The sequence below is a fragment of the Oncorhynchus nerka genome, linkage group LG10 (genome assembly GCF_034236695.1).
Source record: "Oncorhynchus nerka isolate Pitt River linkage group LG10, Oner_Uvic_2.0, whole genome shotgun sequence".
In the NCBI taxonomy this organism is placed as follows: domain Eukaryota; kingdom Metazoa; phylum Chordata; class Actinopteri; order Salmoniformes; family Salmonidae; genus Oncorhynchus; species Oncorhynchus nerka.
Genome location: NC_088405.1, coordinates 799,500 through 868,633, shown reverse-complemented (window position 1 = coordinate 868,633; position 69,134 = coordinate 799,500). Strand labels below are relative to the sequence as shown.

The following is a 69,134-nucleotide window of genomic DNA, read 5'->3' as shown; positions in this document are numbered from 1 at the left end:
ACATTGGAAGTGGGAGGAGTCTAGTTGAGATGATCAACATTGGAAGTGGGAGGAGTCTAGTTGAGATGATCAACATTGGAAGTGGGAGGAGTCAGTAGTTGAGATGATCAACATTGGAAGTGGGAGGAGTCAGTAGTTGAGATGATCAACATTGGAAGTGGGAGGAGTCAGTAGTTGAGATGATCAACATTGGAAGTGGGAGGAGTCAGTAGTTGAGATGATCAACATTGGAAGTGGGAGGAGTCTAGTTGAGATGATCAACATTGGAAGTGGGAGGAGTCTAGTTGAGAAGATCAACATTGGAAGTGGGAGGAGTCTGTAGTTGAGAAGATCAACATTGGAAGTGGGAGGAGTCAGTAGTTGAGAAGATCAACATTGGAAGTGGGAGGAGTCAGTAGTTGAGATGATCAACATTGGAAGTGGGAGGAGTCAGTAGTTGAGATGATCAACATTGGAAGTGGGAGGAGTCAGTAGTTGAGATGATCAACATTGGAAGTGGGAGGAGTCAGTAGTTGAGATGATCAACATTGGAAGTGGGAGGAGTCAGTAGTTGAGATGATCAACATTGGAAGTGGGAGGAGTCTAGTTGAGATGATCAACATTGGAAGTGGGAGGAGTCTAGTTGAGATGATCAACATTGGAAGTGGGAGGAGTCAGTAGTTGAGATGATCAACATTGGAAGTGGGAGGAGTCAGTAGTTGAGATGATCAACATTGGAAGTGGGAGGAGTCAGTAGTTGAGATGATCAACATTGGAAGTGGGAGGAGTCAGTAGTTGAGATGATCAACATTGGAAGTGGGAGGAGTCTAGTTGAGATGATCAACATTGGAAGTGGGAGGAGTCAGTAGTTGAGATGATCAACATTGGAAGTGGGAGGAGTCTAGTTGAGATGATCAACATTGGAAGTGGGAGGAGTCAGTAGTTGAGATGATCAACATTGGAAGTGGGAGGAGTCAGTAGTTGAGAAGATCAACATTGGAAGTGGGAGGAGTCAGTAGTTGAGATGATCAACATTGGAAGTGGGAGGAGTCAGTAGTTGAGAAGATCAACATTGGAAGTGGGAGGAGTCAGTAGTTGAGAAGATCAACATTGGAAGTGGGAGGAGTCAGTAGTTGAGAAGATCAACATTGGAAGTGGGAGGAGTCAGTAGTTGAGATGATCAACATTGGAAGTGGGAGGAGTCAGTAGTTGAGATGATCAACATTGGAAGTGGAGGAGTCAGTAGTTGAGAAGATCAACATTGGAAGTGGGAGGAGTCAGTAGTTGAGATGATCAACATTGGAAGTGGGAGGAGTCAGTAGTTGAGAAGATCAACATTGGAAGTGGGAGGAGTCAGTAGTTGAGATGATCAACATTGGAAGTGGGAGGAGTCAGTAGTTGAGATGATCAACATTGGAAGTGGGAGGAGTCAGTAGTTGAGATGATCAACATTGGAAGTGGGAGGAGTCTAGTTGAGATGATCAACATTGGAAGTGGGAGGAGTCAGTAGTTGAGAAGATCAACATTGGAAGTGGGAGAAGCTGGTAAAAATATTCCTGTAACATTTATTCTGAATAAATTATATTTAATTACCACAAAGATTCCATGAAAATGATAGAATGTGTAGGCTATAGCAGCCTATAGGGAGGTTAATGGTGATTTCTTCCCTGTCTTCTCTGCCAGGGGCTGTTGGCATCTGTGCGGGGCCAAATCCAACTTATATAACAAGAAGAGCCACAGACAGAGAACTACCAGCGCTCCGGTAGTCCTACGACTTGAACTCGCCCTACTGTCCCGAGTACTTAGTTTACACACAGCGTACCACTGCTATATGCAGACAAATTGATCCTCATTACACCAACTCGCCCTTTTTCCTCCAAACATAACAATGGTCATTATGGCCAAACAGTTCTATTTTTGTTTCATCAGACCAGACGATATTTCTCCAAAAAGTACGATCTTTGTCCCCATGTGCAGTTGCAAACCGTAGTCTGGCTTTTTTATGGCGGTTTTGGAGCAGTGGCTTCTTCCTTGCTGAGCGGCTTTTCAGGTTATGTCGATATAGGACTCGTTTTACTGTGGATATAGATACATCTGTAGCCGTTTCCTCCAGGAGCAATGCAAAGAGTTATATCCAATGAAAAATATTACGTGACATTACATTTCAAAACACAAAGTGTTTTCCATCAGGCCTGTGGAACAGGAAGTGCTTTAACGAGGAGATAAACGCTTCAAGGTAACACAGCTGGCAGTCGTTTAGGTGGGCCAACCATCTCTCTCTCTCTCTCTCTCTAACAGATACATAAGAAAGAAATATCTAGGCTGTCATCTGTTTGCATACAGATCTCCTTACATGGGTCTGCCTACACACTGTACACACTACACACTACAGACTGCCGTTGTTGTAGGACACCTGTGTTGGGTTGGCCCACCGAAACGACTGCCAACTGTGTTACCTTGAAGCTTTCATCTCCTCTTTAAAGCACTTCCTGTTCCACAGGAAATGGTTATGTCAGCTGACCAACCAGACTTTACTGCACACTCCTGCAGCCACTTGTTTTGATACGAGCATTAAAGTGTTGGTTTCCCCTCCCTTTTGTGTGTCCTGTCTCAGCCCCCAGTGTTTATGCTGCAGTAGTTTATGTGTCGGGGGGCTGGGGTCAGTTTGGACCTGAGCCCTAGGACCATGCCTCAGGACTACCTGACATGATGACTCCTTGCTGTCCCCAGTCCACCTGGCCATGCTGCTGCTCCAGTTTCAACTGACCTGGGCCCTAGGACCATGCCTCAGGACTACCTGACATGATGACTCCTTGCTTTCCCCAGTCCACCTGGCCATGCTGCTGCTCCAGTTTCAACTGTTCTGCCTTATTATTATTCGACCATGCTGGTCATTTATGAACATTTTAACATCTTGGCCATGTTCTGTTATAATCTCCACCCAGCATAGCCAGAAGAGGACTGGCCACCCCTCATAGCCTGGTTCCTCTCTAGGTTTCTTTCTAGGTTCTGGCCTTTCTAGGGAGTTTTTCCTAGCCACCGTGCTTCTACACCTGCATTGCTTGCTGTTTGGGGTTTTAGGCTGGGTTTCTGTACAGCACTTTGAGATATCAGCTGATGTACGAAGGGCTATATAAATACATTTGATTTGATTTGATTTGGAGTGGAGCAGTGGTCTCTGTGGACTGCAGAGTGGAGGGAGGCCTCTCTCTTTCTTTCCATGGCCAAGCCGGTGGTCTCTGTGGACTGCAGAGTGGAGGGAGGCCTCTCTCTTTCTTTCCGTGGCCAAGCCGGTGGTCTCTGTGGACTGCAGAGTGGAGGGAGGCCTCTCTCTTTCTTTCCGTGGCCAAGCAGTGGTCTCTGTGGACTGCAGAGTGGAGAGAGGCCTCTCTCTTTCTTTCTGTGGCCAAGCAGTGGTCTCTGTGGACTGCAGAGTGGAGGGAGGCCTCTCTCTTTCTTTCCGTGGCCAAGCAGTGGTCTCTGTGGACTGCAGAGTGGAGGGAAGGGATACCTCCTCGTCTCAACCACAGGCCGAATCATCCCAAATGGCGCCCTATTCCCTACACAGTGCACTACTTTGAACCAGGGTCTATAGGGTAGTAGTGCACTATGTAGGGAATAGGGTACCATTTGGGGGACACACCCTTGATGTCTATTAATGAATTAGAGCATGTGTCAGTTAACCCTCAGACGACGTGAGCAGGCTAGATCCTTGCAACATGGGGTCGTGCATTATCGTACTGTTATTGTGCATTATCGTGCTATTATCATGCATTATCCTACTATTACCATGCTATTACCATACTATCGTCCATTATCATACTGTTGTCATGCATTCTCGTGGTGTTATTGTGCATTATCCTACTATTACCATGCTATTACCATACTATCGTCCATTATCATACTGTTGTCATGCATTATCGTGGTGTTATCATATTACTGTACTATTATCATGCATGATCATACTGTCATCACACATTATCGTGCTATTATCATATTACTGTCATGCTATTATCATATTACTGTCATGCTATTATCACGCTATTATCACACATTACCATACTATAATCATGCATTATCATGCATTATCATACTATTATCCTGCTGTTATCGTGCTGAAACATGAGGTGATGTCGGTGGATGAAAGGCACAACAACGGGCCCCAGGATCTCGTCACGGTATCTCTCCGCATTCAAATTGCCATCGATAAAATGCAATTGTGTTCGTTGTTAATGACTGCCCCATACCATAACCCCACCACCACCATGGGGCGCTCTGCTGACGTCAACGTCGTGAACAATCTGCCCGGTAAACATGAAACCGGGATTAATCCGTGAAGAGCACACTTCTCCAGCGTGCCGGGGGGCCATCGAAGGTGAGCATGTCCCCACTGAAGTCAGTTACGACACTGAACTGCAGTCAGGTCAAGACTCTAGTGAGGACAACGAGCAGATGAGCTTCCCCGAGACGGTTTCTGACACTTTGTACCCTCCGTATCGGCAGCTTTCCAGGTGGCTGGTCTCGGTTGATCCCGCGGATGAAGAAGACGGATTCTAAGGTCCTGGGCTGGCGTGGTTGGCATGGTTACACGTGGTCTGCGGATGCGAGGCCTGTCGGACATCCTGTCAAAAATGTCTCTAAAATGACTTGATGCGGCTTATGGTGTGCGAAATTAACATGAAACTATCTGGCAACAGCTCTGGTGGACATTCCTGCAGTCAGCATGCCAATCGAACGCTCCCTCAAAACATGAGACATCTGTGGCGTTGTGTTGTGTGACAAAACTGCACATTTTAGAGAGTGGCCTTTTGTCGTCCCCAGCACAAGGTGCACCTTTGTAATGATCCTGCTGTTTAATCAGCTTCTTGATATGCCACACCTGTCAGGTGGATGGATTATCTTTGCAAAGACGAAATGCTCACTAAACATGGGACCATGCTGTGTTCAGTATAGAATAGTAGAATGGTCATGAACCTTCCTATGAAGGGATGAAAGGTCAGCCATGCTGGTCAGGGAGGTGGTCAACCATGGTTTGCCAGTGCTGTGATACGATAGGGTGTAAATAATTAATTGTTTTTACCCAATGTTTGTTAGCCAGCCAGCCAGCCAAGTTTAGAGAGATGATACAATATTGTTTTCAAATTAACTGCCAACATTCTATTGAAACAATGCAGTTGATCCACAGCTATACACTGGCTGACATCAGTTGATCCACAGCTATACACTGGCTGACATCAGTTGATCCACAGCTATACACTGGCTGACATCAGTTGATCCACAGCTATACACTGGCTGACATCAGTTGTTGATGGCTGACATCAGCTATACACTGGCTGACATCAGTTGATCCACAGCTATACACTGGCTGACATCAGTTGATCCACAGCTATACACTGGCTGACATCAGTTGATCCACAGCTATACACTGGCTGACATCAGTTGATCCACAGCTATACACTGGCTGACATCAGTTGATCCACAGCTATACACTGGCTGACATCAGTTGATCCACAGCTATACACTGGCTGACAGGACAGACTGGGTTGATCCACAGCTATACACTGGCTGACATCAGTTGATCCACAGCTATACACTGGCTGACATCAGTTGATCCACAGTTGATCCACAGCTATACACTGGCTGACATCAGTTGATCCACAGCTATACACTGGCTGACATCGGTTGATCCACAGCTATACACTGGCTGACATCAGTTGATCCACAGCTATACACTGGCTGACATCGGTTGATCCACAGCTATACACTGGCTGACATCGGTTGATCCACAGCTATACACTGGCTGACATCAGTTGATAGGACAGACTGGCAGACATCAGTTGATAGGACAGACTGGCAGACATCAGTTGATAGGACAGACTGGCAGACATCAGTTGATAGGACAGACTGGCAGACATCCGTTGATAGGACAGACATCAGTTGATAGGACAGACTGGCAGACATCAGTTGATAGGACAGACTGGCAGACATCAGTTGATAGGACAGACTGGCAGACATCAGTTGATAGGACAGACTGGCAGACATCAGTTGATAGGACAGACATCAGTTGATAGGACAGACTGGCAGACATCAGTTGATAGGACAGACTGGCTGACATCAGTTGATAGGACAGACTGGCAGACATCAGTTGATAGGACAGACTGACAGACATCAGTTGATAGGACAGACTGACAGACATCAGTTGATAGGACAGACTGACAGACATCAGTTGATAGGACAGACTGGCTGACATCGGTTGATAGGACAGACTGGCTGACATCAGTTGATAGGACAGACTTGACATCAGTTGATAGGACAGACTGGCAGACATCAGTTAATAGGACAGACTGACAGACATCAGTTGATAGGACAGACTGGCAGACATCAGTTGATAGGACAGACTGGCAGACATCCGTTGATAGGACAGACATCAGTTGATAGGACAGACTGGCTGACATCGGTTGATAGGACAGACTGGCAGACATCGGTTGATAGGACAGACATCAGTTGATAGGACAGATATCAGTTGATAGGACAGACTGGCTGACATCAGTTGATAGGACAGACATCAGTTGATAGGACAGACTGGCAGACATCGGTTGATAGGACAGACTGGCTGACATCAGTTGATAGGACAGACTGGCTGACATCAGTTGATAGGACAGACTGGCTGACATCGGTTGATAGGACAGACATCAGTTGATAGGACAGACTGGCAGACATCAGTTGATAGGACAGACTGGCAGACATCAGTTGATAGGACAGACTGATAGTTGGACAGACATCAGTTGATAGGACAGACTGGCAGACATCGGTTGATAGGACAGACATCAGTTGATAGGACAGACATCAGTTGATAGGACAGACTGGCTGACATCAGTTGATAGGACAGACATCAGTTGATAGGGACATCTGACATCAGTTGATAGGACAGACATCAGTTGATAGGTTGATAGGACAGACATCAGTTGGACAGACATGGTTGATAGGACAGACTGGCAGACATCGGTTGATAGAACAGACATAGGACAGACATCAGTTGACATCAGTTGATAGGACAGACTGGCTGACATCGGTTGATAGGACAGACATCAGTTGATAGGACAGACTGGCAGACATCAGTTGATAGGACAGACTGGCAGACATCGGTTGATAGGACAGACTGGCTGACATCAGTTGATAGGACAGACATCAGTTGATAGGACAGACATCAGTTCATAGGACAGACTGGCAGACATCAGTTGATAGGACAGACATCAGTTGATAGGACAAGACATCAGTTGATAGGACAGACATCGGTTGATAGGACAGACTGGCAGACATCGGTTGATAGGACAGACTGGCAGACATCGGTTGATAGGACAGACTGGCTGACATCGGTTGATAGGACAGACTGGCAGACATCAGTTGATAGGACAGACTGACAGACATCAGTTGATAGGACAGACTGGCTGACATCAGTTGATAGGACAGACATCAGTTGATAGGACAGACTGACAGACATCAGTTGATAGGACAGACTGACAGACATCAGTTGATAGGACAGACTGGCAGACATCAGTTGATAGGACAGACTGACAGACATCAGTTGATAGGACAGACTGGCAGACATCAGTTGATAGGACAGACATCAGTTGATAGGACAGACTGGCAGACATCGGTTGATAGGACAGACTGGCTGACATCGGTTGATGACATCGGTTGATAGGACAGACTGGCAGACATCAGTTGATAGGACAGACTGACAGACATCAGTTGATAGGACAGACTGGCAGACATCGGTTGATAGGACAGACATCAGTTGATAGGACAGACTGGCAGACATCAGTTGATAGGACAGACATCAGTTGATAGGACAGACTGGCATACATCGGTTGATAGGACAGACTGGCTGACATCGGTTGATAGGACAGACTGGCAGACATCAGTTGATAGGACAGACTGGCAGACATCAGTTGATAGGACAGACTGGCTGACATCAGTTGATAGGACAGACTGGCAGACATCAGTTGATAGGACAGACTGGCATACATCGGTTGATAGGACAGACTGGCTGACATCGGTTGATAGGACAGACTGGCAGACATCAGTTGATAGGACAGACTGGCAGACATCAGTTGATAGGACAGACTGGCAGACATCCGTTGATAGGACAGACATCAGTTGATAGGACAGACTGGCAGACATCAGTTGATAGGACAGACTGGCTGACATCAGTTGATAGGACAGACTGGCAGACATCAGTTGATAGGACAGACTGGCAGACATCAGTTGATAGGACAGACTGGCAGACATCGGTTGATAGGACAGACTGGCTGACACTGGCAGACATCAGTTGATAGGACAGACTATCAGTTGATAGGACAGACTGGCTGACATCAGTTGATAGGACAGACATCAGTTGATAGGACAGACATCAGTTGATAGGACAGACTGGCTGACATCAGTTGATAGGACAGACTGGCTGACATCAGTTGATAGGACAGACTGGCTGACATCAGTTGATAGGACAGACTGGCTGACATCGGTTGATAGGACAGACATCAGTTGATAGGACAGACTGGCAGACATCAGTTGATAGGACAGACTGGCAGACATCAGTTGATAGGACAGACATCAGTTGATAGGACAGACTGGCAGACATCAGTTGATAGGACAGACATCAGTTGATAGGACAGACTGGCTGACATCAGTTGATAGGACAGACATCAGTTGATAGGACAGACATCAGTTGATAGGACAGACATCAGTTGATAGGACAGACTGGCTGATATCAGTTGATAGGACAGACATCAGTTGATAGGACAGACTGGCAGACATCGGTTGATAGGACAGACATCAGTTGATAGGACAGACATCAGTTGATAGGACAGACTGGCTGACATCAGTTGATAGGACAGACATCAGTTGATAGGACAGACTGGCAGACATCAGTTGATAGGACAGACTGGCAGACATCAGTTGATAGGGACAGACATCAGTTGATAGGACAGACATCAGTTGATAGGACAGACTGGCTGACATCATCAGTTGATAGGACAGACTGGCAGACATCGGTTGATAGGACAGACTGGCTGACATCAGTTGATAGGACAGACATCAGTTGATAGGACAGACATCAGTTGATAGGACAGACTGGCAGACATCAGTTGATAGGACAGACATCAGTTGATAGGACTGGCAGACATCAGTTGATAGGACAGACTGGCTGACATCGGTTGATAGGACAGACTGGCAGACATCAGTTGATAGGACAGACTGGCTGACATCAGTTGATAGGACAGACATCAGTTGATAGGACAGACTGACAGACATCAGTTGATAGGACAGACTGACAGACATCAGTTGATAGGACAGACTGGCAGACATCAGTTGATAGGACAGACTGGCAGACATCGGTTGATAGGACAGACTGGCTGACATCGGTTGATAGGACAGACTGGCAGACATCAGTTGATAGGACAGACTGACAGACATCAGTTGATAGGACAGACTGGCAGACATCAGTTGATAGGACAGACATCAGTTGATAGGACAGACTGGCAGACATCGGTTGATAGGACAGACTGGCTGACATCGGTTGATAGGACAGACTGGCAGACATCAGTTGATAGGACAGACATCAGTTGATAGGACAGACTGACAGACATCAGTTGATAGGACAGACTGGACAGACATCAGTTGATAGGACAGACATCAGTTGATAGGACAGACATCACTAGGACAGACATCAGTTGATAGGACAGACATCAGTTGATAGGACAGACTGGCAGACATCGGTTGATAGGACAGACTGGCTGACATCGGTTGATAGGACAGACTGGCAGACATCAGTTGATAGGACAGACATCAGTTGATAGGACAGACTGGCAGACATCAGTTGATAGGACAGACTGGCAGACATCAGTTGATAGGACAGACTGGCAGACATCAGTTGATAGAACAGACATCAGTTGATAGGACAGACTGGCAGACATCAGTTGATAGGACAGACATCAGTTGATAGGACAGACTGGCAGACATCAGTTGATAGGACAGACTGGCAGACATCAGTTGATAGGACAGACTGGCTGACATCAGTTGATAGGACAGACATCAGTTGATAGGACAGACTGGCAGACATCAGTTGATAGGACAGACTGGCAGACATCAGTTGATAGGACAGACATCAGTTGATAGGACAGACTGGCAGACATCAGTTGATAGGACAGACATCAGTTGATAGGACAGACATCAGTTGATAGGACAGACTGGCAGACATCAGTTGATAGGACAGACTGGCAGACATCAGTTGATAGGACAGACTGGCAGACATCAGTTGATAGGACAGACTGGCAGACATCAGTTGATAGGACAGACATCAGTTGATAGGACAGACATCAGTTGATAGGACAGACATCAGTTAATAGGACAGACATCAGTTGATAGGACAGACATCAGTTGATAGGACAGACTGGCAGACATCAGTTGATAGGACAGACATCAGTTGATAGGACAGACTGGCATACATCGGTTGATAGGACAGACTGGCTGACATCAGTTGATAGGACAGACTGGCAGACATCAGTTGATAGGACAGACTGGCAGACATCAGTTGATAGGACAGACTGGCAGACATCAGTTGATAGGACAGACTGGCAGACATCAGTTGATAGGACAGACATCAGTTGATAGGACAGACTGGCAGACATCAGTTGATAGGACAGACTGGCTGACATCAGTTGATAGGACAGACTGGCAGACATCAGTTGATAGGACAGACATCAGTTGATAGGACAGACTGGCAGACATCAGTTGATAGGACAGACTGGCTGACATCGGTTGATAGGACAGACATCAGTTGATAGGACAGATATCAGTTGATAGGACAGACACTGGCTGACATCAGTTGATAGGACAGACATCAGTTGATAGGACAGACATCAGTTGATAGGACAGACTGGCTGACATCAGTTGATAGGACAGACTGGCTGACATCAGTTGATAGGACAGACTGGCTGACATCGGTTGATAGGACAGACATCAGTTGATAGGACAGACTGGACAGACATCAGTTGATAGGACAGACTGGCAGACATCAGTTGATAGGACAGACATCAGTTGATAGGACAGACTGGCAGACATCGGTTGATAGGACAGACATCAGTTAATAGGACAGAGACATCAGTTGATAGGACAGACTGGCTGACATCAGTTGATAGGACAGACATCAGTTGATAGGACAGACATCAGTTGATAGGACAGACTGGCTGACATCAGTTGATAGGACAGACTGGCTGACATCAGTTGATAGGACAGACATCAGTTGATAGGACAGATTGGCAGACATCAGTTGATAGGGTCAGTTGATAGGACAGACATCAGTTGATAGGACAGACTGGCAGACATCGGTTGATAGGACAGACATCAGTTGATAGGACAGACATCAGTTGATAGGACAGACTGATAGGACAGACATCACATAGGACGGTTGATAGGACAGACATCAGTTGATAGGACAGACTGGCAGACTTCAGTTGATAGGACAGACTGGCAGACATCGGTTGATAGGACAGACTGGCTGACATCAGTTGATAGGACAGACACCATATATCCCTGGTAACCTAGGAAACAAGCCACACCCTGGAGTGAAGTTTCAACACACAACATATATCCCCGGTAACCTAGGAAACAAGCCACACCCTGGAGTGAAGTTTCAACACACAACATATATCCCCGGTAACCTAGGAAACAAGCAACACCCTGGAGTGAAGTTTCAACACACAACATATATCCCCGGTAACCTAGGAAACAAGCCACACCCTGGAGTGAAGTTTCAACACGGACCATATATCCCCGGTAACCTAGGAAACAAGCCACACCCGTGGAGTGAAGTTTCAACACCCTGGAGTGAAGTTTCAACACACACCATATATCCCCGGTAACCTAGGAAACAAGCCACACCCTGGAGTGAAGTTTCAACACGCACCATATATCCCCGGTAACCTAGGAAACAAGCCACACCCTGGAGTGAAGTTTCACGAGACCAAGCCTTTAGTGTTGCATTTATTCAAGTGGAAATGTTCTGTGGCTTTAGCGGAGACCAAGAGAGGGTTTCTCAGATTCAACCACATGAACTGCCTCTTTAGAGGTAGAGGGTAGTACTAGCCTGGAGGCACAGCTCAGCTCTGTGGTGTGTGTGTGTGTGTGTGTGTGTGTGTGTGTGTGTATATATATTTGTTACTTAGGTTTCTCTCTTACTTCCAGGGGAGCTGTGCCTAACAGGGCATGTTGCTTTCAGACTCAAATTCTGTTTGTTTGTGGTGTGCTGTCTGCCTGTCTGTCTGTATGCCTGCCTGTCTATATGCCTGCCTGTCTGTCTGCCTGTCTGTATGCCTGCCTGCCTGTCTGTCTGTATGCCTGCCTGCCTGTCTGTATGCCTGCCTGCCTGTCTATATGCCTGCCTGTCTATATGCCTGTCTGTCTGCCTGTCTGTATGCCTGCCTGCCTGTCTGTCTGTCTGTCTGTATGCCTGCCTGTCTGTATGCCTGCCTGCCTGCCTGCCTGCCTGCCTGTCTGTCTGTATGCCTGCCTGTCTGTCTGTCTGTCTGTCTGTCATGCCTGTCTGTATGCCTGTCTGTATGCCTGTCTGTCTATATGCCTGCCTGCCTGCCTGCCTGCCTGCCTGTCTGTCTGCCTGCCTGCCTGTCTGTCTGCCTGCCTGCCTGTCTGCCTGCCTGCCTGCCTGTCTGTCTGTCTGTCTGCCTGCCTGGCTGTCTGTCTGCCTGCCTGCCTGTCTATATGCCTGTCTGTCTGTCTGTCTGTCTGTCTGTATGCCTGCCTGCCTGGCTGTATGCCTGTCTGTCTGTCTGTCTGTCTGTCTGTCTGCATGCCTGTCTGTCTGTATGCCTGTCTGCCTGCCTGTCTATATGCCTGTCTGTCTGCCTGTCTGTCTATATGCCTGCCTGCCTGTCTGTCTGTCTGTCTGCCTGCCTGCCTGCCTGGCTGTCTGTCTGTATGCCTGTCTGTCTGTCTGCCTGCCTGTCTGTCTGTCTACTTTGTGAGACCAACCAGGAAATGCTTTAAGCTTCAAATGTCTTACATTTGTGTGTGAGAGTATAAGATACAGAAACAAGCTGCCTAGCGGTGCTGTGTGTCAGGTTGAGAACGGTGCTGTGTGTCAGGTTGAGGAGAACGGGGCTGTGTCAGGTTGAGGAGAACGGTGCTGTGTGTCAGGTTGAGGAGAACGGTGCTGTGTGAGGTTGAGGAGAACGGTGCTGTGTGAGGTTGAGGAGAACGGTGCTGTGTGAGGTTGAGGAGAACGGTGCTGTGTGTCAGGTTGAGGAGAACGGTGCTGTGTGAGGTTGAGGAGAACGGTGCTGTGTCAGGTTGAGGAGAACGGTGCTGTGTCAGGTTGAGGAGAACGGTGCTGTGTGTCAGGTTGAGGAGAACGGTGCTGTGTGAAGTTGAGGAGAACGGTGCTGTGTCAGGTTGAGGAGAATGGTGCTGTGTCAGGTTGAGGAGAACGGTGCTGTGTGTCAGGTTGAGGAGAACGGTGCTGTGTGAGGTTGAGGAGAACGGTGCTGTGTCAGGTTGAGGAGAACGGTGCTGTGTGAGTGTGTCAGGTTGAGGAGAACGGTGCTGTGTGTTAGGTTGAGGAGAACGGTGCTGTGTCAGGTTGAGGAGAACGGTGCTGTGTGTCAGGTTGAGGAGAACGGTGCTGTGTGTCAGGTTGAGGAGAACGGTGCTGTGTGTCAGGTTGAGGAGAACGGTGCTGTGTCAGGTTGAGGAGAACGGTGCTGTGTCAGGTTGAGGAGAACGGTGCTGTGTCAGGTTGAGGAGAACGGTGCTGTGTCAGGTTGAGGAGAACGGTGCTGGTGAGTGTGTCAGGTTGAGGAGAACGGTGCTGTGTGTCAGGTTGAGGAGAACGGTGCTGTGTGTCAGGTTGAGGAGAACGGTGCTGTGTGAGTGTGTCAGGTTGAGGAGAACGGGGCTGTGTGAGTGTGTCAGGTTGAGGAGAACGGTGCTGTGTGAGTGTGTCAGGTTGAGGAGAACGGTGCTGTGTGAGGTTGAGGAGAACGGTGCTGTGTGAGTGTGTCAGGTTGAGGAGAACGGTGCTGTGTGTCAGGTTGAGGAGAACGGTGCTGTGTGAGGTTGAGGAGAACGGTGCTGTGTCAGGTTGAGGAGAACGGTGCTGTGTGAGTGTGTCAGGTTGAGGAGAATGGTGCTGTGTGTCAGGTTGAGGAGAACGGTGCTGTGTGTCAGGTTGAGGAGAACGGTGCTGTGTGTCAGGTTGAGGAGAACGGTGCTGTGTGTCAGGTTGAGGAGAACGGTGCTGTGTCAGGTTGAGGAGAACGGTGCTGTGTCAGGTTGAGGAGAACGGTGCTGTGTCAGGTTGAGGAGAACGGTGCTGTGTCAGGTTGAGGAGAACGGTGCTGTGTGTCAGGTTGAGGAGAACGGTGCTGTGTGAGTGTGTCAGGTTGAGGAGAACGGTGCTGTGTGTCAGGTTGAGGAGAACGGTGCTGTGTGTCAGGTTGAGGAGAACGGTGCTGAGTGTGTCAGGTTGAGGAGAACGGGGCTGTGTGTCAGGTTGAGGAGAACGGTGCTGTGTGAGTGTGTCAGGTTGAGGAGAACGGTGCTGTGTGAGGTTGAGGAGAACGGTGCTGTGTGAGTGTGTCAGGTTGAGGAGAACGGTGCTGTGTGTCAGGTTGAGGAGAACGGTGCTGTGTGTCAGGTTGAGGAGAACGGTGCTGTGTGAGTGTGTCAGGTTGAGGAGAACGGTGCTGTGTCAGGTTGAGGAGAACGGTGCTGTGTGTCAGGTTGAGGAGAACGGTGCTGTGTGTCAGGTTGAGGAGAACGGTGCTGTGTGTCAGGTTGAGGAGAACGGTGCTGTGTGTCAGGTTGAGGAGAACGGTGCTGTGTGAGGTTGAGGAGAACGGTTCTGTGTGTTAGGTTGAGGAGAACGGTGCTGTGTGTCAGGTTGAGGAGAACGGTGCTGTGTGTCAGGTTGAGGAGAACGGTGCTGTGTGTCAGGTTGAGGAGAACGGGGCTGTGTGAGTGTGTCAGGTTGAGGAGAACGGTGCTGTGTGAGGTTGAGGAGAACGGTGCTGTGTGTCAGGTTGAGGAGAACGGTGCTGTGTGTCAGGTTGAGGAGAACGGTGCTGTGTCAGGTTGAGGAGAACGGTGCTGTGTGTCATGTTGAGGAGAACGGTGCTGTGTGTGATCGTGGAAGAGCAACAACAGCAAATTAGAATTTAATGAACATGTTTCTGTCTGAGCTGGTTAGAGGTCCCAGCCCTGTACAGGGACACAACACGTCCCCTCTGACCCCATAACAGTCCCATCTGACCCCAAAACAGTCCCATCTGACCCCAAAACAGTCCCATCTGACCCCAGAACAGTCCCATCTGACCCCAGAACAGTCCCTCCTGTAGTCCCATCTGACCCCAGAACAGTCACCGCTGACCCCAGAACAGTCCCATCTAACCCCAGAACAGTCCCATCTAACCCCAGAACAGTCCCTCCTGTAGTCCCATCTAACCCCAGAACAGTCCCATCTGACCCCAGAACAGTCCCATCTAACCCCAGAACAGTCCCATCTAACCCCAGAACAGTCCCTCCTGTTGTCCCATCTAACCCCAGAACAGTCCCATCTAACCCCAGAACAGTCCCTCCTGTTGTCCCATCTAACCCCAGAACAGTCCCATCTGACCCCAGAACAGTCCCATCTGACCCCAAAACAGTCCCATCTGACCCCAAAACAGTCCCATCTGACCCCAGACCAGTCCCATCTGACCCCAGAACAGTCCCATCTGACCCCAAAACAGTCCCATCTGACCCCAAAACAGTCCCATCTGACCACAAAACAGTCCCATCTGACCCCAGAACAGTCCCATCTGACCCCAGAACAGTCCCATCTGACCCCAGAACAGTCCCATCTGACCCCAAAACAGTCCCATCTGACCCCATAACAGACCCATCTGACCCAAGAACAGTCCCTCCTGTTGTCCCATCGGACCCCAGAACAGTCCCTCCTGTTGTCCCATCTGACCCCAAAACAGTCCCATCTGACCCCAAAACAGTCCCATCTGACCCCAAAACAGTCCCATCTAACCCCAAAACAGTCCCTCCTAACCCATCTGAAAACAGTCCCTCCTGTTGTCCCATCTGACCCCAGAACAGTCCCTCCTGTAACCCCAGAACAGTCCCATCTGACCCCAGAACAGTCCCTCCTGTTGTCCCATCTAACCCCAGAACAGTCCCTCCTGTAGTCCCATCTGACCCCATAACAGTCCCTCCTGTAGTCCCATCTGACCCCAGAACAGTCCCTCCTGTTGTCCCATCTGACCCCAGAACAGTCCCATCTGACCCCAGAACAGTCCCTCCTGTTGTCCCATCTGACCCCAAAACAGTCCCATCTGACCCCAGAACAGTCCCATCTGACCCCAGAACAGTCCCATCTGACCCCAGAACAGTCCCTCCTTTAATTTCTGTCACTAGTCAGATTAAAGGCTGTGGAGGTCGGAGAGGGCGTGTGTGTCTCCTCTCTTTACAAGGCCCTGCTGGCTCCACTCGTTTCCTTCTGAACTCACTACCCCAGCGAGGTCGACTCAGCCAAACCAAGCCTCCTTGTACAGATCTCTCTCTCACTCTCTCACTCACTCTCTCACTCACTCTCTCTCTCTCTCTCTCTCTCTCTCTCACTCTCTCTCACTCTCTCACTCTCTCTCTCTCTCTCTCACTCTCTCACTCTCTCTCTCTCACTCTCTCTCACTCTCTCACTCTCACTCTCTCTCTCACTCTCTCTCTCACTCTCTCTCACTCTCTCTCTCTCTCTCTCTCTCTCTCACTCTCTCTCACTCTCTCTCTCTCTCTCTCTCTCTCTCTCTCTCTCTCTCTCTCTCTCTCTCACAAGGCCAAGTTTTTTAAAAAAGGTCATTGTGCAAGAGGACAGATTCCTCTCAGGCATAACATAATCCAATCCATTAAATAAATACCATTCGTCCCGTTTTTAGGGTAATTAAAGTCTCCAATTATTCTGTGTTGTATGTAGCGTGTCAACCGGTGGGGAGGTTATCTGATTGGCCTATTAGAGGAGGAGTGTTGTTCCACTTACACAGCAGGCTGACACTCGTGTCATTTCACGACAAGAAGGAGTGAAGGACGTTGTGGTAGCAGGTCTGAACTACGAGAGAAGGAGTGAAGGACGTTGTGGTAGCAGGTCTGAACTACGAGGAAGGACGTTGTGGTAGCAGGTCTGAACTACGAGAGAAGGAGGGAAGGACGTTGTGGTAGCAGGTCTGAACTACGAGGGAAGGAGAACGGAGGGCGTTGTGGTAGCAGGTCTGAACTACGAGGGAAGGAGTGAAGGACGTTGTGGTAGCAGGTCTGAACTACGAGGGAAGGAGTGGAGGACGTTGTGGTAGCAGGTCTGAACTACGAGGGAAGGAGTGAAGGACGTTGTGGTAGCAGGTCTGAACTACGAGGGAAGGAGTGAAGGACGTTGTGGTAGCAGGTCTGAACTACGAGGGAAGGAGTGTAGGACGTTGTGGTAGCAGGTCTGAACTACGAGGGAAGGAGTGAAGGACGTTGTGGTAGCAGGTCTGAACTACGAGGGAAGGAGTGAAGGACGTTGTGGTAGCAGGTCTGAACTACGAGGGAAGGAGAACGGAGGACGTTGTGGTAGCAGGTCTGAACTACGAGGGAAGGAGAACGAAGGCCCAAAGCCATGGCAGGTGACACAGTCGTGGCCAAAAGTTTTGAGAATGACACAAATATTAATTTACAGAAAGTTTGCTGCCTCATTCTGATATTTTTGTCAGATGTTACTATGGAACACTGAGGTATAATTACAAGCATTTCATAAGTGTCAAAAGGCTTTTATTGACAATTACATGAAGTTGATGCAAAGAGTCAATATTTGAGTCAATATTTGCAGTGTTGACCCTTCTTTTTCAAGACCTCTGCAATCCGCCCTGGCATGCTGTCAATTAACTTCTGGGCCACATCCTGACTGATGGCAGCCCATTCTTGCATAATCAATGCTTGGAGTTTGTCAGAATTTGTGGGGTTTTGTTTGTCCACCCGCCTCTTGAGGATTTACCACAAGTTCTCAATGAGATTCAGGTCTGGGGAGTTTCCTGGCGATGGACCCAAAATATTGATGTATTTTTCCCCGAGCCACTTAGTTATCACTGTTGCCTTATGGCAAGGTGCTCCATCATGCTGGAAAAGGCATTGTTCATCACCAAACTGTTCCTGGATGGTTGGGAGAAGTTGCTCTCGGAGGATGTGTTGGTACCATTCTTTATTCATGGCTGTGTTCTTGGGCAAAATTGTGAGTGAGCTCACTCCCTTGGTTGAGAAGCAACCCCACACATGAATGGTCTCAGGATGCTTTACTGTTGGCATGACACAGGACTGATGGTAGCGCTCACCTTGTCTTCTCCGGACAAGCTTTTTTCTGGATGCCCCAAAAAATCGGAAAGAGGATTCATCAGAGAAAATGACTTTACCCCAGTCCTCAGCAACTCCCTGTACCTTTTACAGAATATCAGTCTCCCTGATGTTTTTCCTGGAGAGAAGTGGCTTCTTTGCTGCCCTTCTTGACAGGACTAGAGAACCCAGGGGGGAGGGAGGGAGACAGTACTAGAGAACCCAGTGGGGAGGGAGGGGAGAGACAGAACTAGAGAGCAATGGAGAGAAGCAGCACCAGCAGTCCTGACACATGGCCCACATTCACAGCCGTCCGCCTGCCTGCCCTCTCCTCCCTCCTCCCTGTCCTCTCATCCCCTCATACAGCTTCTCCTCTCCTCTCCTCTCCTCTCCTCTCCTCTCCTCTCCTCTCCTCTCCTCCCTCGCTCCCTGCCCTCTCCTCCCTCCCTCCCTGTCCTCTCATCCCCTCATACAGCTTCTCCTTCCCTCTCTTCTCCTCCCATGTCACTGCTGCTCTTCAGATAAAAAGCCCCTTTGTTTCCCAGGAGGGAGGGAGAGAGGAAGGGAGGGAGAGAGGAAGGGAGGGAGAAAGGAAGGGAGGGAGAAAGGAAGGGAGGGAGAGAGGAAGGGAGGGAGAAAAGGAGGGAGAGAGGAAGGGAGGGAGAGAGAAAGGGAGGGAGAGAGAAAGGGAGGGAGAGAGAAGAGGAAGGGAGGAGAGAGAAAGGAAGGGAGGGAGAGAGGAAGGGAGGGAGAGAGAAAGGAAGGGAGGGAGAGAGGAAGGGAGGGAGAGAGAAAGGAAGGGAGGGAGAGAGGAAGGGAGGGAGGGAGAGAGAAAGGAAGGGAGGGAGAGAGGAAGGGAGGGAGAGAGGAAGGGAGGGAGAAAGGAAGGGAGGGAGAGAGGAAGGGAGGGAGAGAGGAAGGGAGGGAGAAAGGGAGGGAGAGAGGAAGGGAGGGAGAGAGGAAGGGAGGGAGAGAGGAAGGGAGGGAGAGAAAGGAAGGGAGGGAGAGAGGAAGGGAGGGAGAAAGGAAGGGAGGGAGAAAGGAAGGGAGGGAGAAAGGAAGGGAGGGAGAAAGGAAGGGAGGGGAGAAAGGAAGGGAGGGAGAGGAAGGGAGGGAGGGAGGGAGAGGAGGGAGGAGAGAGGAAGGGAGGGAGAGGAAGGGAGGGAGAGAGGAAGGGAGGGAGAGAGGAAGGGAGGGAGGAGGAGGGAGAGAGGAAGGGAGGGAGAGAGGAAGGGAGGGGGAGAGGAAGGGAGGGAGAGAGGAAGGGAGGGAGAGAGAAAGGAAGGGAGGGAGGGAGAGAGGAAGGGAGGGAGAGAAGGAAGGGAGGGAGAAAGGAAGGGAGGGAGAGGAAGGGAGGAGAAAGGGAGGGAGAGAGGAAGGGAGGGAGAAAGGAAGGGAGGGAGAGAGGAAGGGAGGGGAGAGGAAGGAAGGGAGAGAGAAAGGGAGGGAGAAAGGAAGGGAGGGAGAGAGGAAGGGAGGGAGAGAGGAAGGGAGGGAGAAAGGGAGGGAGAGAAAGGAAGGGAGGGAGAGAGGAAGGGAGGGGAGAGAAGGGAGGAGGAGGGAGAGAAGGAAGGGAGGGAGAGAGAAAGGAAGGGAGGGAGAGAGGAAGGGAGGGAGGGAGAGGAAGGGGAGGGGGAGGGAGAGAGGAAGGGAGGGAGGGAGACAGGAAGGGAGGGAGGGAGAAAGGAAGGGAGGGAGAGAGGAAGGAAGGGGGGTCTCTAGGCTGCACTGCCACGATGCAACCCATCATTTAACATGGAAAAGAGGACTTCCCCATGGCCTGCCATCCCCTTGGCCTGTCATCCCCTTGGCCTGTCATCTCCCCTTGGCCTGTCATCTCCCCCTTGGCCTGTCATCTCCCCCTTGGCCTGTCATCTCCCCCTTGGCCTGTCATCTCCCCTTGGCCTGTCATCTCCCCTTGGCCTGTCATCTCCCCCTTGGCCTGTCATCTCCCCTTGGCCTGTCATCTCCCCCTGGCCCCTTGGCCTGTCATCTCCCCTTGGCCTGTCATCCCCCTTGGCCTGTCATCTCCCTGGCTTGTCATCCCCCCCTGGCCTGTCATCTCCCCCTTGGCCTGTCATCTCCCCTTGGCCTGTCATCTCCCCTTGGCCTGTCATCTCCCCCTTGGCCTGTCATCTCCCCTTGGCCTGTCATCCCCCTGGCCTGTCATCCCCCTGGCCTGTCATCTCCCCCTGGCCTGTCATCCCCCTGGCCTGTCATCTCCCCTGGCCTGTCATCCCCCTGGCCTGTCATCTCCCCTGGCCTGTCATCCCCCTGGCCTGTCATCTCCCCCTGGCCTGTCATCTCCCCCTGGCCTGTCATCTCCCCTGGCCTGTCATCCCCCTGGCCTGTCATCCCCCTGGCCTGTCATCTCCCCCTGGCCTATCATCTCCCCCTGGCCTGTCATCTCCCCCTGGCCTGTCATCTCCCCCTGGCCTGTCATCCCCCTGGCCTGTCATCTCCCCTGGCCTGTCATCTCCCCTGGCCTGTCATCCCCCTGGCCTGTCATCCCCCTGGCCTGTCATCCCCCTGGCCTGTCCCCCTGGCCTGTCATCTCCCCCTTGGCCTGTCATCCCCCCTGGCCTGTCATCCCCCTGGCCTGTCATCTCCCCTTGGCCTGTCATCTCCCCCTGGCCTGTCATCTCCCCCTGGCCTGTCATCCCCCTGGCCTGTCATCTCCCCCTGGCCTGTCATCTCCCCTGGCCTGTCATCCCCCCTGGCCTGTCATCCCCCTGGCCTGTCATCTCCCCCTGGCCTGTCATCTCCCCTGGCCTGTCATCTCCCCCTTGGCCTGTCATCTCCCCTGGCCTGTCATCTCCCCCTTGGCCTGTCATCCCCCTTGGCCTGTCATCTCCCACTGGCCTGGCTTTGCTTCAGTGCTCAAACACAGGGTCATCGGAGTCCACTACAGTGAGCGTGTCTGTGTAGTCCACTACAGTGAGCGTGTCTGTGTAGTCCACTACAGTGAGCGTGTCTGTGTAGTCCACTACAGTGAGCGTGTCTGTGTAGTCCACTACAGTGAGCGTGTCTGTGTAGTCCACTACAGTGAGCGTGTCTGTGTAGTCCACTACAGTGAGCGTGTCTGTGTAGTCCACTACAGTGAGCGTGTCTGTGTAGTCCACTACAGTGAGCGTGTCTGTGCCATATTTATACACACAGTTGAAGTCAGAAGTTTACATACACCTAAGCTGGAAACATTTCAACTCAGTTTGTCCCAATTCCTGACATTTAATCCCAGTAAAAAGTCAGTTAGGATCACCACTTTATTTTAAGAATGCGAAATGTCAGAATAATAGTAGAGAGAATGATTTATTTCAGCTTTTATTTCTTTCATCACATTCCCAGTGGGTCAGAAGTTTACATACACTCAATTAGTATTTGGTAGCATTGCCTTTAAATTGTTTAACTTTGGTCAAACGTTTCGGGTAGCCTTCCACAAGCTCCCCACAATAAGTTGGGTGAATTTTGTCCCATTCCTCCTGACAGCTGGGTAACGGAGTCAGGTTTGTAGGCCTCCTTGCTCGCACACGCCTTTTCAGTTCTGCCCACAAATGTTCTATAATATTGAGGTCAGGGATTTGTGATGGCCACTCCAATACCTTGACTTTGTTGTCCTAAAGCCATTTTGCCACAACTTTGCTTGCAAGTATGCTTGGAGTCATTCTCCATTCGGAAGACCTATTTGCGACCAAGATTTAACTTCCTGACTGATGTCTTGAGATGTTGCTTCAATATATCCTCAGAAATATCCATCCTCATGATGCCATTTATTTTGTGAAACAGTCCCTCCTGCAGCAAAGCACCCCAACAACTGCCACCCCACAACATGATGCTGATTACCCCCACAACATGATGCTGCCACCCCCACAACATGATGCTGCCACCCCCACAACATGATGCTGCCACCCCCACAACATGATGCCACAACATGATGCTGCCACCCCGTGCTTCACGGTTGGGATGATGTTCTTTGGCTTGCAAGCCTTTTTTAACATAACGATGGTCATTATGGCCATCATTATAGTTCTATTTTTGTTTTCATCAGACCAGAGGAAAGAACGATCTTTGTCCCCATGTGCAATTGTAGTCAGGCTTTTTTTTATGGCGGTTTGGTGCTGAACCTTTCAGGTTTGACTATAATGAGGTTGTCGAAATAGTACTCGTTTTACAAAGATATAGATACATTTGTACCTGTTTCCTCCAGCATCTTCACAAGGTCCTTTGCTGTTATTCTGGGATTGATTTACTATAGTTTGTTCATCTCTAGGAGACAGAATGCGTCTCCTTCCTGAGTGGTATGATGGCTCGTGGTCCCCTGGTGTTTAACTTGCATACTATTGTTTGTACAGATGAAGTGTCTTCAGGCATTTGGAAATTTTTCCCAAGGATGAACCAGACTTGTGGAGGTCTATTATTTTTTGGGGGCTGATTTCTTTTGATTTTCCCATGATGTCAAGCAAAGAGGCACCGAGTTTGAAGGTAGGCCTTGGGGGTGTGTCTCTGTGTTATCCGTTTCTAAGGCAACACTTCCTTCTACACTACTGGGTCAATATGTCCAGGACAAGGTAGACATTTATGAAGGACAGATGTCTTTGTTTTGAATACAATATAATATAATAATATTAATAATAATAATAAATAATGAATAATATATTAATCTAAGTAGTTCTTTTGACTTTTAGAACTTCTATAAAAAAAATATATAAAAATACCATCAATGAAGAAGGCTTCAAAGTGCTGATCAGTATGTAAACTCAGCAAAAAAAGAAACCCATTTTCAGGATTCTCACTTACAAAGATAATTCGTAAAAATCCAAATAACTTCACAGATCTTCATTGTAAAGGTTTTAAACACTGTTTCTCTAGGCTGCACTGCCACGATGTTTCTCATGCTTGTTCAATGAACCATAAACAATTAATGAACATGCACCTGTGGAACGGTCGTTAAGACACTAACAGCTTACAGACGGTAGGCAATTAAGGTCACAGTTCTGAAAACTTAGGACACTAAAAAGAGGACTTCCGAATGTCTCTGGACAAACACCAAAAGAAAGATTCCCATGCTCCCTGCTCACCTGCGTGAACGTGCCTTAGGCATGCTGCAAGGAGGCGTGAGGACTGCAGATGTGGCCAGGGCAATACATTGCAATGTCCTCACTGTGAGATGCCTAAGACATCGCTACAGGGAGACAGGACGGACAGCTGATCGTCCTCGCAGTGGCAGACCACGTGTAACAACACCTGCACAGGATCGGTAAATCCGAACATCACGCATGGATAGAAACAACTGCCCGAGTTGTTTCTATCAGGAACACACAATTCCTCCATCAGTGCTCAGACTGTCCACAATAGGCTGAGAGGGGCTGGACTGAGGGCTTCTAGGCCTGCTTTAATGCAGGTCCTCACCAGACATCACCAGCAACAACGTCGCCTATGGGCACAAACCCACCGTCGCTGGACCAGACAGGACTAGAAAAAAGTGCTCTTTACTGACGAGTCACGGTTTTGTCTCACCAGGGGTGATGGTAGGATTCGCGTTTATTGTTGAAGGAATGAGCGTTACACCGAGGCCTGTACTCTGGAGCGAGATCGATTTGAAGGTGGAGGGTCCGTCCTGGTCTGGGGCGGTGTGTCACAGCATCATCAGACTGAGCTTGTTGTCATTGCAGGCAATCTCAACGCTGTGCGTTACAGGGAAGACATCCTCCTCCCTCATGTGGTACCCTTCCTGCAGGCTCATCCTGACATGACAATGCCACCAGCCATACTGCTCGTTCTGTGCGTGATTTCCTGCAAGAGAGGAATGTCAGTGCTCTGCCATGGCCAGCGAAGAGCCCGGATCTCAATCCCATTGAGCACGTCTGGGACCTGTTGGATCAGAGGGTGAGGGCTAGGGTCATTCCATCCAGAAATATCCGGGAACTTGCAGGTGCCTTGGTGGAAGAGTGGGGTAACATCTCACAGTAAGAACTGGCAAATCTGGTGCAGTCCACGAGGAGGAGATGCACTGCAGTACTTAATGCAGCTGCTGGCCACACCAGATACTGACTGTTACTTTTGATTTTGACCCCCCTTTGTTCAGGGACACATTATTCCATTTCTGTTAGTCACATGTCTGTTAGTCACATGTCTGTTTGTCTGTTAGTCACATGTCTGTTAGTCACATGTCTGTTTGTCTGTTAGTCACATGTCTGTTAGTCACATGTCTGTTTGTCTGTTAGTCACATGTCTGTGGAACTGGTTCAGTTTATGTCTCAGTTGTTGAATCTTGTTATGTTCATACAAATATTTACACCTGTTAAGTTTTGCTGAAAATAAATGCAGTTGACAGTGAGAGGACGTTTCTGTTTTGTTGTTGCCGAGTTTATATTCATATATCTTAAGACGGTAGCTGAACATGTAAAACAACCATGTTTATTCCAATAGAAATGTGTTCATGTTTTTTACCTTACATCGCGTTGTAGTAACAACTTGTTAAAAATAAAAGAATATTTAAAAAACGCCATGAGCATCATCACTAAGTTTCTCTCTCAGACGAATGAGGAGAAACGCCATTAGCATCATCACTAAGTTTCTCTCTCAGACGAATGAGGAGAAACGCCATGAGCATCATCACTAAGTTTTTCTCAGACGAATGAGGAGAAACGCCATGAGCATCATCACTAAGTTTTCTCTCAGACGAATGAGGAGAAACGCCATGAGCATCATCACTAAGTTTCTCTCTCAGACGAATGAGGAGAAACGCCATTAGCATCATCACTAAGTTTCTCTCTCAGACGAATGAGGAGAAACGCCATGAGCATCATCACTAAGTTTCTCTCTCAGACGAATGAGGAGAAACGCCATTAGCATCATCACTAAGTTTCTCTCTCAGACGAATGAGGAGAAACGCCATGAGCATCATCACTAAGTTTCTCTCTCAGACGAATGAGGAGAAACGCCATGAGCATCATCACTAAGTTTTCTCTCAGACGAATTTCATGAGCATCATCACTAAGTTTCTCTCTCAGACGAATGAGGAGAAACGCCATTAGCATCATCACTAAGTTTCTCTCTCAGACGAATGAGGAGAAACGCCATTAGCATCATCACTAAGTTTCTATTTCATTTCAATGTTATTGTGCGACATGTTCATTGATTCACTCTGTGTGTGTGTGTGTGTACACTCTGTATAGGCTGTGTGTGTGTGTGTGTGTCAGACCTGGGTTCAAATACTATTTGAAATCATTTCAATACTTTAACTGGGCTGATCTGGTCTGTTTAACCAGAATAATAGTCCCATCATCCAGACAGGCCTAAAGCACTCCAGACAGGCCTAAAAGGCCTAAAGCACTCCAGGCCTAAAAGGCCTAAAGCACTCCAGACCTAAAGCACTCCAGACCTAAAGCACTCCAGGCAGGCCTAAAGCACTCCAGGCCTAAAGCACTCCAGGCCTACAGCACTCCAGGCAGGCCTACAGCACTCCAGGCAGGCCTACAGCACTCCAGGCAGGCCTACAGCACTCCAGGCAGGCCTACAGCACTCCAGGCAGGCCTAAAGCACTCCAGGCAGGCCTACAGCACTCCAGGCAGGCCTAAAGCACTCCAGGCAGGCCTAAAGCACTCCAAAAGCACTCCAGGCAGGCCTAAAGCACTCCAGACTAAAGCAAACGGTCAAAGTGTTTATCGTCAGATGGGGCCACAGTGTCTCCTGACCCCTCCTGTCTCAGCCTCCAGTGTTTATGCTGCAGTAGTTTATGTGTCGGGGGGCTAGGGTCAGTTTGTTATATCTGGAGTATTTCTCCTGTCTTATCCGGTGTCCAGTGTGAATTTAAGTGTGCGTTCTCTAATTCTCTCCTTCTCTCTCTCTCTCTGAGGACCTGAGCCCTAGGACCATGCCCCAGGACTACCTGGCATGATGAATCCTTGCTGTCCCCAGTCCACCTGGCCGTGCTGCTGCTCCAGTATCAACTGTTCTGCCTGCGGCTATGGAACCCTGACCTGTTCACCGGACGTGCTACCTGTTCCAGACCTGCTGTTTTCAAATCTAGAAACAGCAGGAGAGGTAGAGATACTCTTAATGATCGGCTATGAAAAGCCAACTGACATTTACTCCTGAGGTGCTGACCTGTTGCTCCCTCTACAACTACTGTGATTATTATTATTTGACCCTGCTGGTCATTTATGAACATTTGAACATCTTGGCCATGTTCTGTTATAATCTCCACCCGGCACAGCCAGAAGAGGACTGGCCACCCCTCATAGCCTGGTTCCTCTCTAGGTTTATAATCTCCACCTGGCACAGCCAGAAGAGGACTGGCCACCCCACATAGCCTGGTTCCTCTCTAGGTTTATAATCTCCACCTGGCACAGCCAGAAGAGGACTGGCCACCCCACATAGCCTGGTTCCTCTCTAGGTTTATAATCTCCACCCGGCACAGCCAGAAGAGGACTGGCCACCCCTCATAGCCTGGTTCCTCTCTAGGTTTATAATCTCCACCCGGCACAGCCAGAAGAGGACTGGCCACCCCTCATAGCCTGGTTCCTCTCTAGGTTTATAATCTCCACCTGGCACAGCCAGAAGAGGACTGGCCACCCCTCATAGCCTGGTTCCTCTCTAGGTTTATAATCTCCACCTGGCACAGCCAGAAGAGGACTGGCCACCCCTCATAGCCTGGTTCCTCTCTAGGTTTATAATCTCCACCTGGCACAGCCAGAAGAGGACTGGCCACCCCTCATAGCCTGGTTCCTCTCTAGGTTTCTAATCTCCACCTGGCACAGCCAGAAGAGGACTGGCCACCCCATATAGCCTGGTTCCTCTCTAGGTTTCTTCCTAGAGTTCTGGCCTTTCTAGGGAGTTTTTCCTAGCCACCGTGCTTCTACACCTGCATTGCTTGCTGGTTTGGGGTTTTAGGCTGGGTTTATGTACAGCAATTTGAGATATCAGCTGATGTACGAAGGGCTATATAAATAAATTTGATTTATTTGAAAGATTTCAAATAGTATTTGAACCCAGGTCTGGGGGGGGTGCTGTGTGTAAAATTACATTTTCCCCATTAAAAAGGTAAGAGGAAGGAATGTACAGACAGACGGTATCTCTCAAAGTCTCCATCCTCACGTCCCTGTTAATGTACTGTGGGAGGAATCGGCGTTGAGAAACAGCCCAATCCCAGACGGACCCCTAGCGCCCTACGCCCTCTCCATCGCCATCCTCACGTCCCTGTTAACGTACTGTGGGAGGAATCGGTGGTGAGAAACAGCCCAATCCCAGACGGACCCCTAGCGCCCTCTCCATCGCCATCCTCACGTCCCTGTTAACGACTTCCGGGTTGGAGCGATCTGGTCGCATCCGCGCTTCGGTCTGCAGGTTGTATAACTTTTTCATTACATTTCATTACATTTCATTATAGTACAACGGTCTGATTTGTCTAATCTTAGCAATTTCCTCTTAGCTAGCTACATAGTCGTCGTTGTATCAAAGATAATTGCGTAATTATCGTATTTCGTCGTCTCCTATCTGTCCAACACGTTCACCGTCTACCGTAGCACTGTAGTAACTATCACACTCAACTGAATGTCTTGATTAGTGTAGTGTTAGCTAGCTACATAGTTGTCTTTGCTGTCTTCGTATCCAAGATAATTGTGTAGCTTAGAGTGTGGAGTCAGAGTGATAATTGCGTTATTATCGTATTTCGTCGCCCTCCTATCTGCCTAGCAGCTAGCCAGCTAGCATACGTTCACCGGCTACCGTAGCACTGTAGTAACTATCACACTCAACTGAACGACTTGATTAGTGTAGTGTTAGCTAGCTACATAGCTAGCTACATAGTTGTCTTTGCTGTCTTCGTATCCAAGATAATTGTGTAGCTTAGAGTGTGGAGTCAGAGTGATAATTGCGTTATTATCGTATTTCGTCGCCCTCCTATCTGCCTAGCAGCTAGCCAGCTAGCATACGTTCACCGGCTACCGTAGCACTGTAGTAACTATCACACTCAACCGAATGACTTGATTAGTGTAGTATTAGATAGCTACATAGTTGTCTTTGCTGTCTTCGTATCCAAGATAATTGTGTAGTTTAGAGTGTGTAGTCTTAGAGTGATTATCTTAATTCACCGAGGTTAGCTAGCCAGCTATTTTGTCGTCCTTAACGTAGGAGACACTCCTAGCTAGCCAATAGCCAGCCAACGTCTACTGAATAGAACTTTCGCATTCCGGTCGCATTCCGCGTCGCTCCACAGGTAGTATCACTTTTTCATTTCATTTCATTACAGTCCCAACGGTGTGATTTGTTTGATCGTAGCTAGCTACATAGCTAGCTACATAGCCGTCTTTGTTTCAAAGATAATTGTGTAGTCTAGAGCGATTTTCTAGGTTAGCTAGCCAGCTATTGTCGTTCTCCTAACGCAACGTAACGTAACCAACACTGCTAGCTAGCCAGCTAGCTCCCGATAAGCAGCATTGTAGAAACTTCACACTCAACGGTACGACTTGATTAGGGTAGTGTCAACAACGCAGCTAGCCTACCCCAGCAGTACTCTATCATTTTAATCATTTTAGTCAATTAGATTCTTGCTACGTAAGCTTAACTTTCTGAACATTCGAGACGTGTAGTCCACTTGTCATTCCAATCTCTCTGCATTAGCGTAGCCTCTTCTCTAGCCTGTCAACTATGTGTCTGTCTATCCCTGTTCTCTCCTCTCTGCACAGACCATACAAACGCTCCACACCGCATGGCCGCAGCCACCCTAATCTGGTGGTCCCAGCGCGCACGACCCACGTGGAGTTCCAGGTCTCCGGTAGCCTCTGGAACTGCCGATCTGCGGCCAACAAGGCAGAGTTCATCTCAGCCTATGCCTCCCTCCAGTCCCTCGACTTCTTGGCTCTGACGGAAACATGGATCACCACAGACAACACCGCTACTCCTACTGCTCTCTCTTCGTCCGCCCACGTGCTCTCGCACACCCCGAGAGCTTCTGGTCAGCGGGGTGGTGGCACCGGGATCCTCATCTCTCCCAAGTGGTCATTCTCTCTTTCTCCCCTTACCCATCTGTCTATCGCCTCCTTTGAATTCCATGCTGTCACAGTTACCAGCCCTTTCAAGCTTAACATCCTTATCATTTATCAGGTTCCCTCGGAGAGTTCATCAATGAGCTTGATGCCTTGATAAGCTCCTTTCCTGAGGACGGCTCACCTCTCACAGTTCTGGGCGACTTTAACCTCCCCACGTCTACCTTTGACTCATTCCTCTCTGCCTCCTTCTTTCCACTCCTCTCCTCTTTTGACCTCACCCTCTCACCTTCCCCCTACTCACAAGGCAGGCAATACGCTCGACCTCATCTTTACTAGATGCTGTTCCTCCACTAACCTCATTGCAACTCCCCTCCAAGTCTCCGACCACTACCTTGTATCCTTTTCCCTCTCGCTCTCATCCAACACTTCCCACACTGCCCCTACTCGGATGGTATCGCGCCGTCCCAACCTTCGCTCTCTCTCCCCCGCTACTCTCTCCTCTTCCATCCTATCATCTCTTCCCTCTGCTCAAACCTTCTCCAACCTATCTCCTGATTCTGCCTCCTCAACCCTCCTCTCCTCCCTTTCTGCATCCTTTGACTCTCTATGTCCCCTATCCTCCAGGCCGGCTCGGTCCTCCCCTCCCGCTCCGTGGCTCGACGACTCATTGCGAGCTCACAGAACAGGGCTCCGGGCAGCCGAGCGGAAATGGAGGAAAACTCGCCTCCCCTGCGGACCTGGCATCCTTTCACTCCCTCCTCTCTACATTTTCCTCCTCTGTCTCTGCTGCTAAAGCCACTTTCTACCACTCTAAATTCCAAGCATCTGCCTCTAACCCTAGGAAGCTCTTTGCCACCTTCTCCTCCCTCTTGAATCCTCCTCCCCCTCCCCCCTCCTCCCTCTCTGCAGATGACTTCGTCAACCATTTTGAAAAGAAGGTCGACGACATCCGATCCTCGTTTGCTAAGTCAAACGACACCGCTGGTTCTGCTCACACTGCCCTACCCTGTGCTCTGACCTCTTTCTCCCCTCTCTCTCCAGATGACATCTCGCGTCTTGTGACGGCCGGCCGCCCAACAACCTGCCCGCTTGACCCTATCCCCTCCTCTCTTCTCCAGACCATCTCCGGTGACCTTCTCCCTTACCTCACCTCGCTCATCAACTCATCCCTGACCGCTGGCTACGTCCCTCCCGTCTTCAAGAGAGCGAGAGTTGCACCCCTTCTGAAAAAACCTACACTCGATCCCTCCGATGTCAACAACTACAGACCAGTATCCCTTCTTTCTTTTCTCTCCAAAACTCTTGAACGTGCCGTCCTTGGCCAGCTCTCCCGCTATCTCTCTCAGAATGACCTTCTTGATCCAAATCAGTCAGGTTTCAAGACTAGTCATTCAACTGAGACTGCTCTTCTCTGTATCACGGAGGCGCTCCGCACTGCTAAAGCTAACTCTCTCTCCTCTGCTCTCATCCTTCTAGACCTATCGGCTGCCTTCGATACTGTGAACCATCAGATCCTCCTCTCCACCCTCTCCGAGTTGGGCATCTCCGGCGCGGCCCACGCTTGGATTGCGTCCTACCTGACAGGTCGCTCCTACCAGGTGGCGTGGCGAGAATCCCTCTCCTCACCACGTGCTCTCACCACTGGTGTCCCCCAGGGCTCTGTTCTAGGCCCTCTCCTATTCTCGCTATACACCAAGTCACTTGGCTCTGTCATAACCTCACATGGTCTCTCCTATCATTGCTATGCAGACGACACACAATTAATCTTCTCCTTTCCCCCTTCTGACGACCAGGTGGCGAATCGCATCTCTGCATGTCTGGCAGACATATCAGTGTGGATGACGGATCATCACCTCAAGCTGAACCTCGGCAAGACGGAGCTGCTCTTCCTCCCGGGGAAGGACTGCCCGTTCCATGATCTCGCCATCACGGTTGACAACTCCATTGTGTCCTCGTCCCAGAGCGCTAAGAACCTTGGCGTGATCCTGGACAACACCCTGTCGTTCTCAAATAACATCAAGGCGGTGGCCCGTTCCTGTAGGTTCATGCTCTACAACATCCGCAGAGTACGACCCTGCCTCACACAGGAAGCGGCGCAGGTCCTAATCCAGGCACTTGTCATCTCCCGTCTGGATTACTGCAACTCGCTGTTGGCTGGGCTCCCTGCCTGTGCCATTAAACCCTACAACTCATCCAGAACGCCGCAGCCCGTCTGGTGTTCAACCTTCCCAAGTTCTCTCATGTCACCCCGCTCCTCCGCTCTCTCCACTGGCTTCCAGTTGAAGCTCGCATCCGCTACAAGACCATGGTGCTTGCCTACGGAGCTGTGAGGGGAACGGCACCTCACTACCTCCAGGCTCTGATCAGGCCCTACACCCAAACAAGGGCACTGCGTTCATCCACCTCTGGCCTGCTCGCCTCCCTACCACTGAGGAAGTACAGTTCCCGCTCAGCCCAGTCAAAACTGTTCGCTGCTCTGGCCCCCCCAATGGTGGAACAAACTCCCTCACGACGCCAGGACAGCGGAGTCAATCACCACCTTCCGGAGACACCTGAAACCCCACCTCTTTAAGGAATACCTAGGAAAGGATAAAGTAATCCTTCTCCCCCTCCCCCCTTAAAAGACCTAGATGCACTATTGTAAAGTGGCTGTTCCACTGGATGTCATAAGGTGAAAGCACCAATTTGTAAGTCGCTCTGGATAAGAGCGTCTGCTAAATGACTTAAATGTAAATGTAATGTAAATGTACTGTGGGAGGAATCGGTGGTGAGAAACAGCCCAATCCCAGACGGACCCCTATCCCAGACAGACCTCTATCCCAGACGAACCCCAATCCCAGACGGACCCCTAGCGCCCTACGCCCTCTGAGTGGATTTGATTGGTATAAGCAATAGGGTGAAACTTCCCCCTAGCCTATCAGAGGGAAAGGGCGAGGGGGGGTCTACGACCATATTGATTGACCTAATAATTATAAATAATTTATTGATTGACACGGATCAAATCATCTCAGATCCCCACGTGCGTCAGGTTTAGGTGATCGATTGGGACGACATCCACGTGCAGAGAATTAATACAAACCAGCTGTGTGTTCTGTTCATACCCAGTACAAACCAGCTGTTTATCTGTGTTCTGTTCATACCCAGTACAAACCAGCTGTGTTCAAACCAGCTGTGTTCTGTTCATACAGTACCAGTACAACAAACCAGCTGTGTTCTGTTCATACCCAGTACAAACCAGCTGTGTTCTGTTCATACCCAGTACAAACCAGCTGTTTGTTCTGTTCATACCCAGTACAAACCAGTTCTGTTCATACCCAGTACAAACCAGCTGTTTCAGTACAAACCAGTTTATTCTGTTCATACCCAGTACAAACCAGCTGTGTTCTGTTCATACCCAGTACAAACCAGCTGTGTTCTGTTTACCCATACTGTTCCAATACAAACCAGTTTATTCTGTTCATACCCAGTACAAACCAGCTGTTTATTCTGTTCATACCCAGTACAAACCAGCTGTGTGTTCTGTTCATACCCAGTACAAACCAGCTGTTTATTCTGTTCATACCCAGTACAAACCAGCTGTTTATTCTGTTCATACCCAGTACAAACCAGCTGTGTTCTGTTCTGTTCATACCCAGTTCATACAATACAAACCAGCTGTGTTCTGTTCATACCAGTACAAACCAGCTGTGTTCTGTTCAGTACAAACCAGCTGTTTATCCTGTTCATACCCAGTACAAACCAGCTGTGTTCTGTTCATACCCAGTACAAACCAGCTGTGTTCTGTTCATACCCAGTACAAACCAGCTGTTTATTCTGTTCATACCCAGTACAAACCAGCTGTTTATTCTGTTCATACCCAGTACAAACCAGCTGTGTGTTCTGTTCATACCCAGTACAAACCAGCTGTTTATTCTGTTCATACCCAGTACAAACCAGCTGTTTATTCTGTTCATACCCAGTACAAACCAGCTGTGTTCTGTTCATACCCAGTACAAACCAGCTGTGTTCTGTTCATACCCAGTACAAACCAGCTGTGTTCTGTTCATACCCAGTACAAACCAGCTGTGTTCTGTTCCCAGTACATCACAGTACAAACCAGCTGTGTTCTATTCTGTACATCACAATACAAACCAGCTGTTTATTCTGTTCATACCCAGTACATCGTTATACAAACCAGTACATCGTTGTAGATAAGGCATTCAGGCTACGAGAGAAATGCTGATAGTCCAGACAGACGACAAAGAGAGACCCTCCTTCACCTTTCACTCCCAGAGACATGACCTGGTCGCTTCACATGGACTACTGTAGTCTACAGGGTTTAGTCAGAGCAGGAGCCTGGTCTCTTCACAAGGACTACTGTAGTCTACAGGGTTTAGTCAGAGCAGGAGCCTGGTCTCTTCACATGGACTACTGTAGTCTACAGGGTTTAGTCAGAGCAGGAGCCTGGTCTCTTCACAAGGACTACTGTAGTCTACAGGGTTTAGTCAGAGCAGGAGCCTGGTCTCTTCACATGGACTACTGTAGTCTACAGGGTTTAGTCAGAGCAGGAGTCTGGTCTCTTCACAAGGACTACTGTAGTCTACTTGTCTTTGTCCTTTAAGCCTGTCATAGTTCAGGGTCATTCAGTCCCATTCTCCTGAGGGTGGTACGAATAGTTCAGGGTCATGTTCATTCGGGAACATGAGGAAAAAAAAACATTAACATTTTGCAGCATTTCTCATTGGACATATCCAGGTTCTCTGTCCTCGTTTCAGTCTGTTTTGTTCCGTTTGGTGCCTAATGAAAACGACCCGGGTTCAGTTCCTCTCGATCTGATCGATGTCCAGATCTCCTCCCAGCTGATACACATCCTTCCTGGTGCCAGTGGCTGCCCCTTCTGTCACGTCGTCGCAGACCGGGGAGCTCAGCCAATCCAGCTCCTCGATGGAGATGGCTAGATCCTCTTCCCCAGAGACACTAGTGACAACTCCGCCATCTTTGGAGCTGGCGGTTGGCTCGTCCAATCCCTGATCGCCTGCAGAGGTGAAGTCAGTCTCACATTGGTCAGTGGTCCTCAGAGGGGGCGGGACCTGGGTTGATTGATAGCTGTGGTCCCCAGTGATCCCAGGGCAGCTGAGGCTTTGGAAATTCCGAAGTTTCTGTGGATAAAAAAATATATATATTTTTTTATATGTTTTTGTTATGAATATTTATTTGGTCACACAGGAAAAAGAAACTAAAGCAAACCGTGACTGGACTGGGATAGAGAGGAGAGAGAACTACACAGCATGCAGGATACTGAACAGACATTGGCAGATACTCTGCAGTTGGTTTCCATGGAGATGCAATATTTCCCTGGCCTAGACGGGACACTATTGGACTTGTTCAATAATAGCGGTTGAAGAAACACACAACTTGACCTTTTTAAATTGTTTTCTTTACCCAACAGTGCAGGAAAGATTTGAGCTAGCTAGCAGACCAGATCCTCCTGAATTACAACACAGGTAAACCCATTATATATTCGTCCCCTTCTAACCTGTGTCATCTTGGTCAGGTCCAGAGAAGGCCTCTGTTTGTGAGAGTCGGCTGGTCTCCTCCGCTTCATACCAGTCTTCTTGTCGCTGAGGACGCAGGGCTGAGAGCAACTCCGGGCCAGCCCCCCCTGCCCAGCACGGCGCTTCATCTCTGGGGTGGAGTCTGGGGAGCTCAGGGGCGACGCCGGCACTCCCTGGATCTCTGGGAGGCAGATCTGTTCATGAGAGAGGTAGAGGAAGGACCTGGGGGGCTCGGAGGACCGGGAGGAGTAAGAGGGAGGGGCTAAGCCACTGAAGTAGGAAGGGCAGGGGGTGAAGCCAGTGAGATCCAGGGAGAGGGTGTTGGAGCGAGCTGGCAGGCTGAAGCTGAAGCTACGCTGCATGACAGGGAACCCTAGCTGCTGAGAGCGCGTCCCTCCTCCTGTTGCAAATCCTCTCTGGACACTTCCTCCGCTGTGGGATCGCCTCTTCGCCACAGCCGTCCACACCCCGGACCCCTGGGGCCTCCAGGCCGACGACCGGCCTCCCAGGTCCTCTGAGCAGGAGACGGAGCGGCACTGGCGTTTGGAGGGTGGAGCGGCGGAGGGTGAGGAGGCTGCGGCGGCTGACGTCTCACCCAGGCTCAGGTCCTGTAGCAGGCTGGTGATGGTGCCCGGGATGGAGGTGGTGCTGGTGGGACCCAGTCCCGCGTCTCTGACTGAGCTCGGGTAGTAGTGGCGGGGTAGAACCTCGGAGGGCAGGACATCCCACAGGTTCTCCAGGCAACAGGACTCCACTGAGGGTCTCTGGTGAGGCAGGGCTCCACAACACCCCCGGCCCAGACCCCACCTGCTGCCGGTCTCTGAAACACAACATGGTAATAGTCAGGGGGGGGACATATAGCCTACAACACAACATGGTAATAGAGAGAGGGGGGACATATAGCCTACAACACAACATGGTAATAGAGAGAGGGGGGACATATAGCCTACAACACAACATGGTAATAGAGAGGGGGGGACATATAGCCTACAACACAACATGGTAATAGAGAGAGGGGGGACATATAGCCTACAACACAACATGGTAATAGTGAGAGGGGGGGACATATAGCCTACAACACAACATGGTAATAGTGAGAGGGGGGGACATATAGCCTACAACACAACATGGTAGTAGTCAGGGGGGGGACATATAGCCTACAACACAACATGGTAATAGTCAGGGGGGGCATATAGCCTACAACACAACATGGTAATAGTCAGGGGGGGGGCATATAGCCTACAACACAACATGGTAATAGTCAGGGGGGACATATAGCCTACAACACAACATGGTAATAGTCAGGGGGGACATATAGCCTACAACATGGTAATAGTCAGGGGGGGACATATAGCCTACACCACAACATGGTAATAGTCAGGGGGGGGACATATAGCCTACAACACAACATGGTAATAGTCAGGGGGGGGGGGACATATAGCCTACAACACAACATGGTAATAGTCAGGGGGGACATATAGCCTACAACACAACATGGTAATAGTCAGGGGGGGGACATATAGCCTACAACACAACATGGTAATAGTCAGGGGGGGACATATAGCCTACAACACAACATGGTAATAGTCAGGGGGGCATATAGCCTACAACACAACATGGTAAAAGTCAGGGGGGACATATAGCCTACAACACAACATGGTAATAGTCAGGGGGGGGCATATAGCCTACAACACAACATGGTAATAGTCAGGGGGGGACATATAGCCTACAACACAACATGGTAATAGTCAGGGGGGACCATATAGCCTACAACACAACATGGTAATAGTCAGGGGGGACATATAGCCTACAACACAACATGGTAATAGTCAGGGGGGTCATATAGCCTACAACACAACATGGTAATAGTCAGGGGGGGACATATAGCCTACAACACAACATGGTAATAGTCAGGGGGGGGGGCATATAGCCTACAACACAACATGGTAATAGTCAGGGGGGCATATAGCCTACAACACAACATGGTAATAGTCAGGGGGACATATAGCCTACAACACAACATGGTAATAGTCAGGGGGACATATAGCCTACAACACAACATGGTAATAGTCAGGGGGGACATATAGCCTACAACACAACATGGTAATAGTCAGGGGGGACATATAGCCTACAACACAACATGGTAATAGTCAGGGGGACATATAGCCTACAACACAACATGGTAATAGTCAGGGGGGACATATAGCCTACAACACAACATGGTAATAGTCAGGGGGGGGTGGGACATATAGCCTACAACACAACATGGTAATAGTCGGGGGGGGACATATAGCCTGGCGCACAATCGGCCCAGTGTCGTCCGGGTTTGGCCGTCATTATAAATAAGAATTTGTTCTTAACTGACTTGCCTACTTAATTAAAAAAAGGTTCAATATATTTATATATTTTTTATTATTACAAAAAAATAAGCTATCAAGGTAAGTTAGCCTAGTAGAAGTTAGCCGACTGGAAGCTAACGGTATGGTTTTGCATTTCAAAAGAGTGTTGTAGCCTGTGTGGACATTGATCAGTGAACAGTTTCAACATTTCTACATGCCGTTTTGCATTTATACACGCGTGTCAACATCTGTGCAGCGCGAGCGGGGAACTAACAACGCAGCCAAACAGCTCTAGCAATGAATGAGGAAGTGCATACGTGGACTGTATCTGAAAATGGGCGTTGTGAAACCAGTGGGATGAACAAAACCCAGTCGGTGTATCAAAACCTAACAGCTAAATTGGAAAGATTGGTTGCCAAACAAGACTGTTATATGTATTATGGATCCCCATTAGTTCCTGTCAAGGCAGCAGCTACTCTTCCTGGGGTTTATTATGGATCCCCATTAGTTCCTGCCAAGGCAGCAGCTACTCTTCCTGGGGTTTATTATGGATCCCCATTAGTTCCTGCCAAGGCAGCAGCTACTCTTCCTGGGGTTTATTATGGATCCCCATTAGTTCCTGCCAAGGCAGCAGCTACTCTTCCTGGGGTTTATTATGGATCCCCATTAGTTCCTGCCAAGGCAGCAGCTACTCTTCCTGGGGTTTATTATGGATCCCCATTAGTTCCTGCCAAGGCAGCAGCTACTCTTCCTGGGGTTTATTATGGATCCCTATTAGTTCCTGCCAAGGCAGCAGCTACTCTTCCTGGGGTTTATTATGGATCCCCATTAGTTCCTGTCAAGGCAGCAGCTACTCTTCCTGGGGTTTATTATGGATCCCCATTAGCTGCAAGGCAACAGCTACTCTTCCTGGGGTTTATTATGGATCCCCATTAGTTCCTGCCAAGGCAGCAGCTACTCTTCCTGGGGTTTATTATGGATCCCTATTAGTTCCTGTCAAGGCAGCAGCTACTCTTCCTGGGGTTTATTATGGATCCCTATTAGTTCCTGCCAAGGCAGCAGCTACTCTTCCTGGGGTTTATTATGGATCCCTATTAGTTCCTGCCAAGGCAGCAGCTACTCTTCCTGGGGTTTATTATGGATCCCCATTAGTTCCTGCCAAGGCAGCAGCTACTCTTCCTGGGGTTTATTATGGATCCCTATTAGTTCCTGTCAAGGCAGCAGCTACTCTTCCTGGGGTTTATTATGGATCCCTATTAGTTCCTGCCAAGGCAGCAGCTACTCTTCCTGGGGTTTATTATGGATCCCCATTAGCTGCAAGGCAGCAGCTACTCTTCCTGGGGTTTATTATGGATCCCTATTAGTTCCTGTCAAGGCAGCAGCTACTCTTCCTGGGGTTTATTATGGATCCCTATTAGTTCCTGCCAAGACAGCAGCTACTCTTCCTGGGGTTTATTATGGATCCCCATTAGTTCCTGCCAAGGCAGCAGCTACTCTTCCTGGGGTTTATTATGGATCCCCATTAGCTGCAAGGCAGCAGCTACTCTTCCTGGGGTTTATTATGGATCCCCATTAGCTGCAAGGCAACAGCTACTCTTCCTGGGGTTTATTATGGATCCAGATGTAGTTCCTGCCAAGGCAGAAGCTACTGTTCCTGGGGTTTATTATGGATCCCTATTAGTTCCTGCCAAGGCAGCAGCTACTCTTCCTGGGGTTTATTATGGATCCCCATTAGTTCCTGCCAAGGCAGCAGCTACTCTTCCTGGGGTTTATTATGGATCCCCATTAGTTCCTGCCAAGGCAGCAGCTACTCTTCCTGGGGTTTATTATGGATCCCCATTAGTTCCTGTCAAGACAGCAGCTACTCTTCCTGGGGTTTATTATGGATCCCTATTAGTTCGTGGGGTTTATTATGGATCCCTATTAGTTCCTGGGGTTTATTATGGATCCCCATTAGTTCCTGTCAAGGCAGCAGCTACTCTTCCTGGGGTTTATTATGGATCCCTATTAGTTCCTGGGGTTTATTATGGATCCCTATTAGTTCCTGGGGTTTATTATGGATCCCCATTAGTTCCTGCCAAGGCAGCAGCTACTCTTCCTGGGGTTTATTATGGATCCAGATGTAGTTCCTGCCAAGGCAGCAGCTACTCTTCCTGGGGTTTATTATGGATCCAGATGTAGTTCCTGCCAAGGCAGCAGCTACTCTTCCTGGGGTTTATTATGGATCCCTATCAGTTCCTGCCAAGGCAGCAGCTACTCTTCCTGGGGTTTATTATGGATCCAGATGTAGTTCCTGCCAAGGCAGCAGCTACTCTTAATTCAAACTAAATCCATTATTGGGCTAAATTCAGAGCTGTTATTTGGTCTCGGGTAAATCAGAAACATCTCATTCTCAGTAAGCCAGCCACTCCTACAGCCATTATATCCACACTCACCCATGACTCCATAAGAGAAGAGTGCTGTCCCCTGAAGGCTCATGGTCTCTGCCTTGATCTGTGGAAACACAAGACATCACATCAGGAAACACCTGCCTGTGGGTTGGAAAGCCCCTCCGCCAAGTCACCTCAACACTGGAGCTTAACGTTCTGTCACCAAGTCACCTCACCTCAACACTGGGGCTTAACGTTCTGTCACCAAGTCACCTCCCCTCAACACTGGAGCTTAACGTTCTGTCACCAAGTCACCTCTCCTCAACACTGGAGCTTATTAACGTTCTGTCACCAAGTCACCTCACCACTGGAGCTTATTAACGTTCTGTCACCAAGTCACCTCACCTCAACACTGGGGCTTAACGTTCTGTCACCAAGTCACCTCAACACTGGAGCTTATTAACGTTCTGTCACCAAGTCACCTCACGACTGGAGCTTAACGTTCTGTCACCAAGTCACCTCAACACTGGAGCTTAACGTTCTGTCACCAAGTCACCTCAACACTAGAGCTTATTAACGTTCTGTCACCAAGTCACCTCACGACTGGAGCTTAACGTTCTGTCACCAAGTCACCTCAACACTGGAGCTTAACGTTCTGTCACCAAGTCACCTCTCCTCAACACTGGAGCTTAACGTTCTGTCACCAAGTCACCTCACCTCTGGAGCTTAACGTTCTGTCACCAAGTCACCTCACCTCAACACTGGAGCTTAACGTTCTGTCACCAAGTCACCTCAACACTGGAGCTTAACGTTCTGTCACCAAGTCACCTCTCCTCAACACTGGAGCTTAACGTTCTGTCACCAAGTCACCTCACCTCAACACTGGGGCTTAACGTTCTGTCACCAAGTCACCTCACCACTGGAGCTTATTAATGTTCTGTCACCAAGTCACCTCAACACTGGAGCTTATTAACGTTCTGTCACCAAGTCACCTCTCCTCAACACTGGAGCTTAACGTTCTGTCACCAAGTCACCTCACCTCAACACTGGGGCTTAACGTTCTGTCACCAAGTCACCTCACCACTGGAGCTTATTAATGTTCTGTCACCAAGTCACCTCACCTCAACACTGGAGCTTATTAACGTTCTGTCACCAAGTCAACTCAACACTGGGGCTTAACGTTCTGTCACCAAGTCACCTCACCTCAACACTGGAGCTTAACGTTCTGTCACCAAGTCACCTCCCCTCAACACTGGAGCTTAACGTTCTGTCACCAAGTCACCTCCCCTCAACACTGGGGCTTAACGTTCTGTCACCAAGTCACCTCACCACTGGAGCTTATTAATGTTCTGTCACCAAGTCACCTCCCCTCAACACTGGAGCTTAACGTTCTGTCACCAAGTCACCTCAACACTGGAGCTTAACGTTCTGTCACCAAGTCACCTCTCCTCAACACTGGAGCTTAACGTTCTGTCACCAAGTCACCTCACGACTGGAGCTTAACGTTCTGTCACCAAGTCACCTCACCTCAACACTGGGGCTTAACGTTCTGTCACCAAGTCACCTCAACACTGGAGCTTATTAATGTTCTGTCACCAAGTCACCTCCCCTCAACACTGGAGCTTAACGTTCTGTCACCAAGTCACCTCAACACTGGAGCTTATTAACGTTCTGTCACCAAGTCACCTCTCCTCAACACTGGAGCTTAACGTTCTGTCACCAAGTCACCTCACCACTGGAGCTTAACGTTCTGTCACCAAGTCACCTCCCCTCAACACTGGAGCTTAACGTTCTGTCACCAAGTCACCTCAACACTGGAGCTTATTAACGTTCTGTCACCAAGTCACCTCACCTCAACACTGGAGCTTAACGTTCTGTCACCAAGTCACCTCACGACTGGAGCTTAACGTTCTGTCACCAAGTCACCTCAACACTGGGGCTTAACGTTCTGTCACCAAGTCACCTCACGACTGGAGCTTAACGTTCTGTCACCAAGTCACCTCAACACTGGAGCTTATTAACGTTCTGTCACCAAGTCACCTCACCTCAACACTGGGGCTTAACGTTCTGTCACCAAGTCACCTCAACACTGGAGCTTAACGTTCTGTCACCAAGTCACCTCACGACTGGAGCTTAACGTTCTGTCACCAAGTCACCTCAAAACTGGGGCTTAACGTTCTGTCGCCAAGTCACCTCAACACTGGAGCTTAACGTTCTGTCACCTCAACACTGGGGCTTAACGTTCTGTCACCAAGTCACCTCAACACTGGGGCTTAACATTCTGTCACCAAGTCACCTCAACACTGGGGCTTAACATTCTGTCACCAAGTCACCTCAACACTGGAGCTTAACGTTCTGTCACCAAGTCACCTCACCTCTGGAGCTTAACGTTCTGTCACCAAGTCACCTCAACACTGGAACTTAACGTTCTGTTACCAAGTCACCTCCCCACTGGAGCTTAACGTTCTGTCACCAAATCACCTCACGACTGGGGCTTAACGTTCTGTCATCTCAACACTGGGGCTTAACGTTCTGTCACCAAGTCACCTCACCTCTGGAGCTTAACGTTCTGTCATCTCAACACTGGGGCTTAACGTTCTGTCACCAAGTTACCTCACCTCAACACTGGGGCTTAACGTTCTGTCACCAAGTCACCTCCCCTCAACACTGGAGCTTATTAACGTTCTGTCACCAAGTCACCTCACGACTGGGGCTTAACGTTCTGTCACCAAGTCACCTCACCACTGGGGCTTAACGTTCTGTCACCAAGTCAGCTCCCCACTGGAGCTTAACTTTCTGTCACCAAGTCACCTCACCTCTTCACTGGAGCTTAACGTTCTGTCACCAAGTCACCTCACCACTGGAGCTTAACGTTCTGTCACCAAGTCATCTCACCTCTTCACTGGAGCTTAACGTTCTGTCACCAAGTCATCTCACCTCTTCACTGGAGCTTAACGTTCTGTCACCAAGTCACCTCACCTCTTCACTGGAGCTTAACGTTCTGTCACCTAGTCAACGTAACGTTCTGTCACCAAGTCACCTCCCCACTGGAGCTTAACGTTCTGTCTGTACATACACAGAACTCTACACAATGAAACAGGAAGTGTAAGCTAGCATCACCTACCCCGTAGAAATGGAATGCAAAGATGGGTCTACTGCAAACCACAGAAACAATAGTGTCAACCAATGTGTGTGTGTGTGGTGTTTTTGTAGGTCTATGTAAATGTGGCATGAAAGAGGCCGTTAGAGACTGCAGCTGTGGAATGGATTCCCCCTAGGCACATCTAAAATGGCGTCTTATCCACTACATATTGGCCCATAGGGCTCTGGACCAAAGTCACGTGACTGTATTAGAAATAGGGTGCCCTTTAAAAGACACAGTCCTAGTCAGTCCAGTCTCCACTTTAAACTGAGGATCAGTCTCCTGAGACTGGGCATGACGATGATGTTTCACGTGGACAGAGGGAAAACTCACGTCCACATTACAGGGAGAATTTTCACTGAACATTTCTCTTCTCCGGTGAGAAAACACGAGTCAGAGTTGACCAGCCTTGTTGTTTCTAAAGGTTGAGTGATATAGTCCTCTACTGTTGACCAGAACCCTATGGGCCCGGGTCAAAAGTAGTGGACTTTATAGATAACGGCCCTTTGTTTTTCAGAAGAGGCTTCCGGAATGTCAGGAAACAAGAGGCTTCCGGAATGTCAGGAAACAAGAGGCTTCCGGAATGTCAGGAAACAAGAGGCTTCCGGAATGTCAGGAAACAAGAGGCTTCCGGAATGTCAGGAAACAAGAGGCTTCCGGAATGTCAGGAAACAAGAGGCTTCCGGAATGTCAGGAAACAAGAGGCTTCCGGAATGTCAGGAAACAAGAGGCTTCCGGAATGTCAGGAAACAAGAGGCTTCCGGAATGTCAGGAAACAAGAGGCTTCCGGAATGTCAGGAAACAAGAGGCTTCCGGAATGTCAGGAAACAAGAGGCTTCCGGAATGTCAGGAAACAAGAGGCTTCCGGAATGTCAGGAAACAAGAGGCTTCCGGAATGTCAGGAAACAAGAGGCTTCCGGAATGTCAGGAAACAAGAGGCTTCCGGAATGTCAGGAAACAAGAGGCTTCCGGAATGTCAGGAAACAAGAGGCTTCCGGAATGTCAGGAAACAAGAGGCTTCCGGAATGTCAGGAAACAAGAGGCTTCCGGAATGTCAGGAAACAAGAGGCTTCCGGAATGTCAGGAAACAAGAGGCTTCCGGAATGTCAGGAAACAAGAGGAATGTCAGGAAACAAGAGGCTTCCGGAATGTCAGGAAACAAGAGGTTTCCGGAATGTCAGGAAACAAGAGGCTTCCGGGATGGAAGGAACTACATGACACAGCCTTCCTTCAGTCCCTCGTGATAACATGCTGAGCTTTCACCATTCAACCATGATTCAATGTGATAAAAACTATCCTTTTAAATCGAGTAATGTTCAATTAATGTAAGAGCGTTTTCCATCACTTCCTGAATGGAAATGATAGTAGGAGAAAGCAATGCTTTTGAGTTGGAGTGAATTCAACCCAAGGGAAGTCGGGCCTAAGTCCATTAGTAAAAGCTTACAGCATCAAACCCAGCCGCAGTAATCACAGTAAGCATCCCAAATGGAACAGCCATATTCCCTTTATAGTGGAATAGGTTGATGGTCTGTAGAGTGGAATAGGTTGATGGTCTGTAGAGTGGAATAGGTTGATGGTCTGTAGAGTGGAATAGGTTGATGGTCTGTAGAGTGGAATAGGTTGATGGTCTGTAGAGTGGAATAGGTTGATGGTCTGTAGAGTGGAATAGGTTGATGGTCTGTAGAGTGGAATAGGTTGATGGTCTGTAGAGTGGAATAGGTTGATGGTCTGTAGAGTGGAATAGGTTGATGGTCTGTAGAGTGGAATAGGTTGATGGTCTGTACAGTGGAATAGGTTGATGGTCTGTACAGTGGAATAGGTTGATGGTCTGTATAGTAGAATAGGTTGATGGTCTGTACAGTGGAATAGGTTGATGGTCTGTACAGTGGAATAGGTTGATGGTCTGTATAGTAGAATAGGTTGATGGTCTGTATAGTGGAATAGGTTGATGGTCTGTAGAGTGAAATAGGTTGATGGTCTGTACAGTGGAATAGGTTGATGGTCTGTACAGTGGAATAGGTTGATGGTCTGTACAGTGGAATAGGTTGATGGTCTGTATAGTAGAATAGGTTGATGGTCTGTATAGTGGAATAGGTTGATGGTCTGTATAGTGAAATAGGTTGATGGTCTGTATAGTGAAATAGGTTGATGGTCTGTATAGTGAAATAGGTTGATGGTCTGTAGAGTGGAATAGGTTGATGGTCTGTAGAGTGGAATAGGACAAATCTATCATTTATTATACTGTAAGGCCGTAAACTGTTCCATCTTTGGGATGGTGAAGAACGTGGCAGCGAGATTAGACGGTCAAGACGTTATTCTACACTGGGCTTGGTGTTTCCTACCAACTGACAGGATGGTTGACATCATACTGACTAAACACTGGGCTTGGTGTTTCCTACCAACTGACAGGATGGTTGACATCATACTGACTAAACACTGGGCTTGGTGTTTCCTACCGACTGACAGGATGGTTGACATCATACTGACTAAACACTGGGCTTGGTGTTTCCTACCAACTGACAGGATGGTTGACATCATACTGACTAAACACTGGGCTTGGTGTTTCCTACCAACTGACTGACAGGATGGTTGACATCATACTGACTAAACACTGGGCTTGGTGTGTCCTACCGACTGACAGGATGGTTGACATCATACTGACTAAACACTGGGCTTGGTGTTTCCTACCGACTGACAGGATGGTCAACACTGGGCTTGGTGTTTCCTACTGACAGGATGGTTGACATCATACTGACTAAACACTGGGCTTGGTGTTTCCTACTGACAGGATGGTTGACATCATACTGACTAAACACTGGGCTTGGTGTTTCCTACCGACTGACAGGATGGTCAACACTGGGCTTGGTGTTTCCTACCGACTGACAGGATGGTCAACACTGGGCTTGGTGTTTCCTACCAGGATGGTTGACATCATACTGACAGGATGGTTGACATCATACTGACTAAACACTGGGCTTGGTGTTTCCTACCAACTGACAGGATGGTTGACATCATACTGACTAAACACTGGGCTTGGTGTTTCCTACCGACTGACAGGATGGTTGACATCATACTGACTAAACACTGGGCTTGGTGTTTCCTACCAACTGACAGGATGGTTGACATCATACTGACTAAACACTGGGCTTGGTGTTTCCTACCAACTGACAGGATGGTTGACATCATACTGACTAAACACTGGGCTTGGTGTTTCCTACCAACTGACAGGATGGTTGACATCATACTGACTAAACACTGGGCTTGGTGTTTCCTGACATCAACTGACAGGATGGTTGACATCATACTGACTAAACACTGGGCTTGGTGTTTCCTACCAACTGACAGGATGGTTGACATCATACTGACTAAACACTGGGCTTGGTGTTTCCTACCAACTGACAGGATGGTTGACATCATACTGACTAAACACTGGGCTTGGTGTTTCCTACCAACTGACAGGATGGTTGACATCATACTGACTAAACACTGGGCTTGGTGTTTCCTACCAACTGACAGGATGGTTGACATCATACTGACTAAACACTGGGCTTGGTGTTTCCTACCAACTGACAGGATGGTTGACATCATACTGACTAAACACTGGGCTTGGTGTTTCCTACCAACTGACAGGATGGTTGACATCATACTGACTAAACACTGGGCTTGGATGTTCATCCTGACTAAACACTGGGCTTGGTGACAGGATGGTTGACATCATACTGACTAAACACTGGGCTTGGTGTTTCCTACCAACTGACAGGATGGTTGACACTGGGCTTGGTGTTTCCTACTGACAGGATGGTTGACATCATACTGACTAAACACTGGGCTTGGTGTTTCCTAACAAAGGATATATGCAAATAACAAAGGATATATGCAAATAACAAAGGATATATGCAAATAACAAAGTCATATACAAAGGTGTGTGTGTGTGTGTGGAGAACTTCTCACCAGCTCCAAATCGGTCTCTTTGACTTTGGACTTTACATCGTCGACACCCGGCTTCTTTTCCAGTAATGTTGTGTAAATGATCACCAAGGCAACGCCGCCCCACATCTCCGCTGCCACACTCTATTCCGGCGCATTTTGGCTGTGAACCGGGTTGGCGATGGAGGCCATCTTGACGATCCTCAGCACCTCCTGGAATGTCTACTTCCTGTCCCTCCTCTGTCGCAGGAGACACACAGACGAACAAAGGGATTAGAATCCTGTCCGTTTCTGGAGTTCAGGACCTTGTTTCTCAACAACCCTCAACCCTGACCTCATGACCCAGCTGAACTGTGGGGCGGTGATTAGAATCCTGTCCGATTAAAACCCTGACCTCGTGACCCACCTGAACTGTGGGGCGGTGATTAGAATCCTGTCCGATTAAAACCCTGACCTCGTGACCCACCTGAACTGTGGGGCGGTGATTAGAATCCTGTCAGATTAAAACCCTGACCTCATGACCCACCTGAACTGTGGGGCGGTCAGTAAGAATCCCTGAAGGGGCTTCCTCTCAAGGGGCTTCCTCTCAAGGGGCTTCCTCTCAAGGGGCTTCCTCTCAAGGGGCTTCCTCTCAAGGGGCTTCCTCCCAAGGGGCTTCCTCTCATAAGCCTGATCTAAGATCTGTTTGCAATGGAAATGACAGTGATCGTGAGAGTTGGTGACACCGTACAAACAGATCTGGGACCAGACTACTGCATCTCTCCAGTGCTGATTTAAACTCTCTGGTAGCTCAACTCAGACTGTGTCTGTCAGTATCATCAGAATTTGAGGTCTCCAACGACACACTCTTGTAGATACCAAAAAGGAGAACGGCAGTGGTTGGACAAGATCCATTCATTCCAGAACCACAGTAGAAGATGAGGAGGACTGCACAGAGGGGTCAGAGATGAGGAGGACTGCACAGAGGGGTCAGGTATGAGGAGGACTGCACAGAGGGGTCAGGTATGAGGAGGACTGCACAGAGGGGTCAGGTATGAGGAGGACTGCACAGAGGGGTCAGGTATGAGGAGGACTGCACAGAGGGGTCAGGTATGAGGAGGACTGCACAGAGGGGTCAGGTATGAGGAGGACTGCACAGAGGGGTCAGGTATGAGGAGGACTGCACAGAGGGGTCAGGTATGAGGAGGACTGCACAGAGGGTCAGGTATGAGGAGGACTGCACAGAGGGGTCAGGTATGAGGAGGACTGCACAGAGGGGTCAGGTATGAGGAGGACTGCACAGAGGGGTCAGGTATGAGGAGGACTGCACAGAGGGGTCAGGTATGAGGAGGACTGCACAGAGGGGTCAGGTATGAGGAGGACTGCACAGAGGGGTCAGGTATGAGGAGGACTGCACAGAGGGGTCTGGTATGAGGAGGACTGCACAGAGGGGTCTGGTATGAGGAGGACTGCACAGAGGGGTCAGAGATGATGAGGACTGCACAGAGGGGTCAGAGGAGGAGGACTGCACAGAGGGGTCAGGTATGAGGAGGACTGCACAGAGGGGTCAGGTATGAGGAGGACTGCACAGAGGGGTTGGGTGAAGAGAGAGTCAGATGAATGACAGAACAACTGGAGAGAGGAGCGCTGGGAGAGAGGAGAGCTGGGAGAGAGGGAGTAGAGAGCTGGGAGAGAGGAGAGCGCTGGGAGAGAGCCGTTGTCTGTGGAACAAAAGGCACGTTGTTTTGATCATAATGAACAGAGGGGGGGACACAATACGAGCTGACAAGAGAGGAGAGAAGTCAGAATATAAACTCATCACAAGACTGCAGGGGGCTGACTGACCATGGTGACCTCCATCACTAGGCCTAACAGTGATCACATCAAGTCACAGCAACAAGACTGGTAACATGGGGCCCTCAGTAAGTAGACTGGACACCAGCTGTAACATGGGGCCCTCAGTAAGTAGACTGGACACCAGCTGTAACATGGGCCCTCACTAAGTAGACTGGACACCAGCTGGTAACATGGGCCCTCAGTACGTAGACTGGACACCAGCTGGTAACATGGGCCCTCAGTACGTAGACTGGACACCAGCTGTAACATGGGGCCCTCACTAAGTAGACTGGACACCAGCTGTAACATGGGTCCCTCACTAAGTAGACTGGACACCAGCTGTAACATGGGCCCTCAGTACGTAGACTGGACACCAGCTGGTAACATGGGGTCCTCAGTAAGTAGACTGGACACCAGCTTTAACATGGTCCCTCAGTACGTGGACTGGACACCAGCTGGTAACATGGGGCCCTCAGTAAGTAGACTGGACACCAGCTGGTAACATGGGCCCTCAGTACGTGGACTGGACACCAGCTGGTAACATGGGGCCCTCACTAAGTAGACTGGACACCAGCTGTAACATGGGGCCCTCAGTAAGTAGACTGGACACCAGCTGGTAACATGGGGCCCTCAGTAAGTAGACTGGACACCAGCTGGTAACATGGGGCCCTCAGTAAGTAGACTGGACACCAGCTGTAACATGGGGCCCTCAGTAAGTAGACTGGACACCAGCTGGTAACATGGGGCCCTCAGTAAGTAGACTGGACACCAGCTGGTAACATGGGGCCCTCAGTAAGTAGACTGGACACCAGCTGGTAACATGGGGCCCTCAGTAAGTAGACTGGACACCAGCTGGTAACATGGGGTCCTCAGTAAGTAGACTGGACACCAGCTGGTAACATGGGGTCCTCAGTAAGTAGACTGGACACCAGCTGGTAACATGGGGTCCTCAGTAAGTAGACTGGACACCAGCTGGTAACATGGGGCCCTCAGTACATAGACTGGACACCAGGTCTGTCTGTCTGTCCCAGGAGTCCCTAGACATGCTGCTAGTTCTGTCTTTTTTTTTTATTCACCTTTATTTAACCAGGTAGGCCAGTTGAGAACAAGTTCTCATTTACAACTGCGTCCTGGTCAAGATAAAGCAAAGCAGTGCGACAAACAGAGTTACACATGGAGTAAACAAACATACAGTCAATAACGCAATAGAAAAGGTGACACAAATGAGTGTATGCAAATGAGGTAAGATTAGGGAGGTAAGGCAGTGAATAAGCCGTAGTGGCGAAGTAATTACAATTTAGCAATTAAACACTGGAGTGGTCTGCCAGCAGACAGACTGGTTATTTAGTTTTTACAAGGGAACAGGGCACATTAATAAACAGGCCTGTCAACGTGCCAGTTTTAACCGGCGAGCCTCTCGACAACGTGCCAGTTTTAACCAGCGGAGACCAAGACTTCTTCCTCTGTGGTCAGTCAGCCTGTCAAACAGTGGCCTTTCTGAGGTGTCTAAAGTTGCTGAAACGGCGAAGGCCGTCGCACTGAAAACACCAGAGAGACACAACTGGGTCTAGAGGAAACCACAGTGCCAAATGAGGACAGGAGGATGGGTATACACAAAAGTGTAGAATACTCTGAGCCGGGTCACTCAGGGGGCTGATAGGAGGAGAGCCGGGTCACTCAGGGGCTGATAGGGGCTGAGGAGGAGAGCCGGGTCACTCAGGGGGCTGATAGGAGGAGAGCCGGGTCACTCAGGGGGCTGATAGGAGGAGAGCCGGGTCACTCAGGGGGCTGATAGGAGGAGAGCCGGGTCACTCAGGGGGCTGATAGGAGGAGAGCCGGGTCACTCAGGGGGCTGATAGGAGGAGAGCCGGGTCACCCTGAGCTGATAGGAGGAGAGCCGGGTCACTCAGGGGGCTGATAGGAGGAGAGCCGGGTCACTCAGGGGCTGATAGGAGGAGACTCAGGGGGCTGATAGGGGGAGGAGAGCCGGGTCACTCAGGGGGCTGATAGGAGGAGAGCCGGGTCACCCTGAGCTGATAGGAGGAGAGCCGGGTCACTCGCTGTATATAGACTTTTTGTTTTCTACTGTATGTTTTGTTTACTCCATGTGTAACTCTGTGTTGTTGTTTACTCCATGTGTAACTCTGTGTTGTTGTTTACTCCATGTGTAACTCTGTGTTGTTGTTTACTCCATGTGTAACTCTGTGTTGTTGTTTCTGTCGCACTGCTTTGCTTTATCTTGACCAGGTCTCAGTTGTAAATGAGAACTTGTTCTCAACGGGGCCTACCTGGTTAAATAAAGGTGTTCTCAACTGGCCTACCTGGTTACATAAAGGTGTTCTCAACTGGCCTACCTGGTTAAATAAAGGTGTTCTCAACGGGGCCTACCTGGTTAAATAAAGGTGTTCTCAACGGGGCCTACCTGGTTAAATAAAGGTGTTCTCAACGGGGCCTACCTGGTTAAATAAAGGTGTTCTCAACGGGGCCTACCTGGTTAAATAAAGGTGTTCTCAACGGGGCCTACCTGGTTAAATAAAGGTTAAATAAAAATAAATATAAATAAATGTTTACTGGTCATTAGTGGGAAGCAAACTGGTGACCAGAAGCTGTAAGCAGCAAATCTAATGTACAACATTTAAAAAGGGATCATGTGAGAATCTGGCTAGTTAGCATTGGCTCTCAAAACCAGCCCTTACTTCCTTCATACTGCACACAGAGACATATACAAACGCTACCCACTAGTTCGTCTGACGCTGGGTAAGTGTCCCGCCAGGCCCCCGGCCGTGTCCCACCAGGGCCCCGGGGACATATACAAACGCTACCCACTAGTTCGTCTGACGCTGGGTAAGTGTCCCGCCAGGCCCCCGGCCGTGTCCCACCAGGGCCCCGGGGACATATACAAACGCTACCCACTAGTTCGTCTGACGCTGGGTAAGTGTCCCGCCAGGCCCCCGGCCGTTCCCACCAGGGCCCCGGGGACTGGGTCAAACTGTCTCAGGATTGTAGCCCTCGTCTGTACTGTAGCCTAATCCTAGTGTCTGCTAGCTAGGCAGTGGGCACATGAGGAAGGCCCAACAACTCCACCCCAGGTGATGAAGTCTAGCTACTGCTACTGGTGATCAAGTAGCCTGGTCCCAGATCAGTTTCTGCCATCCTCTATGGTCATTGTCATAAGTGTGAGAATGACCATAGGAGTTGGCAAAACAGATCTGGGACCAGACTAGAGGCTAGTGCTTGAGAAGAACCAGTCATGTTTCCTGAAAAGTCTCTACTAGCTAACTCTGTTCCTATTGGCTGCTGGTACATTTCTTTCAGCGCTGCATTCAGCTTGAAGAAGGATCCACACGTCCATCTCATGCCCATTGGTTCATAGGCCCTAGACGTCTTCCTATTGGCTGCTGGTACATTTCTTTCAGGCTGCATTCAGCTTGAAGAAGGATCCACACGTCCATCTCATGCCCATTGGTTCATAGGCCCTAGACGTCTTCCCATTGGCTGCTGGTCTATGTTGACATGGTATGTAGTACAGGACAGGAACAGAGGGAACAATGAAAAGACTGAGGAAAGAAAACCGGTTCAGACCAGCTCAGACCTCTTGTTGCTTCCTATGTCCTGATGGTCTATGTTGACATGGTATGTAGTACAGGAACAATGAAAAGACTGAGGAAAGAAAACCGGTTCAGACCGGTTGTTGCTGCATCAGCAAATCATCACCGTTGTGAAATGAAAACACCCGTACCTTGAGAAGTTAAGCCTGGGTCGGGGGAACGTGTTGTAGGATACAGAACCTTGAGAAGTTAGGCCTGGGTCGGGGGAACGTGTTGTAGGATACAGAACCTTGAGAAGTTAAGCCTGGGTCGGGGGAACGTGTTGTAGGATACAGAACCTTGACAGTTAGGCCTGGGTCGGGGGAACGTGTTGTAGGATACAGAACCTTGAGACTTGAGAAGTTAGGCCTGGGGTCGGGGAACGTGTTGTAGGATACAGAACCTTGAGACTTGAGAAGTTAGGCCTGGGGTCGGTGAACGTGTTGTAGGATACAGAACCAGAACCTTGAGACTTGAGAAGTTAGGCCTGGGGTCGGGGGAACGTGTTGTAGGATACAGAACCTTGACAGTTAGGCCTGGGGTCGGGGAACGTGTTGTAGGATACAGAACCTTGAGACTTGAGAAGTTAGGCCTGGGGTCGGTGAACGTGTTGTAGGATACAGAACCTTGAGACTTGAGAAGTTAGGCCTGGGGTCGGTGAACATGTTGTAGGATACAGAACCTTGACAGTTAGGCCTGGGGTCGGTGAACGTGTTGTAGGATACAGAACCTTGACAGTTAGGCCTGGGTCGGTGAACGTGTTGTAGGATACAGAACCTTGACAGTTAGGCCTGGGTCGGTGAACGTGTTGTAGGATACAGAACCTTGACAGTTAGGCCTGGGTCGGGGGAACGTGTTGTAGGATACAGAACCTTGAGACTTGAGAAGTTAGGCCTGGGGTCGGGGGAACGTGTTGTAGGATACAGAACCTTGAGACTTGAGAAGTTAGGCCTGGGGTCGGTGAACGTGTTGTAGGATACAGAACCTTGAGACTTGAGAAGTTAGGCCTGGGGTCGGTGAACGTGTTGTAGGATACAGAACCTTGAGACTTGAGAAGTTAGGCCTGGGGTCGGTCGGTGAACATGTTGTAGGATACAGAACCTTGACAGTTAGGCCTGGGGTCGGTGAACGTGTTGTAGGATACAGAACCTTGACAGTTAGGCCTGGGTCGGTGAACGTGTTGTAGGATACAGAACCTTGACAGTTAGGCCTGGGTCGGTGAACGTGTTGTAGGATACAGAACCTTGACAGTTAGGCCTGGGTCGGTGAACGTGTTGTATTCCAATTGGTCAAAGCAGGATTTGTGGTGGTTACAGTGCTCTGGAGATAACAGTACATCAATTAGTCCTATTGTTTGGCAGACTAGGCTATAGGCTAAAGGCTATAGGCTATAGGCTAAAGGCTATAGGCTAAAGGCTATAGGCTAAAGGCTATAGGCTAAAGGCTATAGGCTATAGGCTAACCAAACCACATTACAGAGGAGACGACTAGGCATCGTCTTGTGTTTCCCTGAAGTTGACTTGGGGACACAACACTATAATTCTCCCATTCGAAGGCCAGTCTACCATACCGAAACATCTAGGTTGGATGCACTCTCACCTTGCTGCGAGCTACACTACTGCTTATAAAACTATAAGGACTAAGAGGGCTCCAGCTATGCATCAGGGTTTCTAACTTGCTAAGCGGCTAGATGTCAACATCAAGCTTCTTGATTAAAGCAGAGAAATTCAACCCCCCTTCTGGAGCAAGTTCCCCTGTTGCCTAAATCGTTTTGTGCGTCAAAAACAATTTGAGCCGTGTCTGAGACTAGTGGGACACAGTAATGGTTTAGGGTTGAGGAGACCCTGAGCTGTGTCAGAGACTAGTGGGACACAGTAATGGTTTAAGGTTGAGGAGACCCTGAGCTGTGTCAGAGACTAGTGGGACACAGTAATGGTTGAGGAGACCCTGAGCTGTGTCAGAGACTAGTGGGACACAGTAATGGTTGAGGAGGCCCTGAGCTGTGTCAGAGACTAGTGGGACACAGTAATGGTTGAGGAGGCCCTGAGCTGTGTCAGAGACTAGTGGGACACAGTAATGGTTTAGGGTTGAGGAGACCCTGAGCTGTGTCAGAGACTAGTGGGACACAGTAATGGTTTAGGGTTGAGGAGACCCTGAGCTGTGTCAGAGACTAGTGGGACACAGTAATGGTTTGAGCTGTGTCAGGACTAGTGGGACAGTAATGGTTTAGAGGCCCTGAGCTGTGTCAGAGACTAGTGGGACACAGTAATGGTTTAGGGTTGAGGAGACCCTGAGCTGTGTCAGAGACTAGTGGGACACAGTAATGGTTTGGTTGAGGAGACCCTGAGCTGTGTCAGAGACTAGTGGGACACAGTAATGGTTTAGGGTTGAGGAGACCCTGAGCTGTGTCAGAGACTAGTGGGACACAGTAATGGTTTAGGGTTGAGGAGACCCTGAGCTGTGTCAGAGACTAGTGGGACACAGTAATGGTTGAGGAGACCCTGAGCTGTGTCAGAGACTAGTGGGACACAGTAATGGTTTAGGAGGCCCTGAGCTGTGTCAGAGTGGGACACAGTAATGGTTGGGAGCTGTGTCACAGTGGGACACAGTAATGGTTTAGGGTTTAGGAGACCCTGAGCTGTGTCAGAGACTAGTGGGACACAGTAATGGTTTAGGTTGAGGAGACCCTGAGCTGTGTCAGAGACTAGTGGGACACAGTAATGGTTTAGGGTTGAGGAGACCCTGAGCTGTGTCAGAGACTAGTGGGACACAGTAATGGTTGAGGAGACCCTGAGCTGTGTCAGAGACTAGTGGGACACAGTAATGGTTTAGGAGACCCTGAGCTGTGTCAGAGACTAGTGGGACACAGTAATGGTTTAGGAGGCCCTGAGCTGTGTCAGAGACTAGTGGGACACAGTAATGGTTTAGGGGGGCCCTGAGCTGTGTCAGAGACTAGTGGGACACAGTAATGGTTTGAGGAGGCCCTGAGCTGTGTCAGAGACTAGTGGGACACAGTAATGGTTTATGCATGGTTGAGGAGACCCTGGGCTGTGTCAGAGACTAGTGGGACACAGTAATGGTTTGAGGGAGGACCCTGAGCTGTGTCAGAGACTAGTGGGACACAGTAATGGTAATGGTGTTAGTGGGACACAGTAATGGTTTAGGAGACCCTGAGCTGTGTCAGAGACTAGTGGGACACAGTAATGGTTGAGGAGACCATGAGCTGTGTCAGAGACTAGTGGGACACAGTAATGGTTTTTAGGAGACCCTGAGCTGTGTCAGAGACTAGTGGGACACAGTAATGGTTTGGTTGGACCCTTTAAAGACAAGTCTAACTGAGCTTGTGGGACTCCCCAGTAATGGTTTGTGTCAGAGACTAGTGGGACACAGTAATGGTTTAGGACCGCTGTCAGAGACTAGTGGGACACAGTAATGGTTTAGGCCGTGTCAGAGATCAGGTGTAAGACCAGTAATGGTTTCATAAGCATGCAGCTGCCCCAGCCACTTACCATAAACACAAAGACCCACCCAGCAAGCCTATGCATGGCAGCCAAGGCAGAGAGGCCTGCTTTTTAGTGGGTTTACTTTATAAAAGAAGGCCTACAGCCTGCAACAGCGGCACTCTGGGTGTGTTAGGAAACAACGGCACCGGGTGGGTTTACCAGGAACGCTCGGCACCTGGGTGGGTTAGGAAAACAACGGCACCGGGTGGGTTATGAACAACCGGCACCGGGTGGGTTAGGACCATGCAACGACCCCCCCACCTGGGTGGGTTAGAAAAAGCAACGGCACCGGGTGGGTTAGGAAACAGCACCGGGTGGGTTGGCGTCTATACCAGGCCTCCTCTGGTTCAGAAACAAGAGAATGGTGGAGGTGGCTGTTTAGGAAACACCCACCAGCATGGCTTTCCATTGTAGCCCCAACCTCTCTGTCTTTTAACATGAATAGTTTACCCCGACCCCCACTACTTTCTGCCCATTAATGAACAGGGCCAACCTGGACACACTGAACACAGATTCTGGCTAACATTTTAGAAAAGTGACCGTCTCCATTAGGCCAAATATCTGATCCATGGGAAGATGAGGTTTACTGTGAGCAATCTCTGGACTGCTCTCAAACAACCTTTAAAAAGACAAGTCTAACTGTGAGCAATCTAGAGACACTCTCAAACAACCTTTAAAAAGACAAGTCTAACTGTGAGCAATCTAGAGACACTCTCAAACAACCTTTAAAAAGACAAGTCTAACTGTCACTGACCTATTTAAACAGCAGTACATGGACAGTAACCCACAACAGTCATCTCAACGTTCAGTTCCTGCTGTCTCAGCTAAAAACAGAGCCTTGTGACTGTAACAACTAGACCACAACTGACAACATATTCTACCATCCAGCCGTGATAAAGATCAAGAGGTGTAAGACCACATGTTAACGTACGACTCAAACGCCTGGCTGTTTACCATGAACGACCCCCTCCCCCCTCTCTGGCTGTTTACCATGAACTTCCCCCCTCTCCCCCCCCCCCCTCTGGCTGTTTACCATGAACGACCCCCCCTCCCCCCTCTGGCTGTTTACCATGAACGACCCCCCCCCCCTCTCCTCCTGTTTACTCTCCCTCTCTGGCTGTTTACCATGAACAACCCCCCCCTCCCCTCCCTCTCTGGCTGTTTACCATGAACAACCCCCCTCCCTCTCTGGCTCCTGTTTACCATGAACACCCCCCTCCCTGGCTGTTTACCATGAACGCCCCCCCCCTCTCTGGCTGTTTACCATGAACGACCCCCCCCCCCCTCTGGCTGTTTACCATGAACGACCCCCCCCCCCTCTCTGGCTGTTTACCATGAACACCCCCCCCTCCCTCTCTGGCTGTTTACCATGAACGACCCCCTCCCTCCCTCCCTCTCTGGCTGTTTACCATGAACAACCCCCCCTCCCTCTCTGGCTGTTTACCATGAACAACCCCCCCCCCCCCCTCCCTCTCTGGCTGTTTACCATGAACGACCTCCCTCCCCCCCCTCTCTGGCTGTTTACCATGAACGACCCCCTCCCTCTCTGGCTCCTGTTTACCATGAACGACCCCCCCCCCTCCCTCTCTGGCTGTTTACCATGAACGACCCCCTCCCTCTCTGGCTGTTTACCATGAACGACCCCCTCCCTCTCTGGCTCCTGTTTACCATGAACGACCCCCTCCCCCCCTCCCTCCCTCTGGCTCCTGTTTACCATGAACGACCCCCCCTCCCTCTCTGGCTCCTGTTTACCATGAACGACCCCCCCCTCCCCTCTCTGGCTGTTTACCATGAACGACCCCCCTCCCTCTCTGGCTCCTGTTTACCATGAACCCCCCCTCCCTCTCTGGCTCCTGTTTACCATGAACGACCCCCTCCTCTCTCTGTTTACCTGGCTCCTGTTTACCATGAACGACCCCCCCCTCCCTCTCTGGCTCCTGTTTACCATGAACGACCCCCCCCCCCCCTCCCTCTCTGGCTCCTGTTTACCATGACGACCCCCCCTCCTGGCTCCTCTGGCTCCTGGCTCCTGTTTACCATGAACATGACCCCCCCTCTCCCTCTCTGGCTCCTGTTTACCATGAACGACCCCCCCCCTCCCTCCCCTCTCTGGCTCCTGTTTACCATGAACGACCCTCCCCCCCTCCCTCTCTGGCTCCTGTTTACCATGAACGACCCCCTCCCTCTCTGGCTCCTGTTTACCATGAACGACCCCCCCCCCCTCCCCCTCTCTCTGGCTCCTGTTTACCATGAACGACCCCCCTCCCTCTCTGGCTCCTGTTTACCCCCCTCCCTCTCTGGCTCCTGTTTACCATGAACGACCCCCCCCCTCTCTGGCTCCTGTTTACCATGAACGACCCCCCTCCCTCTCTGGCTCCTGTTTACCATGAACGACCCCCCCCCCCCTCTCTGGCTCCTGTTTACCATGAACGACCCCCTCCCCTCTCTGGCTCCTGTTTACCATGAACGACCCCCCTCCCTCTCTGGCTCCTGTTTACCATGAACGACCCCCCCCCCTCCCTCTCTGGCTCCTGTTTACCATGAACGACCCCCCCTCCCCTCTCTCTCTGGCTCCTGTTTACCATGAACGACCCCCCCTCCCTCTCTGGCTCCTGTTTACCATGAACGACCCCCTCCCCCCTCCCTCTCTGGCTCCTGTTTACCATGAACGACCCCCCTCCCTCTCTGGCTCCTGTTTACCATGAACGACCCCCCTCCCTCTCTGGCTCCTGTTTACCATGAACGACCCCCCCCCTCTCTGGCTCCTGTTTACCATGAACGACCCCCTCCCCCTCTCTGGCTCCTGTTTACCCCCCCCCCCCTCTCTGGCTCCTGTTTACCATGAACGTCCCCTCCCCCCCCTGGCTCCCCATCCCTCTCTGGCTCCTGTTTACCATGAACGACCCTCCCTCCCCCCTCCCCTCCCTCTCTGGCTCCTGTTTGGCCATGAACGACCCCCCCTCCCTCTCTGGCTCCTGTTTACCATGAACGACCTGTTTACCCCTCCCTCTCTGGCTCCTGTTTACCATGAACGACCCCCCTCCCTCTCTGGACTCCTGTTTACCATGAACGACCCCCCTCTCTGGCTCCTGTTTACCATGAACGACCCCCCCCCTCCTCCCTCCCTCTCTGGCTCCTGTTTACCATGAACGACCCCCCCCCCCCTCCCTCTCTGGCTCCTGTTTACCATGAACGACCCCCCCTCTCTCTGGCTCCTGTTTACCATCTCTGGCTCCTGTTTACCATGAACGACCCCCCTCCCTCCCTCTCTGGCTCCTGTTTACCATGAACGACCCCCCTCCCTCCCCCATGAACGCCCCCTCCCTCTCTGGCTCCTGTTTACCATGAACGACCCCCCCTCCCTCTCTGGCTCCTGTTTACCATGAACGACCCCCCCCCCCCCTCCCTCTCTGGCTCCTGTTTACCATGAACGACCCCCTCCCTCTCTGGCTCCTGTTTACCATGAACGAACCCCCCCCCTCTCTGGCTCCTGTTTACCATGAACGACCCCCCCCCCCTCCCTCTCTGGCTCCTGTTTACCATGAACGACCCCCCCCCCCTCCCCTCCCTCTCTGGCTCCTGTTTACCATGAACCCCCCCCTCTCTGGCTCCTGTTTACCATGAACCCCCCTCTGGCTCCTGTTTACCCCCTCCTCTCTGGCTCCTGTTTACCATGAACGACCCCCTCCCCCCTCTCTGGCTCCTGTTTACCATGAACGACCCCCCCTCCCTCTCTGGCTCCTGTTTACCATGAACGACCCCCCCCCTCCCTCTCTGGCTCCTGTTTACCATGAACGACCCCCCTCCCTCCCCCCTCCCTCTCTGGCTCCTGTTTACCATGAACGACCCCCTCCCTCCCTCTCTGGCTCCTGTTTACCATGAACGACCCCCCCCCCTCTCTGGCTCCTGTTTACCATGAACAACCCCCCTCCCTCTCTGGCTCCTGTTTACCATGAACGACCCCCCTCCCCCTCTCTGGCTCCTGTTTACCATGAACGACCCCCCCCCTCCCCCTGGCTCCTGTTTACCATGAACGACCCCCCCTCTGGCTCCTGTTTACCATGAACGACCCCCCCCCTCTCTGGCTCCTGTTTACCATGAACGACCCCCTCCCTCCTGGCTCCTGTTTACCATGAACGACCCCCCCTCCCTCTCTGGCTCCTGTTTACCATGAACGACCCCCCCCTCCCTCTCTGGCTCCTGTTTACCATGAACGACCCCCCCCCCCCCTCTGGCTCCTGTTTACCATGAACGACCCCCTCCCCTCTGGCTCCTGTTTACCATGAACGACCCCCCCCTCCCTCTCTGGCTCCTGTTTACCATGAACGACCCCCCTCCCTCTCTGTTTACCATGAACAACCCCCTCTGGCTCCTGTTTACCATGAACGACCCCCCTCCCTCTCTGGCTCCTGTTTACCATGAACCCCTCCCTCTGGCTCCCCCTCTCTGGCTCCTGTTTACCATGAACGACCCCCCCTCCCTCTCTGGCTCCTGTTTACCATGAACGACCCCCTCCCCCTCCTGTTTACCCCTCTCTGGCTCCTGTTTACCATGAACAACCCCCCTCCTCTCTGGCTCCTGTTTACCATGAACGACCCCCCCCTCCCTCTCTGGCTCCTGTTTACCATGAACACCCCCCCCTGGCTCCTGTTTACCATGAACACCCCCCCCCTCTCTGGCTCCTGTTTACCATGAACGACCCCCCCCCCTCTGGCTCCTGTTTACCATGAACGACTCCCCCTCTCTGGCTCCTGTTTACCATGAACAACCCCCCTCTCTGGCTCCTGTTTACCATGAACGACCCCCTCCCTCTCTGGCTCCTGTTTACCATGAACAACCCCCTCCCTCTCTGGCTCCTGTTTACCATGAACAACCCCCCTCCCCTCTGGCTCCTGTTTACCCCCTCCCTCTCTGGCTCCTGTTTACCATGAACAACCCCCCTCCCTCTCTGGCTCCTGTTTACCATGAACGACCCCCTCCCCTCTGGCTCCTGTTTACCATGTTTACCATGAACACCCCCCCCTCCCTCTCTGGCTCCTGTTTACCATGAACGACCCCCCCCTCCCTCTCTGGCTCCTGTTTACCATGAACAACCCCTCTCTGGCTCCTGTTTACCATGAACAACCCCCCCCCCCTCTGGCTCCTGTTTACCATGAACGACCCCCCCCCCTCTCTGGCTCCTGTTTACCATGAACGACCCCCCCCCCCTCTGGCTCCTGTTTACCATGAACGACCCCCCCCCCTGGCTCCTGTTTACCATGAACGACTGGCTCCTGTTTACCATGAACAACCCCCCCCTCTGGCTCCTGTTTACCATGAACAACCCCCCCTCCCCTCTGGCTCCTGTTTACCATGAACACCCCCCCCCCTCTGGCTCCTGTTTACCATGAACACCCCCACCCCTCCCTCTCTGGCTCCTGTTTACCATGAACAACCCCCCCCCCCCTCTGGCTCCTGTTTACCATGAAAAATGCTGCTTGATGCTTTATGGCCCAAAGATATATATTCCTGTCATACAGGATCTGCTTGTCAAACTCATGGGACGAAAATGATCCTAACAATGCAACCTATTAATTACAACAACTATTCAAAAGTTTTTAAAAAAACAACAACTCTCGTATTTCCTACAGTTCATTCTGGGTTGATTTTGATTTAAGGGGACGTCAACGCAGCAGTACAGAAGCCCGAGTTCAGACCCTGACAAATCTCTCCTGGATAAACTCGCGTCAACGCAATGACATGTTTTTGAAAACAGAAAGGCATCTCGCAGAGCAGGACTTTCCAACATGACACCACTAGCTAGCAGACTGCTATAGTAGATGCCCTAGTTGTCATGAGCGACCCATAAAAACTAGCTACTACCGAGTCCAAGCCATGTTCCTCGAAGGCAGAGGCAGTAAACACATTTTAGTTACACTTTTACAGAAAAGTGTTATTCGCAGTACAATAAAAAGAGCATTCAACCTCTATTTCTTTGACAGTTGTGGGAAAAAGGTTGTTACGTTTCATCACATCAATTGCTAATTAAAATGTTACATTTTTAATCAAACAACCACCTCATGAACATCTTCACTAGCATGCTGGTTGTTTTTCTGTGCTTACTAACTAGGCTGCACAACCGGCTAGACAGAGTAGAGCAAAGTAGAAAACGTTGTAGCTAACTTTTTCTTACATAATAACAGTTTCCTTCCTATCAGAAGATATCGTTACATAGCAAGCTTGATGACTGAATGAATTAACTTGCTAAATCATACGAACACAATTATTGCTTTGACATAAGCCTACATCGGGGTACGCATGTTTACTACTAGCTAGCTTTTTATGCAGCCAGCTAGATGGCTTGGTAGCTAGCTTTTTATGCAGCCAGCTAGATGGCTTGGTAGCTAGCTTTTTATGCAGCCAGCTAGATGGCTTGGTAGTTAGCAGCACAGTCAGCTAGATGGCTTGGTAGCTAGCAGCACAGTCAGCTAGATGGCTTGGTAGTTAGCAGCACAGTCAGCTAGATGGCTTGGTAGTTAGCAGCACAGTCAGCTAGATGGCTTGGTAGCTAGCAGCACAGTCAACTAGATGGCTTGGTAGCTAGCAGCACAGTCAGCTAGATGGCTTGGTAGCTAGCAGCACAGTCAGCTAGATGGCTTGGTAGTTAGCAGCACAGTCAACTAGATGGCTTGGTAGTTAGCTGCACAGTCAGCTAGATGGCTTGGTAGCTAGCAGCACAGTCAGCTAGATGGCTTGGTAGTTAGCAGCACAGTCAGCTAGATGGCTTGGTAGTTAGCAGCACAGTCAACTAGATGGCTTGGTAGTTAGCAGCACAGTCAACTAGATGGCTTGGTAGTTAGCAGCACAGTCAGCTAGATGGCTTGGTAGTTAGCAGCACAGTCAACTAGATGGCTTGGTAGTTAGCAGCACAGTCAGCTAGATGGCTTGGTAGTTAGCAGCACAGTCAGCTAGATGGCTTGGTAGTTAGCAGCACAGTCAACTAGATGGCTTGGTAGTTAGCAGCACAGTCAACTAGATGGCTTGGTAGTTAGCAGCACAGTCAGCTAGATGGCTTGGTCAGTTAGCACAGTCAGTAGTTAGATGGCTAGATGGCTTAGTTAGCAGCACAGTCAGCTAGATGGCTTGGTAGTTAGCAGCACAGTCAGCTAGATGGCTTGGTAGTTAGCAGCACAGTCAACTAGATGGCTTGGTAGTTAGCAGCACAGTCAACTAGATGGCTTGGTAGTTAGCAGCACAGTCAACTAGATGGCTTGCACAGTCAACTAGTTAGTTAGCACAGTCAGCTAGATGGCTTGGTAGTTAGCAGCACAGTCAGCTAGATGGCTTGGTAGTTAGCAGCACAGTCAGCTAGATGGCTTGGTAGTTAGCAGCACAGTCAGCTAGATGGCTTGGTAGTTAGCAGCACAGTCAGCTAGATGGCTCGGTAGTTAGCAGCACAGTCAGCTAGATGGCTTGGTAGTTAGCAGCACAGTCAGCTAGATGGCTTGGTAGTTAGCAGCACAGGACAGATCAGCTCAACTAGATGGCTTGGTAGTTAGCAGCAGTCAGCTAGATGGCTTGGTAGTTAGCAGCACAGTCAACTAGATGGCTTGGTAGTTAGCAGCACAGTCAGCTAGATGGCTTGGTAGTTAGCAGCACAGTCAGCTAGATGGCTTGGTAGTTAGCAGGACAGTCAGCTAGATGGCTTGGCAGCACAGTCAGTTGGCAGCAGTCAGCTAGATGGTTTGGTAGTTAGCAGCACAGTCAGCTAGATGGCTTGGTAGTAGCAGCACAGTCAGCTAGATGGCTTGGTAGTTAGCAGCACAGTCAGCTAGATGGCTTGGTAGTTAGCAGCACAATCAGCTAGATGGCTTGGTAGTTAGCAGGACAGTCAGCTAGATGGCTTGGTAGTTAGCAGCACAGTCAGCTAGATGGCTTGGCACAGTTAGATGGCTTAGTTAGTATGGCTTGGTAGCAGCACAGTCAGCTAGATGGCTTGGTAGTTAGCAGCACAGTCAGCTAGATGGCTTGGTAGTTAGCAGCACAGTCAGCTAGATGGCTTGGTAGTTAGCAGCACAGTCAGCTAGATGGCTTGGTAGTTAGCAGCACAGTCAGCTAGATGGCTTGGTAGCTAGCAGCACAGTCAGCTAGATGGCTTGTAGTTAGTCAGCTAGATGGCTTTGGTAGTTAGCACAGTCAGCTAGATGGCTTGGTAGCTAGCAGCACAGTCAGCTAGATGGCTTGGTAGCTAGCAGCACAGTCAGCTAGATGGCTTGGTAGCTAGATGGCTTGGTAGTTAGCAGCACAGTCAGCTAGATGGCTTGGTAGCTAGATGGCTTGGTAGTTAGCAGCACAGTCAGCTAGATGGCTTGGTAGTTAGCAGCACAGTCAGCTACCTAGCTTGCTAACCTAGAATATCCTAGCTAAAATGTATAACTATAGTAGTAACTCACGAGAATCAAGCTGCACATCTCGATGGGTCCCAATGTCTGTCTGACTCCCACACCAACTTACAGTTCGAAATGCAGAATCATCTTCCAAGTTTATTTTGTTGCAAAAAACATAGTACTGCAACAACAAACAAACAAACAAAAACAAGACAAAGCATTGAGTTCAAACGTCCCGTGCTGCATGGACACCCACCCAGGGAACTGAACTCTCACAACTACCAGACATTGAGCCAGAGTCTGAATTTACACGCTGTGACAACATGCACTTTGGAGCGAACCATTTATTAGTCGTAGGGGTGGTCGGGTCTACTTATTAAATATCATGATATCAAGGCTGTCGCGTATTTAGATATACATTATGTGGTTATGACTGTTTTGATACGGTCAATAATCAAACGTATGTAAAGATAGTGAGAGATACTGTATCAGACTTTACCGATCACATAGCGGCCGCCTCACCTAAACGATGGTCTCATCCACACCGCACTAATCGAAAGCACATTAAAAAAATTAAATCAGATTTAAAGGTTTGTAATAGTTGTTGACTGACCGTAAACAACTTTGTGAAAAAGTAGGTCATATGTACAAGGATTACACAATGCACATGTATGTGTAAACCACGATAAAGGAGTTATAGTTAGTTATATTGCCAAAACTACTGAAATGCGTTGGATATTTTATTTGAGTGACTTTCTGAGCAAATAGTCTCACAGTGGAAGTTGTTTTGTAAAGTGTTTTCAAATGACCTAAAAGCATTATGGGTTGGGATGATGTCACTAGAATACCACCAGATATTTGCATAATGTTATGCAGTATGTCAATAGAACACTTGTTTCTAGTCCAGGAAAAGGTGCAAATGTGGTCCAATTTATTTGAGGGTTAACTGCATTTCACCTCTAGTCATGTTTCATTATTTATCCTTGATTAGAGGAGTACCGGAACGCCAATTCTAAATAAAATAAAAACTTCCTAACAGCTTCTACCCCAAGCCATAAGACTCTTGAGGACTATTTGCTTATTCCTGTCTGGTGGTAATGGGGTACATTTAACATTTACATTTAAGTCATTTAGCAGACGCTCTTATCCAGAGCGACTTACAAATTGGTGCATTCACCTTATGACATCCAGTGGAACAGTAGTGCATCTAAATCTTTTAAGGGGGGGAGGGATTACTTTATCCTATCCTAGGTATTCCTTAAAGAGGTGGGGTTTCATGGTAACACGTCAGTGTTCATACCTTCCTGTGTGGTGGTAATGGGGTTACCGTGGTAACATATCAGAGTGTTTATACCTTCCTGTGTGGTGGTAATGAGGTTACCGTGGTAACACGTTAGAGTGTTCATACCTTTCTGTGTGGTGGTAATGAGGTTACCATGGTAACATATGAGAGTGTTCATACCTTCCTGTGTGGTGGTAATGAGGTTACCATGGTAACACGTCAGTGTTCATACCTTCCTGTGTGGTGGTAATGGGGTTACCGTGGTAACATATGAGAGTGTTCATACCTTCCTGTGTGGTGGTAATGAGGTTACCATGGTAACACGTCAGTGTTCATACCTTCCTGTGTGGTGGTAATGGGGTTACCGTGGTAACATATCAGAGTGTTTATACCTTCCTGTGTGGTGGTAATGGGGTTACCGTGGTAACACGTCAGAGTGTTCATACCTTTCTGTGTGGTGGTAATGAGGTTACCATGGTAACATATGAGAGTGTTCATACCTTCCTGTGTGGTGGTAATGGGGTTACCATGGTAACACGTCAGTGTTCATACCTTTCTGTGTGGTGGTAATGAGGTTACCATGGTAACATATGAGAGTGTTCATACCTTCCTGTGTGGTGGTAATGGGGTTACCGTGGTAACACGTCAGAGTGTTCATACCTTTCTGTGTGGTGGTAATGAGGTTACCATGGTAACATATGAGAGTGTTCATACCTTCCTGTGTGGTGGTAATGGGTTTACCGTGGTAACACGTCAGAGTGTTCATACCTTTCTGTGTGGTGGTAATGAGGTTACCATGGTAACATATGAGAGGGTTCATACCTTCCTGTGTGGTGGTAATGGGTTTAGTGTTCATACCCTGTGTGGTGGTAACATGTCAGCGTCTGTGTGGTGGTAATGGGTTTACCGTGGTAACATGTCAGCGTCGGCATACCTTCCTGTCTGGTGTCCCATGTACAACAGGAGTTCTCTGATCCTGGTCCAGAACACACAGGGTTCCTCCCTCCCCATATTGACTGATCCTGGTTCAGAATACCCAGGGTTTCTCCCTCCTCATATTGACTGATACCTGATCCTGGTCCAGAATACACAGGGTTTCTCCCTCCCCATATTGACTGATCCTGGTCCAGAATACACAGGGTTTCTCCCTCCCCATATTGACTAATCCTGGTCCAGAATACACAGGGTTTCTCCCTCCTCATATTGACTGATCCTGGTCCAGAATACACAGGGTTTCTCCCTCCTCATATTGACTGATACCTGATCCTGGTCCAGAACACACAGGGTTTCTCCCTCCTCATATTGACTGATACCTGATCCTGTTCCAGAATACACCGGGTTTCTCCCTCCACATATTGACTGATCCTGGTCCAGAATACACAGGGTTTCTCCCTCCCATATTGACTGATCCTGGTCCAGAATACACAGGGTTTCTCCCTCCCCATATTGACTGATCCTGGTCCAGAATACACAGGGTTTCTCCCTCCTCATATTGACTGACCTGATCCTGGTCCAGAATACACAGGGTTTCTCCCTCCTCATATTGCTCCTGATCCTGGTCCAGAAACACAGGGTTTCTCCCTCCTCATATTGACAGAACCTGGTCCAGAATACACAGGGTTTCTCCCCTCATATTGACTAATGGTCCTGGTCCAGAATACACAGGGTTTCTCCCTCCTCATATTGACTGATACCTGATCCTGGTCCAGAATACACAGTAATGGTTTCTCCCTCCTCATATTGACTGATCCTGAGTTCCAGAATACACAGGAAGTTTCTCCCTCCCATATTGACTGATCCTGGTCCAGAATACACAGGGTTCTCCCTTCCATATTGACTGATCCTGGTCCAGAATACACAGGGTTTCTCCCTCCCCATAGCTCCAGAACCCCATGCAGGAAGTAATGGTCCTAGTTCCAGAACCCCATGCAGGAAGTAATGGTCCTAGCTCTCCAGAACCCCATGCAGGAAGTAATGGTCCTAGTTCCAGAACCCCATGCAGGAAGTAATGGTCCTAGTTCCAGAACCCCATGCAGGAAGTAATGGTCCTAGTTCCAGAACCCCATGCAGGAAGTAATGGTCCTAGTTCCAGAACCCCATGCAGGAAGTAATGGTCCTAGTTCCAGAACCTCATGCAGGAAGTAAAGGTCCTAGCTCCAAAACCCCATGCAGGAAGTAATGGTCCTAGTTCCAGAACCCCATGCAGGAAGTAATGGTCCTAGCTCCAGAACCCCATGCAGGAAGTAATGGTCCTAGTTCCAGAACCCCATGCAGGAAGTAATGGTCCTAGTTCCAGAACCCCATGCAGGAAGTAATGGTCCTAGTTCCAGAACCCCATGCAGGAAGTAATGGTCCTAGTTCCAGAACCCCATGCAGGAAGTAATGGTCCTAGTTCCAGAACCCCATGCAGGAAGTAATGGTCCTAGCTCCAGAACCCCATGCAGGAAGTAATGGTCCTAGTTCCAGAACCCCATGCAGGAAGTAATGGTCCTAGTTCCAGAACCCCATGCAGGAAGTAATGGTCCTAGCTCCAGAACCTCATGCAGGAAGTAATGGTCCTAGTTCCAGAACCCCATGCAGGAAGTAATGGTCATAGTTCCAGAACCTCATGTAGGAAGTAAAGGTCCTAGCTCCAGAACCCCATGCAGGAAGTAATGGTCATAGTTCCAGAACCTCATGTAGGAAGTAAAGGTCCTAGCTCCAGAACCTCATGCAGGAAGTAATGGTCCTAGTTCCAGAACCCTATGCAGGAAGTAATGGTCATAGTTCCAGAACCTCATGTAGGAAGTAAAGGTCCTAGCTCCAGAACCTCATGCAGGAAGTAATGGTCCTAGTTCCAGAACCCTATGCAGGAAGTAATGGTCCTAGTTCCAGAACCCCATGCAGGAAGTAATGGTCCTAGTTCCAGAACCCCATGCAGGAAGTAATGGTCCTAGTTCCAGAACCCCATGCAGGAAGTAATGGTCCTAGTTCCAGTCCTATGCAGGAAGTGGTCCTAGTTCCAGAACCCCATGCAGGAAGTAATGGTCCTAGTTCCAGAACCCCATGCAGGAAGTAATGGTCCTAGTTCCAGAACCCCATGCAGGAAGTAATGGTCCTAGTTCCAGAACCCCATGCAGTTCCAGAAGTAATGGTCCTAGTTCCAGAACCCCATGCAGGAAGTAATGGTCCTAGTTCCAGAACCCCATGCAGGAAGTAATGGTCCTAGTTCCAGAACCCCATGCAGGAAGTAATGGTCCTAGTTCCAGAACCCCATGCAGGAAGTAATGGTCCTAGTTCCAGAACCCCATGCAGGAAGTAATGGTCCTAGTTCCAGAACCCCATGCAGGAAGTAATGGTCCTAGTTCCAGAACCCCATGCAGGAAGTAATGGTCCTAGTTCCAGAACCCCATGCAGGAAGTAATGGTCCTAGTTCCAGAACCCCATGCAGGAAGTAATGGTCATAGTTCCAGAACCCCATGCAGGAAGTAATGGTCCTAGTTCCAGAACCCCATGCAGGAAGTAATGGTCCTAGTTCCAGAACCCCATGCAGGAAGTAAAGGTCCTAGTTCCAGAACCCCATGCAGGGGATGTGTGCAGCCAGGAGACTGTATGTATTTCTAATTAAAATGATCATTAATTGAAACATACAGTAGCCTGTTTTTTTTTTAATCTAAAAGCTCTCAAAAAAAGACAACCCACCTCTCATCAATAAAACAAAAGCAAAAAAAAAAACAATTTAAAATAAATTCATACATTTTCTACATAATTTATTTCATGGTCCTTCAAGCCATTTCATGTCTGTCTCGTAAACAAACATTTTATTGCACTGTAAGTAATTTGCGATCAAATTACGAACTTTGAAATGCACAAACTGTCACTAATATTCACTACCGTAGCCGGGTGTAGAGGT

At 49.5% G+C, this 69,134-nt stretch overlaps 1 protein-coding gene across 3 annotated transcripts; it reads right to left on the bottom strand.

Moving 5' to 3' along the window:
* Positions 1 to 33,502: 33,502 nt before the first annotated feature.
* Positions 33,503 to 64,254, bottom strand: LOC135573627 (protein FAM53B-like). Of its 3 annotated transcripts, none has more exons than XM_065022904.1 (5): positions 64,027 to 64,254; positions 46,714 to 46,929; positions 39,687 to 39,744; positions 34,894 to 35,732; positions 33,503 to 34,516 (listed from the first exon to the last, which is right to left on the bottom strand). In XM_065022904.1, exons 2-5 carry the CDS (start codon positions 46,816 to 46,818, stop codon positions 34,175 to 34,177), a joined length of 1,344 nt encoding a protein of 447 aa, XP_064878976.1. In that variant the 5' UTR covers positions 46,819 to 46,929; positions 64,027 to 64,254; the 3' UTR covers positions 33,503 to 34,174. The 3 variants fall into 3 exon arrangements, with proteins under 3 accessions (XP_064878976.1, XP_064878977.1, XP_064878978.1); XM_065022905.1 differs by having other exon boundaries at positions 64,088 to 64,254; XM_065022906.1 differs by lacking the exons at positions 46,714 to 46,929; positions 64,027 to 64,254 and adding an exon at positions 42,437 to 42,461.
* Between the last annotated feature and the right edge of the window lie 4,880 nt (positions 64,255 to 69,134).

What these genes read in the sequence shown, in the direction of transcription:
- LOC135573627 (XM_065022904.1), bottom strand. Translation starts at nt 46,818, where the DNA reads ATGTGGGGCGGCGTTGCCTTGGTGATCATTTACACAACATTACTGGAA. An exon ending in AAGAGACCGATTTGGAGCTG is followed by an intron (nt 39,745 to 46,713) that starts GTGAGAAGTTCT and finishes GTGTTTCCACAG; the next exon opens with ATCAAGGCAGAGACCATGAG. An exon ending in CTTCTCTTATGGAGTCATGG is followed by an intron (nt 35,733 to 39,686) that starts GTGAGTGTGGAT and finishes GTTGTGTTTCAG; the next exon opens with AGACCGGCAGCAGGTGGGGT.